General features: G+C 40.0%; 4 protein-coding genes and 1 non-coding gene across 8 annotated transcripts in view; 2 read left to right on the forward strand and 3 right to left on the reverse strand.

The window, feature by feature from the left end:
- Window positions 1-9,108: 9,108 nt before the first annotated feature.
- LOC123770349 (adenylate cyclase CyaB) lies at window positions 9,109-26,082 on the forward strand. Of its 4 annotated transcripts, XM_069339812.1 has the most exons (6): window positions 9,109-9,273; window positions 11,196-11,247; window positions 12,733-12,905; window positions 20,878-20,949; window positions 25,666-25,830; window positions 25,939-26,082. In XM_069339812.1, exons 3-6 carry the CDS (start codon window positions 12,750-12,752, stop codon window positions 26,065-26,067), a joined length of 522 nt encoding a protein of 173 aa, XP_069195913.1. In that variant the 5' UTR covers window positions 9,109-9,273; window positions 11,196-11,247; window positions 12,733-12,749; the 3' UTR covers window positions 26,068-26,082. The 4 variants fall into 4 exon arrangements, with proteins under 4 accessions (XP_069195913.1, XP_069195912.1, XP_045618129.1 ...); XM_069339811.1 differs by lacking the exon at window positions 11,196-11,247 and having other exon boundaries at window positions 9,110-9,295; XM_045762173.2 differs by lacking the exon at window positions 11,196-11,247 and having other exon boundaries at window positions 9,111-9,273.
- Window positions 26,083-28,392: 2,310 nt separating this feature from the next.
- On the reverse strand, window positions 28,393-38,873 carry RpL7 (ribosomal protein L7). Its single transcript, XM_045762174.2, has 7 exons — window positions 38,783-38,873; window positions 34,766-35,087; window positions 32,373-32,548; window positions 30,919-31,009; window positions 30,636-30,792; window positions 29,633-29,730; window positions 28,393-28,523 (listed from the first exon to the last, which is right to left on the reverse strand). The coding sequence occupies exons 1-7, from the start codon at window positions 38,791-38,793 to the stop codon at window positions 28,413-28,415; spliced, it is 966 nt and encodes a 321-aa protein (XP_045618130.1). The 5' UTR covers window positions 38,794-38,873; the 3' UTR covers window positions 28,393-28,412.
- A 1,221-nt stretch (window positions 38,874-40,094) lies between these two features.
- TRNAD-GUC (transfer RNA aspartic acid (anticodon GUC)) lies at window positions 40,095-40,166 on the forward strand. The gene has a single exon. It is a non-coding gene; the product is annotated as a tRNA-Asp (tRNA).
- A 4,086-nt stretch (window positions 40,167-44,252) lies between these two features.
- Window positions 44,253-54,590, reverse strand: blw (ATP synthase subunit alpha blw, mitochondrial). The gene is made up of 8 exons (XM_045762175.1): window positions 54,435-54,590; window positions 52,996-53,101; window positions 52,709-52,837; window positions 47,962-48,157; window positions 47,324-47,616; window positions 46,157-46,641; window positions 45,847-45,991; window positions 44,253-44,867 (listed from the first exon to the last, which is right to left on the reverse strand). The coding sequence occupies exons 1-8, from the start codon at window positions 54,498-54,500 to the stop codon at window positions 44,635-44,637; spliced, it is 1,653 nt and encodes a 550-aa protein (XP_045618131.1). The 5' UTR covers window positions 54,501-54,590; the 3' UTR covers window positions 44,253-44,634.
- A 9,253-nt stretch (window positions 54,591-63,843) lies between these two features.
- LOC123770352 (twisted gastrulation protein homolog 1-A) overlaps window positions 63,844-72,089 on the reverse strand; it is a 12,032-nt gene continuing 3,786 nt past the window's right edge. Inside the window, exons 2-5 of the mRNA XM_045762176.2 lie at window positions 70,954-71,182; window positions 68,977-69,177; window positions 68,093-68,291; window positions 63,844-66,680 (exon numbers count right to left, since the gene is read on the reverse strand). Coding sequence (XP_045618132.1) covers window positions 66,536-66,680; window positions 68,093-68,291; window positions 68,977-69,177; window positions 70,954-71,182 — 774 coding nt within the window. The 3' untranslated portion in view covers window positions 63,844-66,535. The remainder of the gene's footprint in view (window positions 66,681-68,092; window positions 68,292-68,976; window positions 69,178-70,953; window positions 71,183-72,089) is intronic.

Genomic DNA, 72,089 nt, shown 5'->3' on the forward strand with positions numbered 1-72,089 from the left:
TAGTTTGAAAATATGCTCCTTTATTTTGCGATCAATTCGATACCAAAATGAAACATGCAACACGAAAATTTGTTATCAAACCGAACAAGGAAATGCATTAGGCTGCAGGTGTGCCAAATGGTGCTCGTTCACGGGTAACTTGGCAGACTCTAGGCTTTGCTGTGGGGAGTCACGCTGGGCATTTAGATCTTTTATGCATATGCCCCTGTAGGGAATTCTATTGCAAAAACGATGATACCAAAACGAATGATATAACACGAGAATCAAGGTGAGAAAACTGAAACCAGAGTATGTACTTTTCGGTGTCGCCGCAAAATCACATGCACTGAATGGTGCACGACGTCATTTCTGCGGTGACGCTTGCCATGAAGTGCGATAAGTGTTAAAAGTTAAAAAAAAAAAAAAAAGTAATTATTCAATAGGCCTACCCGATAAGTCAAACCAAACATACCATTATCGTTAACCAGTTTACCGCTGTTTGAAAGATACAAGCTGATAAGAACACTAGCAATTAGTGTGCTTACCAACTTGCAGAATTAAAGTACCTCAATACCTATTTCTTACTAATATATAACAAAGTAGCACCCTTAACATACCTGGATAATTTTGTTAACTCTTTTACAAAGTTGAGAAAATCCATTCATTTTTTACCTGGAGAAAAAATAAGTAGGCTTAGTAACAGGTATTTAACAAGTGGTATTTAACAAGTATTTTCCATAACCTACATGAAAAAAGGCATTCAAACTGTTAAGACCCCCCCCTAAATAAACTAATCTTGTAGTCCACATTGTAATATAGAATCCAATTAGTAGTTACCACAGTTGACCACTTCTATTAATCCAATTACTGTATTTAACAGTTCAAAATGGTAATTATCAGGAGTGCAGGAACCCATTATAACTTGGGAGGGATACAGGTATTAAGGATTTGGAATACTTTCACTACTTTACCCCTTTAGACAAGTTATGCTTTTCCAACTATTTCTTTGGAACTGGAGAGCAAAATAAAGCAATTGTAAAACTAAATATTATGAGCCATGGTTATTTTAATTTTCTTTATAAGAACTTTCCAAGAAGATTCTAAAAATGAACTAGCATTAGCTTTATGTACACAACTTTGGTAGCAGAACTAAAGCAACGTGCAAGTTGATATATATTTTCCTTAAAGCAAAACTTAAACCTAATATCAGACAGGCAGGAGAGTTGTCAGCATAAGGCTTCAGCAAAAAGAATTGCGAACCCATCTCCAATATCATCATTTATTAAGTTTGTTTCCCCCCCCCACCCAACTTAACTTTTATCCAACTTACCAGGCATCCAAGTTGCAGCAGTGTTACGTCCAGAATAATCCTGAAATGTAAAAAAAAATTACTCTAGAGATGGCTAGTCACAAATTAACAACAATCGCCATAAAGATTATAATCAATCTTATAATTCCAGGCAAGAATAGTTACGACAGCCTCTCTGCCCTAAGGTCCTAATCACAGCCGTTCCCATTTCTTTGACTTGGATCTTTTGAACTATTTAAGGAAATACAACTATGAAAGTTGTCAAAGTTCCAACATTAATGATTTAAAATGCATATTACTAACAAAAATTTGTTTAACTCCATTATAATTGTGCAAGATTATCTAGGAAAATTCTGGCATTTAATACCAGAATTAGCTGGTTATCTCAGTTTAATCTCCCATTGTGCAAATGCTGGAACAACAGAATGCAACAGCAGATCGTCAATGGTTATCCTTAATGTCACGACTTTGCATAATGCCTAAAAATAGCATGTACATTAACTCTTTTGAACATTTAAAAAAGTGTACATTAAAGTTATTCAACATCACGTAATTAAGAAAATGAATACAGAGGTGGCAAGAGAAACTAAAAGGCAACCCTCTCATCTACATTTGTAGAATCTTTGAATCTATTCTGTCAACTTTTTGCAAGGCAAGGCATTATTAAATTGGCATGCTAACCTTAATACATTAGATTTAATTACCAATTCTACTATACAGTATTTATATATTACTCTACTGGACTAATTAAAATTTCTTCCCAATTTCAATTGCCAAGATACTCCAACCTCCCAATAAACATCTCTGCTAGATTAGGTAGCAGTATAACTATACTAACCTGGTGGGAATTAAAGTCAACAGCAGTACAAGATGATCTTAGCCAATGCATTCCTGAAATAAGTAAAAAGGTTATTAACGAACTACCAACGGAAAAAACATTATTTCTGTAGAAATTCATTCAGGTAAATCCTTTAAAATATCATTATGATCAGTATCGCAAGATTGTCATCATTTAGTACAGTAGTATTGTGCCAGTTAGCGACAATAATAAATATTAACACTTGCCATATGTTGCATGCTTGTGGACAACTAAAGTTTCACCCAAAAACTTCATTTTCCAATATGGAACCTGTAAAAAAAAAAAAAGTGCTTATTAAAATTTATAAGCAACTTTCAGTCAAGTCTTAAAAATTATGAAATTAATCAGATCTCCAAGGTAAGTAAATTGAGCTGTCATCCAAAAGTCCAGCTTCAATCAAAGGCATCATCATTGTCTATTTTTAAAATGTCAAGTTAATTAACAAGCCCATATACAGTATACTTATTGTAGTATTCCTCAACTACAAGCCAGTTTAGAAGTTGGGTATAAAACAGTTTTCACAAGTCACATTCACCTTATTTCTTCACATAATCCAATAAAGGTATAATTTTAAATAAGAACATAAGAATGAAGGTAACTACAGAAGCATACTGGCCCACGAGGCAGCTCCTATGTATATGAATGAGATTATTGGATATAAATGTCTAACCTATGCTTGAAACAATCAAGGGATCCTACTTTTATTATGTTGCGCGGTTATTGGTTGCACAAATCAACGCCGTTTCCGAATCCCAGGCCTTTCCTAAATCTAAACCTTATCCAATTTATACACATTGTTTTGTGACAATTCTTTTAATACCCTATTAATATCCCCCCCCCCCTTGTTAGTCCATTCATCCACTTGTACACTTCTATCATGTCACCCCTAATTCTTCAACTTTCTAGAGAATGTAATTTAAGCTTTTGTCAATCTTTCTTCAAGATAGATTTCGAATTTGCGGCATTAATTTCGTCATCCTACATTGGACGAGCTTTAGTGAATTTATATTAGTTCTATAGTATGATGACGAGAACTGAAATAGGGCCTAACCAGAGCAAGATTTTGCTGAACAACACCAGGGGTCTTATTACCAACAATATGATTAATAAGCCATCTTATTTGCCTTATTAGGAAACTAATATGAATCTATTTCTTGATTTCAAATTCTTCCCAATCATAAATCCCAGATCCCTTTCTATCACCATCGAGCTTGTATCTTAACTATCATTATCTGCATTAAACTAGATTTGCCATTCTTATGACCATTTCAAAACCATATTTGTGGTTTTTATTTGTGGTAGATACTTTCCTTCAGCGGCAAATTTGCAAACATTGTTGCTCAAACCCTGAAGTCAAATCATATATATATTTATTTATCATGAATAACAGATGTCCCAGGACAGAGCCTTGAGGCACTCTACTTACAAACACTTTCCCACTCTTGACTTACATTTATACTAACTCTTGTTTCCTTTGGTATAGCCATGCCCTAATCAAACTTAATATTGCATCTTCAATACCGTGAGCCTCTTATCTTTTAATCAATCTTTCATGTGGCACTGTATCAAAAGATTTGCTACAGTCAAGGTACACATCACAAACCTTACCACTATTAACTGCCTTAACTATGCTGGGTAAAATGATAGCAAATTTGTTAAACACGAATGGCCATTATAAAACTTAAATTATTTATTTAGGGTTTTTCAAGACTAATGGTATTTGCAATTATCGTGTCAAAGTAACTTTCCCTCGATAGACAATGAAGCTAATTGGCCAATAGTTTGATGCAAGTGATCACTCTTATTTGAAGACTTGAGAACCTCCCTGGTAACTGAACTAGTCAACCTGTCCTCTTACCCACACAGACTTTTTCAGTTGAAAACTGAAAAACGGTGTTAGGTTCCTCTTTAGTAAATGTATTATTAAAATTACTACTCATCTCTTCATCATTATCAGTTATCCAACCCATCTCAGTTTAATGGTCCTATCCTTTCCCTAATATTTGTTCAATGATTAAAAATAAAAAAAAAAATAGGATGTCTTTGTAATGGTTGAATTATTAAAGTAAAATGGCAACATTTACCTTTAGACATAAACCACTATTCAAACAATTTGACTGCATACAAGTTTCCAATGCTAATTAAGATTGGTAAATAAAATTGATAAAAACTAAACAGGGTAAGATGCAAAAAAAAAAGTCATGTATGCATGAAATTAAGATTCCATAAATTGTTACCAACTCTTTAATAATACAGTCCAACTTGCAAACTGAACAAGCTGGGATGTATTTAAAACTAAGCCTTGCAAGAGGATTTATATGTAAACGAGTCCCAGGCCTCTTACAATACAAAAAAAAATATTTAGCACCAAAATTCAAGGAAAAATATTTTATGCTTTTTAAAGTAAAGCATACTGAAGTGGTATGATCTTCAACTAAGAATCAAGGAAGGCCTATAGGCCCAAACATGACAAGACACTACTCACCCACTCCTTCACATACAAGTCTAACATGTGCTCAAAGCATTCTAGGGTTCTCATATCTATCATGTTACTGGTACTATAATTTGTTCCCCAGATTAACCTTTTACAATCTAGTACATTATTTAGATTTAGGAAAGACTAAAAGTGGATTTTTCCAATAATTTTTGTAGTTTTATTCTTGCGGATCACGACCACCAAATTTTTAATGAACCCTTTAAGATTTTTAAAAGATTTAATCTTTTAAATCAACCCCTGTAACTACTGTACCATTACCCAGAGTCAGTCATACCTCACCAAATCGGTGTAAACATGAAGAATTTATTGATCAAACTCTTCATTCTCACCAGCTTCCTAGTACCCCATACCAGTATGAAGTGACAAAATACAGTACACACCTAAATATAATTTACAGGCATACACTTTAGCAGAATTTACACATCACAGTTGCAAAGTTGCTACTACTAGACGCCCAGCAAGCCTCCACTACTAACCCACCAACAGTGGGCTGTTTACAGTACTGCTGCCGTTGTAATTCGCTACCTGGAACAAAAAGTTCCAAGTAGCACGGGCTATGGTGAGCCCGTAGTGGACAAACCCGTTACATTACAAACCAATACTGAACACGCTGGCCAAAATGTTTGAACACCAAGCGCCTTTCCCCCTGGCTGGAGCGCCCAGCCCTGGTGACGGGGTCGAGGGAGATAACTTACCGGTGGAGGCGATGAAGGAGGAGGGTGATGGAGGCAGGATGGCAGAGATACGCGGAGATCAGCCATGACTCTGCCGCTGCCGCCGTGGAGTGAGACCAAGACAGCCGCCAGCCTCACCACGTCGACCTCCTCACATACTCAACACTCACCAACAATCATTAACATCTATATACATCACAGTTTTACACAAAATATTATTTATTTATAAATAAAACATATAAAGACAGTATAAATGCTCGGTAATAAAATATTTCATAAAAGGTGTCTGCAAGTGTAATTTGTTTCATATTTTTTTGTTATATTTACAAATTAACAATATATTGTATGATTATATTCACTTTTGTATTAAATAAAATTTATTATTCTGGGGGGGTTAAAGTGCCAATATAATTTATGTCTTAATAGTTACAATTTGATTTCTTCAATCGGGAAGACTGTGGCGCGAAATTTGAACGTGATCCTTGTTAAGGTGTAGCTTGTAACGGTCTATTTGTTTATTTTTAATTTATTTTTTATTTATTTATATATACAAGAGTTCTTACATTCTTGTACAAGAGTTGTTTAAGTTATTAGGCGACCACCACTCTAGCAAAGTCTTCAGTGTTTGTTTACAGTTAAATTAACCTTCACAAAGTATTTATTTATTTATTTATTTATTTATATATATACAAGGAGGTACATTGGGATTTATATATATATACATAGCATAGTAATAACATTCTTGTAAAGCCACTAGTACGCGCAGCGTTTCGGGCAAAGTATCCATTTATAAGATTAGATGTTTATTCAGGTAAAGGTACATACTGTACATTGAAAATGAGTTACAAACATAATGTTGAATTTATAGATTTTATTTCAAAACAGCAACAATACTAACAACGTCAAAAGCATAAGTATATGTTTTGTATAATAATAATAATAATAATAATAATAATAATAATAATAATAATAATAATAATAATAATAATAATAATAATAATAATTTATTTACAAGAAGGTACAATGGGTTTGTGAGATTACATAACACTGGTATTTTTACATTCCTTACAAAGCCACTAAGAGTGCACCGCGTTTTTTGTCACTTATTTGTTGATAAAAATTAACGAGCAGTTACAGCTCCGCTCCTGTGCCAGGTAAGTTCACCTCCTGTGCCAGGTAAGTTCACCTCCTGTGCCAGGTAAGTTCACCTCCTGTGCCAGGTAAGTTCACCTCCTGTGTCAGGTAAGTTCACCTGTGCCAGGTAAGTTCACCTCCTGTGCCAGGTAAGTTCACCTCCTGTGTCAGGTAAGTTCACCTCCTGTGCCAGGTAAGTTCACCTCCTGTGCCAGGTAAGTTCACCTCCTGTGCCAGGTAAGTTCACCTCCTGTGCCAGGTAAGTTCACCTCCTGTGTCAGGTAAGCTCACCTCCTGTGCCAGGTAAGTTCACCTCCTGTGTCAGGTAAGTTCACCTCCTGTGCCAGGTAAGTTCACCTCCTGTGTCAGGTAAGCTCACCTCCTGTGCCAGGTAAGTTCACCTCCTGTGCCAGGTAAGTTCACCTCCTGTGCCAGGTAAGTTCACCTCCTGTGCCAGGTAAGTTCACCTCCTGTGCCAGGTAAGTTCACCTCCTGTGCCAGGTAAGTTCACCTCCTGTGCCAGGTAAGTTCACCTGTGCCAGGTAAGTTCACCTCCTGTGCCAGGTAAGTTCACCTCCTGTGTCAGGTAAGTTCACCTCCTGTGCCAGGTAAGTTCACCTCCTGTGCCAGGTAAGTTCACCTCCTGTGCCAGGTAAGTTCACCTGTGCCAGGTAAGTTCCCCTCCTGTGCCAGGTAAGTTCACCTCCTGTGCCAGGTAAGTTCACCTCCTGTGCCAGGTAAGTTCACCTCCTGTGCCAGGTAAGTTCACCTCCTGTGCCAGGTAAGTTCCCCTCCTGTGCCAGGTAAGTTCCCCTCCTGTGCCAGGTAAGTTCACCTCCTGTGCCAGGTAAGTTCACCTCCTGTGCCAGGTAAGTTCACCTCCTGTGCCAGGTAAGTTCACCTCCTGTGCCAGGTAAGTTCACCTCCTGTGCCAGGTAAGTTCACCTCCTGTGCCAGGTAAGTTCACCTCCTGTGCCAGGTAAGTTCACCTCCTGTGCCAGGTAAGTTCACCTCCTGTGCCAGGTAGGTTCACCTCCTGTGCCAGGTAAGTTCCCCTCCTGTGCCAGGTAAGTTCACCTCCTGTGCCAGGTAAGTTCACCTCCTGTGCCAGGTAAGTTCACCTCCTGTGCCAGGTAAGTTCACCTCCTGTGCCAGGTAAGTTCACCTGTGCCAGGTAAGTTCACCTCCTGTGCCAGGTAAGTTCACCTCCTGTGCCAGGTAAGTTCACCATACCCCGTGCTACTTGGAACTTTTGGTTCCACTTGCTGAATCTAAAACAACAACAACGGTTAACGTGTCCCAGTTAATGGTAGCTGGTGTTGTTGTCCCAGTTAATGGTAACTGGTGTTGTTGTCCCAGTTAATGGAAACTGGTGTTGTTGTCCCAGTTAGTGGTAACTGGTGTTGTTGTCCCAGTTAGTGGTGCTGTAACTGATGTTGTTGTCCCAGTTAGTGGTGCTGTAACTGATGTTGTTGTCCCAGTTAGTGGTGCTGTAACTGATGTTGTTGTCCCAGTTAGTGGTGCTGTAACTGATGTTGTTGTCCCAGTTAATGGTAACTGGTGTTGTTGTCCCAGTTAGTGGTAACTGGTGTTGTTGTCCCAGTTAGTGGTGCTGTAGCTGGTGTTGTTGTCCCAGTTAGTGGTACTGTAGCTGGTGTTGTTGTCCCAGTTAGTGGTACTGTAGCTGGTGTTGTTGTCCCAGTTAGTGGTAGCTGGTGCTGTTGTCCCAGTTAGTGGTAACTGGTGTTGTTATCCCAGTTAGTGGTACTGTAGCTGGTGTTGTCCCAGTTAGTGGTAACTGGTGCTGTTGTCCCAGTTAGTGGTAACTAGTACTGTTGTCATTTAGTCTTTACTCTAATTATTTGGTTCTCCGTTTAGATTACCAATGTAGGTAACGTTTTATTATTACATTACATTACTGTACACGCTTCAATTTAGCACGCCATTTTAGTTCTTCCAATAATGTTATATAATTGTTTAAAACTTCAGAACATGGACGACTTTCATACAAAAAAGGAACGTTTTTGGGCCACAGGGTCAGACATGACTGGGGCGATCTCATCGAAACATAAAATACTGAACAACTTGGAGGATACTGATCCAGACAGCTTTTTCACAAGGTCAAATGTAACACAAACAAGGAGCAATGGTTTCATGTTCAACAAGCTACAATGTAGGACTGAAAACAGGTGCTTTTTCTCCCAGTGTTATAAACCCATGGAACCGCCTACCCGACGGAGATGTAAATGCCAAAACTCTCCTTAATTTTAAAATCTATCCTTAAAAATGTTTTAAAATCTATCCTTAAATAATCATCAGGACAAATGAAGGGACCTTTGAGTGCCATTACTCTTCAAGGGCACTAGAGTAATGGCACTCGGGTAAGTTCAGGTAAATATTTTATTACTGGGTGCCATCTCCCAACTGTTGTCTCTAGATGGTCCATCTTCAGGTGTGGTCTCTAATATGGTCCACTCTCAGGAGGCGCAAGCTACTCCAAGGCACCACGTTTATAAATGTTTACTTTCCTCTACCGAAGTTTTTGTAATAAACATATAATTGAAAGCATAATTATATCTAGAAATAACATAAAAGTATAAAATTTGTTTAAACTGCCTTCAAGTCAACATCTGAATATGTAAAACAGGATATCTTGACAACTTTATTAGTGATCACTAATGTAATCGGCACGACGACTACGGAAAGGCAGCATTTGAATGGCTCCCCTTTGTCAGTGACAGGACTCATTGACTGTTACAGGACCCTCAGACTGTGCTACAGGACCTCACTGGCACAGGAGCCTCAGCCCTGCCTGCAGTAGGTGGGTCTCCACCGTCCCCCAGGTGTGCTCTGGTAGTAAAAACACATATACCCGAACTTGTGTATCGCACTGGATTTGTCATTAGTGTTGTTATTTGACCCAGTGTTAAGTTTAACTTTGGTATTTGGATTCCAGTTCATCCTTGACGCTTTGTGGTGATGTGGCTTATGCTCCGCCTGGTGGTCGCTGGAAAATTTGTTGCATTTACCTGAATTACCTAAGATCCTGCCCGAAACGCTACGCGTACTAGTGGCTGTACAAGAATGTAACAACTCTTGTATATATCTCAAAAAAAAAAAAAAAACATTATATCTAGTGGCCTCGACACGGACGATTCCCCCTCCCCATTGTTGTTGATTACTTTTTTCTATCTGGATATTAAACTAAAGTAATGACTTAAAGTTTAAGTACCGTACGTTTATTGAGACAATAAAATACATCTCAAAGGGATAGAGTAGCTTAGGCTATTTCTACCCTCCTAGTAATGACTTGGCATTTATGGTTTTGACTGGTAGGCAGTTCCAATGGTTTATAACCTATGGGTGAAAAAGCATCTCTTGTTTTGTCCTACATTGTGGCGTGAGCTTGAGGCTGTTGCTCCTTGCTTACATTTGACCTTTTAAAGATGTGGTCTGACTTAATATCCTTCAACTTGTTAAATATTTTGAAGAGGACAATAAGATCAGTCCTGTCATGTCTGGTTTCCAATATTAGTCCTGTGGCCTTTAACTGTAGGGTTACAGTTTTGTTGTAAGGAAAATGTATTCAACGGCTCAGATTTTTCAGCACCTGGCACAAGTATTTCCTAGTAACAGGGAAATTGGCATATTTTTGTTTTACTATTTCTGGCCCGATTTTGAGGCATTGATTAGGGGGTCCAGGGCCAGCTTGGGGGGTCATGAATCCATAGAATCTATCTCTTGCTCTGTCAGAAATTGAAATTGAAATAAGTTTATTGATGTAAAATACACACAAAGGGATGAGGTAGCTCAAGCTATTCTCACCCTGTTCAGTACACCGTGTTAATACATACATATACACACATCACAAACAATAAACATATTACCAAACATTCTGAGAGATAAACATATACATTTCCTCCTTCACAAGTAGTATGGTATCAGATGTACACACAAATACTTTTATGACCTAGGTATACTGTATAGACAATTTGCAAGAGACATGCAGATAATTCAACAAAAATTACAGTTTTGGTGCAAAATTCTTATATCTCTCAAGAATATCATCAACCTTTCCATTGTGACACATCCAGGCTATTTGTTCAGGAACAGTCCTTATCTCAGTGTTTCTATATACATTAATCAAGGGACAATCAAGAACATAATGGGCAAGGGTGTGAAACCTTAACATACCACATAGTTTACACTTCGTGTCATTATCATGAACACCTATCCCATAGTTTGACCTGCTCTGTCAGGGTTGCTACCTTGATAGATCAAGATCCAGACAACCTGTTTGGTAGTTTGGATGGTCTGCCCGGGGTGTGGTCAAATAGTATACAGGTATTTTGACAACCCTATTTTTTTATTGTCGAATCCATATATACAGTAGTTACAGTGTATTAGCTTAAGCTGTGTTAGGCTTTGTTTGGTTAGGATGGGTAAGGTTTTGTAGGTTTTAAAATATTGTCAAATTGTTTATATTATAATGTGTATATGTAAACACACATAATGTAATGTGTTTACATTAGTATAATGTAAATGCTTCGGGCAGTGTTTATGCCTGAAATGCTGTGCATATTAGTGACTTTAGGCATGGTATGTACTAGCTCTCTCTAGAAATCCACCATTGTTTTTAACTCATCTTGTATGTGTGTGTACTTTTACCTGAATAAACATTTACTGATCAATAAATATACACCTTATTACTATATAGTCGTAATGGTTTGCCACGTTCCCCAGATAATCCCCTCCTTGCCCTACCAGGAGTAGCCAGCTGGGATCACCCAGCAAGGTAATATAATTTTGCAAATTTTCTTTGTTCTGTGTAGGGATATTGACTCCATTATGGTTTCCATTCCAGGGATTAATTCAGCAGGGTGCATATGGTAATTTCATTGTTGGCCTCAACTCGTCAACAACTACTTGTACACAGACATTTGTATTTTAGAACATAAAAAAGAAAATTAATCTTTTCTGTTTGATTCATGAAAAGTTGCTTGAAACCTCTTTTATGGGAACTTGTAAACTGCGCATAAAAAAAAAAGTTCTCATGCCTATTAGGAACTGGATGTTAGTTCAATTTTAGCAATTCTAGTTCACCTGGGTTGCTAGTACCATCACTTTCCTGGTCTTGTTAGAGAAAGCCATGCCACTTGCTACTTTACTATGGACTTCACTTTCCTGTTTGCCTTCTGGTTTTAAAAGTCTGTACACTTTGGATAGGATCTCAATATGTGAATCCCCCTTCTTTCACCTTTAATTCCAGGTAAGCGCTTATCAACACTAGTTCTGATTTCCTTAAATTCTTCAATTTGGAGAGGCAGTTCTCCTCATTTAGAAAATCCTGATCATCGTCCAGAGTATGAATTGAAGATTTCTCTGCTATTGCTCACACCCTAAACTCAGCACTTCAACACAAAAATAATCTGACAAGACATTCTGATCAAGAAACGGGACCTGAGAAATAGTCAGATCCCGTTGGGTATGCCAATTTTTTCTATATTTAACAATACAGTACTGTACAGTACTTTAAATTTTTTCATATTTTTTTACAAAATTAATCTAAGATGTGTAGCTTCTTTACAATCCTCTTGGAACCAGATGAGCTTTGTCTAATTTTACATCACCAGACAGATGACCACTGAAACGTGGTAAGAATTGAAAATGAATTGTTGGGGGACAGGCAGCATGTTTATACATACAGCGTATGTTAGGCTTATATCGAGGTCCCAGCAGGATCAAATTACCGACTCTCCAGGATGCAACCCCTTCAACAAACTGACTAACTCCTGGATACCTAGTTACTGCTAGGTGAACAGAGGCATTAGGTGATAAGAAATGCACTCAACCATTTCTGTCCCACTTGAGATTCAAACCCGGAATTCTCAATTGAGAGTCGAGAATGAACCCGACTGTACTATTTATTTCCAAAAAATGGGGATTAACAAGTAGCCTAATTTTTAAAACTAGTCAAGACACTGGATCAGAAAGCGTCCTTTGTGGTGGTAGAGTTCAGAGTTGATGCGAGGACCCAGTTTTTTAAGGAACTGTTCTCTCTATGTTACATGTGATAGAGCTTGGCAATGTTCTGTGTATGGTGCATGTGGAAGAGCTTAGCAGTACTGGACTAAGAAGGGAAAATAATTTTTCTTAAAATGACTATATTTCATAATCTTTGTCTTGATGTAATGTACAGTACTGGGATTGTAAATGGGATATAATTTTCCCTTTGATTACTCTATGATAAAAAATACCTAGATATTATTGTATCTTGCAGAAACTTCAAGATTGAGAATGCCACGTAATGTTGAGATCAAAGCCAAGGTACATGATGTGGCAAAACTCCATCAATGTGCAGCCCAGCTTTCTAATAGTGAGGGTGAAATTCTACACCAAGAAGATACATTCTTTTGTTCTCCAAAAGGAAGATTAAAGCTACGAGTCTTGAAGGTTGATTACGTTACCAGCACTTGTTTGTCCATGCAATGCCAACTAATTGCAGTAGAACAGCTTCTTTTTGGAACAGTGAATTTAAGAATACAGAATGCCTGCTTTTGGGGGTCTATTTAAGGAACTTTATTTTTTATTTGAGGTGTGTGTGTTTGTGTAATTACCTAAGTGTAGTTACAGGATGAGAGCTACGCTCATGGTGTCCCGTCTCCCCAGCACTCTTTGTCATATAATGCTTTGAAATTACTGACGGTTTTGGCCTCCACTACCCTCTCACTTAACTTGTTCCAACCGTCTACCACTGTTTACAAAAGTGAATTTTCGTATATTTCTCCGGCAGTTTTGTTTCGTTGGTTTAAATCTATGACCTCTTGTTCTTGAAGTTCCCAGTCTCGGGAATTCTTCCCTATCAATTTTATCGATTCCTGTTACTATTTTGAACTTGGTGATCATATCGCCTCTTTTTCTTCTATCTTCTAGTTTTGGCATATTTAATGCCTCTAACCTCTCCTCGTAGCTCTTGTCCTTCGGTTCTGGGAGCCACTTAGTGGCATGTCGTTGCACCTTTTCCAGTTTGTTGATGTGCTTCTTAAGATATGGGCACCATACAACCGCTGCATATTCCAGCTTTGGTCTAATAAAAGCCGTGAACAATTTCTTTAGTATTTCTCCATCCATGTATTTAAAAGCAATTCTGAGGTTAGAAAGTGTAGCATAGGCTCCTTGCACAATGTTCTTAATGTGGTCCTCAGGTGACAGTTTTCTATCTAGAACCACCCCTAGATCCCTTTCTTTGTCAGAATTCTTTAAAGATTTCTCACATAATTTATAGGTTGTGTGGGGTCTATGTTCTCCAATTCCACATTCCATAACATGGCATTTATTCACATTAAATTCCATTTGCCAAGTGTTGCTCCATATACTTATTTTGTCCAGGTCTTCTTGAAGGGCATGACAATCATCTAGGTTTCTTATCTTCCCTATTATCTTAGCATCATCAGCAAACATGTTCATGTAATTCTGTATTCCCACTGGTAGATCATTTATGTAGACAATGAACATTACCGGTGCAAGAACTGAACCCTGTGGTACTCCACTCGTGACATTCCTCCAATCCGATACCTTGCCTCTGATTACGGCCCTCATTTTTCTGTCAGTTAGGAAATTTTTCATACATGTTAGTAGCTTACCTGTCACTCCTCCAATATGTTCCAGTTTCCAGAACAACCTCTTATGGGGAACTCTGTCGAAAGCCTTTTTTAGGTCCAGATAGATGCAGTCAACCCAACCATCTCTTTCCTGTAATATCTCTGTGGCTCGATCATAAAAACTGAGTAAGTTCGTTACACAGGATCTTCCAGATCGAAAACTGTCTGTCTGATATTATATCGTTTTCCTCCAGGTGTTCTACCCATTTAGTTTTAATTATTTTTTTCAATATTTTGACTTACACTTGTCAATGATACAGGTCTATAATTAAGGGGGTCTTCCCTGCTTCCACTTTTGTAGATTGGAACTACGTTAGCCTTTTTCCACACATCAGCTACAATTCCTGTACACAGGGATGCCTGAAAAATCAGTTAAGTGGAATGCTGAGCTCAGGTGCACATTCTCTCAGAACCCATGGTGAAACTCCATCTGGACCAACTGCTTTGTTCTTACTTAGCTCCTTGAGCATTTTTTCCACTTCGTCTCTAGACACCTCTATGTTGTTCTCTGGAATTCTTATTGTGTCTGGTTCCCTAAAGATTTCATTTTGTACAAACACACTTTGAAACTTTTCGTTTAGTGTTTCACACATTTCCTTTTCATTTTCCGTGAATCTATGTATATTATCCTTTACCTGCAATTTGTTGTTTATGAATTTATAGAATAGACCTGGTTCTGTTTTACATTTGTCTGCCACCTCTTTTTCAAAATTTCTTTCTGCCTCTCTCCTCACTGCTGTGTAGTTGTTTCTCGCATCTTTGTATCGCTGGTAATTACCTAAGTGTAGTTACAGGATGAGAGCTATGCTCGTGGTGTCCCGTCTTCCCAGCACTCTTTGTCATATAACGCTTTGAAACTACTGACTGTCTTGGCCTCCACCACCTTCTCCCCTAACTTGTTCCAACCGTCTACCACTCTGTTTGCGAAAGTGAATTTTCTTATATTTCTTCGGCATCTGTATTTAGCTAGTTTATATCTATGACCTCTTGTTCTGAAAGTTCCAGGTCTCGGGAAATCTTCCCTATCGATTTTATCAATTCCTGTTACTATTTTGCATGTAGTGATCATATCACCTCTTTTTCTTCTGTCTTCTAGTTTTGGCATATTTAATGCCTCTAACCTCTCCTCGTAGCTCTTGCCCTTTAGTTGTGGGAGCCACTTAGTAGCATGTCTTTGCACCTTTTCCAGTTTGTTGATGTGCTTCTTAAGATATGGGCACCACACAACCGCTGCATATTCTAGCTTTGGCCTAACAAAAGTTGTGAACAATTTCTTTAGTATATCGCCATCCATGTATTTAAAAGCAGTTCTGAAGTTAGAAAGCGTAGCATAGGCTCCTCGCACAATATTCTTTATGTGGTCCTCAGGTGATAGTTTTCTATCTAGAACCACCCCTAGATCTTTCTTTATCAGAATTCTTTAAAGATTTCTCACATAATATATAGGTTGTGTGGGGTCTGTGTTCTCCTATTCTACATTCCATAACATGGCATTTATTAACATCAAATTCCATTTGCCAAGTGGTGCTCCATATACTTATTTTGTCCAGGTCATCTTGAAGGGCATGACAATCATCTAAGTTTCTTATCCTTCCTATTATCTTAGCATCATCAGCAAACATGTTCATATAATTCTGTATACCAACTGGTGGATCATTTATGTAGACAATAAACATCACTGGTGCAAGAACTGAACCCTGTGGACCTGCCTCCCTGGCTCTCCAGTCCCTGGCTTCCCCAGTCCCTGGTTTCCCAGTTACCAATCACTGAACGCTTCAATCCCTAGCTCCCCTAGTGTACTCACCTAGTTGTACTCACCTAGTTGTGTTTGCGGGGGTTGAGCTCTGGCTCTTTGGTCCCGCCTCTCAACCGTCAATCAACAGGTGTACAGATTCCTGAGCCTATCGGGCTCTGTCATATCTACATTTGAAACTGTGTATGGAGTCAGCCTCCACCACATCACCCCCTAATGCATTCCATTTGTCAACCACTCTGACACTAAAAAAGTTCTTTCTAATATCTCTGTGGCTCATTTGGGCACTCAGTTTCCACCTGTGTTCCCTTGTGCGTGTTCCCCTTGTGTTAAATAGACTGTCTTTATCTACCCTATCAATTCCCTTCAGAATCTTGAATGTGGTGATCATGTCCCCCCTAACTCTTCTGTCTTCCAGCGAAGTGAGGTTTAATTCCCGTAGTCTCTCCTCGTAGCTCATACCTCTCAGCTCGGGTACTAGTCTGGTAGCAAACCTTTGAACCTTTTCCAGTTTAGTCTTATCCTTGACTAGATATGGACTCCATGCTGGGGCTGCATACTCCAGGATTGGCCTGACATATGTGGTATACAAAGTTCTGAATGATTCTTTACACAAGTTTCTGAATGCCGTTCGTATGCTGGCCAGCCTGGCATATGCCGCTGATGTTATCCGCTTGATATGTGCTGCAGGAGACAGGTCTGGCGTGATATCAACCCCCAAGTCTTTTTCCTTCTCTGACTCCTGAAGAATTTCCTCTCCCAGATGATACCTTGTATCTGGCCTCCTGCTTCCTACACCTATCTTCATTACATTACATTTGGTTGGGTTAAACTCTAACAACCATTTGTTCCACCATTCCTTCAGCATGTCTAGGTCTTCTTGAAGCCTCAAACAGTCCTCTTCTGTTTTAATCCTTCTCATAATTTTAGCATCGTCTGCAAACATCGAGAGAAATGAATCGATACCCTCCGGGAGATCATTTACATATATCAGAAACAAGATAGGACCGAGTACAGAGCCCTGTGGGACTCCACTGGTGACTTCACGCCAATCGGAGGTCTCACCCCTCACCGTAACTCTCTGCTTCCTATTGCTTAGATACTCCCTTATCCACTGGAGCACCTTACCAGCTACACCTGCCTGTCTCTCCAGCTTATGTACCAGCCTCTTATGCGGTACTGTGTCAAAGGCTTTCCGACAATCCAAGAAAATGCAGTCCGCCCAGCCCTCTCTTTCTTGCTTAATCTGTGTCACCTGATCGTAGAATTCTATCAAGCCTGTAAGGCAAGATTTACCCTCCCTGAACCCATGTTGGCGATTTGTCATGAAGTCCCTTCTCTCCAGATGTGTTACCAGGTTTTTTCTCACGATCTTCTCCATCACCTTGCATGGTATACAAGTCAAGGACACTGGCCTGTAGTTCAGTGCCTCTTGTCTGTCGCCCTTTTTGTATATTGGGACCACATTCGCCGTCTTCCATATTTCTGGTAGGTCTCCCGTCTCTAGTGACTTACTATACACTATGGAGAGTGGCAAGCAAAGTGCCTCTGCACACTCTTTTAGTACCCATGGTGAGATCCCATCTGGACCAACAGCCTTTCTAACATCCAGATCCAGCAGGTGTCTCTTGACCTCCTCTCTCGTAATTTCGAACTCCTCCAAGGCCGCCTGGTTTACCTCCCTTTCTCCTAGCACAGTGACCTCACCCTGTTCTATTGTGAAGACCTCCTGGAACCTCTTGTTGAGTTCCTCACACACCTCTCTGTCATTCTCTATACCTGTCCTCGCCTGTTCGAAGTTTCAATACCTGTTCTTTCACTGTTGTTTTCCTTCTGATGTGACTGTGGAATAGCTTTGGTTCGGTCTTGGCTTTGTTTGCTATATCATTTTCAAAATTTTTCTCTGCTTCTCTTCTCACCCTGACGTACTCATTCCTGGTTCTCTGGTATCTCTCACACAGATAAGAGATACCACACACACACACACACACACAGTGTGTGTGTGTGTTTACTAGTTGTTTACTAGTTGTGTTTTGCGAGGGTTGAGCTTTGCTCTTTCGGCCCGCCTCTCAACTGTCAATCAACTGTTTACTAACTACTTTTTTTTTTTTTTTTTTTTTTCCCCACACCACACCACACACACACACACCCCAGGAAGCAGCCCGTGACAGCTGACCAACTCCCAGGTACCTATTTACTGCTAGGTAACAGGGGCACTTAGGGTGAAAGAAACATTGCCCATTTGTTTCTGCCTCGTGCGGGAATCGAACCCGCGCCACAGAATTACGAGTCCTGCGCGCTATCCACCAGGCTCCGAGGCCTGTGTGTGTGTGTGTGTGTGTGTGTGTGTGTGTGTGTGTGTGTGTGTGTGTGTGTGTGTGTATGTGTGTGTGTGTGTGTGTGGTGGGTGTATGTACTCACCTAGTTGTGTTTGCGGGGGTTGAGCTCTGGCTCTTTGGTCTGTGGGTGGGTGTGTGTGTGTGTGTGTTTACTAGTTGTGTTTTGCAGGGGTTGAGCTTTGCTCTTTCGGCCCGCCTCTCAACTGTCAATCAACTGTTTACTAACTACTTTTATTTTTTTTTTTTTTTTTTTTTTTTCTACACCACACACACACACCCCAGGAAGCAGCCCATGACAGCTGACTAACTCCCAGGTACCTATTTACTGCTAGGTAACAGGGGCACTTAGGGTGAAAGAAACTTTGCCCATTTGTTTCTGCCTCGTGCGGGAATCGAACCCGCGCCACAGAATTACGAGTCCTGCGCGCTATCCACCAGGCTACGAGCGCCCATAGGGGCCTCGTAGGGGCCATGTGTGTGTGTGTGTGTGTGTGTGTGTGTGTATATATATATATATATATATATATATATATATATATATATATATATATATATATATATATATATATATATACACACACACAGTATATATATATATATATATATATAAATAAATAAATAAATAAATACACAAACACGTATACAGTACACAGTTGATTGACGGTTGAGAGGCGGGACCAAAGAGCCAGAGCTCAACCCCCGCAAGCTCAACTAGGTGAGTACAGTATTATTCTTTATGCGTTGGACAGTTGCTTGCATCTCATTATCACTGCATTATCCATGAGTAGTTCCACTATCTAGGAAATGTTACTGTTATCATCAGTATCGTTTATGCACTTTTTTAATTCATGTCAAATTCATTTCTCAACGTAGTGGGATGAAATTTTCATGACGCCGATGCCTAATAACATTAGATTTGTTTTACATTTTATACTATACTTCATAATTGGATGAATATTTTTATGCTCCCGGCTCCTTAACTATTGTTTACTAGTGTTTTAACTACAGTACAGTACCATGCTACTCAGTGATACCGGTTTATAATTTAGAGGTTCCTCTCGGCTAACATTTTTATAGATTGGTACTATGTATGCCTTTTTCCATATAGCTGCTAAGATTCCTGTGGACAAGGATGTCTGGAATATTAATTGGCGTGGCATGCTCAGGTCTGTTGCACGTTCTCTCAGCACCCAAGGTGAAACTCCAGGTCCACCTGCTTTATTTCTTCCTAGCCCCTTGAATAAATTTTCCACTTCATCTTGAGAAACCTCAATATATTCTATGGCATGCTCTGAAAGTGGTATTGTGTCTGGCTCTCTGAAACCCTCATTTTATACAAACACTTTGGAACTCTTCATTTAACATTTCACATTCTCGATAGTTCTGTTCCCCGTTCTCAATCTCTGAATTTTATCCTTTACATGCAGCTTGGTTTTAATGAACTTAAAGAAAAGGCCTGGATTGGTTTTACATTTGTTTGCTATATCTCTCTCGAAGTAAGTTCTTTTCCGCCTCTCTCTCCCCTCACTGTTGTACAATTGTTTCCTGTTTGCTTGTAGTGCTGGTATATTTTCAGGTTAGGCCTCTTCCTATATTGACTCTATTTTCTTGTCTTTTCGTCTCTGGCCCTGTGCAAACCAACTGTAATGACCACTGTACTAAAGGACCCTCTTGGTGAGAGATGTGTAGTAAAGTGAACTCTGGAGATAGGAATGCCTATAGGAATCTTTGCACATGCGACATTGCTGGTTGGTAGAAAATGGTTTGCTTGAATGTACTACAGTATACTGTATTTACTTTTTGTTAGTGCAGAGTTTCGAGATACAATACTAACTTATTGACTACCTTCATCCATGCTTTTGACATCTGTGGCCATTACTTTTTCTTATCTCTTTCTTACTCTTTCTGTGGTCGTTTCATCCATATATTTATGGATGGCGATATACTAAAGAAATTGTTCATGACTTGTTAGGCCAAAGCTAGAATATGCAGTTGTTGTGTGGTGCCCATATCTTAAGAAGCACATCAACAAACTGGAAAAGGTGCAAAGACATGTTGCTAAGTGGCTCCCAGAACTGAAGGGCAAGAGCTACGAGGAGAGGTTAGAGGCATTAAATATGCCAAAACTAGAAGACACAAGAAAAAGAGGTGATATGATCACTACGTACAAAATAGTAACAGAAATTGATAAAATCGACAGGGAAGATTTCCTGAGACCTGGAACTTCAAGAACAAGAGGTCATAGATTTAAACTAGCTAAACACAGATGCCGAAGAAATATAAGAAAATTCACTTTCGCAAACAGAGTGGTAGACGGTTGGAACAAGTTAGGTGAGAAGGTGGTGGAGGCCAAGACCGTCAGTAGTTTCAAAGCGTTATATGACAGAGTGCTGGGAAGACGGGACGCCACGAGCATAGCTCTCATCCTATAACTACACTTGGGTAATTACAGTGTGCCATGGTCGTAACAAATACTTACCCTTTGCTTCTGTTTGTCATGTGACATTCCAATATTGTACTTTGTTGCTCAACTTCTTTAATAATGTGTTTTGCTGCCCTTTTATAAACAATATTTCAGAGTTTGCCCATATTTCAGTTCTGAAGTCTTGCCTATACAGTACTTGTTTTTGTGCATAATGTTTTTACTGATGCTTTCCAATTACTTTTTACAGGATGATAATGAAGAACTGATATATTATGAAAGACCAGATCAGGAAGGCCCTAAGTGTAGTGATTATGTGAAGGTAATTGATTCTTATATTTCACTTTGGATACTTTTATTTTATTTTATTTTATTTTATTTATATATATACAAGAAGGTACATTGAGTTTGTGAGAATACATTGGATAGTACAGTATATACATTCTTGTAAAGCCACTAATACGCACAGCGTTTCGGGCAGGTCCTTAATCTAGCAGATAATTTTTAGTAGGTAATTTCAATCAGAATTGATAAATGATAAAGATACATTACAAGAGAAAAATAAGATGAGAGAGATAAGTAGGTATATTAAAGCATATTGTTATATTAAAGTTCTGATTGATTACATTGACAGCTTGATTAGTAATTTAAACAAGGTTAATAGACACCATACAGCAGATTGACAGCACATATAAGACAGCAATGATCACAATGGTAAAGATGTTCAGATTGGGTACATAAAGATTGGGAGACTGGGTAGCAAAAGATACAGATAAACAAGATTTATAAACACCATACAACAGATTGGCAGCACATATAAGAAAACAGCAATGATCACAATGGTAAAGATGTACAAATTGGGAACATAAAGGTTGGGAGATTGGGTAGCAATTGATACAGAGCAATTTTAAGGCAAAAAGTGAAAAACTATGAAGATGAAATTAGGTACTTTTTAGTATTGATTTTGAATGATGTAAAAGTTGGACAGCTTTTCAATTCAGTAGGGAGTGAGTTCCATAAACTGGGTCCCTTTATTTGCATAGAGTGTTTACACAGATTAAGTTTAACTCTGGGGATATCAAAGAGATATTTATTTCTGGTGTGGTGATAATGGGTCCTATTACATCTGTCCAAGAAGAGTTTCAGACAAGGATTTGCATTTAAGAACAGGGTTTTGTAAATGTAGTTGACACAAGAGAATTTGTGGAGTGAGATTATGTTTAGCATGTTTAGGGAGTTAAACAAGGGGGCTGTGTGTTGTCTGAAAGCAGAATTTGATATTATTCTGATAGCAGATTTTTGCTGGGTGATGATGGACTTGAGGTGGTTAGCAGTGGTTGAACCCCATGCACAGATACCATAGTTAAGATAGGGATAGATTAGTGCATAATATAGAGAGATGAGAGCAGAGTTAGGAACATAATATCTGATTTTGGAGAGTATACCAACTGTTTTAGAGACTTTCTTAGTTATGTGTTGTATGTGGGTACAGTACTGAAGTTGAGTCTCTTGTCTAGGAATATGCCAAGAAACTTTCCATCATTTTTATTGCTAATGTTTACATTGTCAATCTGAAGTTGAATTGCATTTGTAGATTTGCTTCCGAATAGGATGTAGTAGGTCTTTTCTATGTTAAGTGTTAGTTTGTTGGTTGACATCCATAAGTGGACTTTTTTTAGTTCATTATTAACAACACCATTTAGTGTATGTGGGTTGGGGTGGGAGTAGATGAGGGTAGTATCATCAGCAAACAAAATAGGTTTCAGAATGTTAGAGACATTAGGCAGATCATTAATGTATATAAGAAAAAGAAGAGGTCCCAAGATGCTGCCCTGTGGCACTCCAACAGTTATTGGTAGAATGGGAGAGATTATATTATTGATGGCTACACATTGGTGTCTATCACTAAGATAGGATTGGATATAGTCCAGTGCATGGCCTCGGATTCCATAATGATGGAGTTTACTTAAGAGGTAATCATGATTAACAGTATCAAAGGCCTTTCTCAGGTCAATGAAGAGTCCAATTGGAAACTCATTTTTGTCAAGAGCTGAGTAAATTATATCAAGGAGACTAATAATAATACTAGACTAGAATATTAGGAGAGTATTAGGAGAATATTAAAAGAATATTAGGAGACTAATACTGTACTAGAATACAAAAAAAATTACTTGATAGATTCCATACATGAAAATACTATACAGTACATGAATCTAGTTTTAGATTTTACCTGCCGAAGCTGCAAACGCCAAAACTGTTAGGTTATAAAATCCATCCGGGATCAAGACAAATGGGGGAAAGGACCTTCGACAAGCTGCCGGCTTCTTGTCCTTGCCAAGGCCACTAGTGTTAGTGGCCCTCAGGTAAATGAGACAAGTCATTTATGTGTTTCAAATTCAATTACCACAAATGGCTTCATAAATACAGTACAGTACTTGTAATAGTGGTTAATTAATATATTTTTATTTAATTCTTTGTGTTGGGGGACAGGAAGCCAGAGTGTATTCATATTCATTAGGCTTATATAGAGGTCCCCTTCCCCCCAAGGTCGAAATACTGACCTCGCATAGGATGTAACTCCCACAAGCTGACTAACTCCTGAGTACCTACTTACTGCTAGGTTAACAGCACCCAATAAAATTAGGTGAAAGGAAATGTGCTGAACCATTTCTGTCCCATCGGGATTCGTACCCGGAATTCTTGATTGTGCGTCGAGAACGAACTCGACTGTACTACCAGGACCCTCAAGGTACTGTACTTTAAAAAATAAAGTTTTTAATAGATTTTTAAGTGTACAGTATTTGCCTTTCCGGTTTGGTGCCTTCTTTTGATAATTACTTACTTTAAGTGTATTTAAAATGCCAAGCTCTTATTCACACTGAAATTACAGTACTGTACTGTACTGTACTGTATAGTAGGCATTGGGTTGTGGCGAGCCAACCACCCACTGTTAGGCTGTGTAATTTGCCTTGGTATTCCCTGCATTATAGGAGTGGGGAAAATTGGACAAGTGCCATTTTCTTGTTAAAATTAAAAGTAGCCTAGGATTTGGGGTCTGTTTCCAACTCAGCCCCCATGGAAAAAAGGCAGGTTTGTTTGGTTGTGTAGAATGTGAAAAGAATATATTAGGAACAAGAATGATGAGGTGCTGGAAGTGCTTGATAAGTGTAAGTACCTCTACAATACCTCGTATGTGTGATTGCTTAAAGATAAATTGTCAATTGAAGATGAAAATAAAATCTTCGTTGGGGAAGGAAATGGGTCGATACAAGGAAAGTCATAGTTGGGAAATTTAAGAGAGGAATAGATGCAGCTAGAGGACTGCCAGAAGTAGTAGTATTGCTAATGTATAGTTGTGAGATGGTGTGGTTTGGAGGAAAATAAAGTTATAGCAGTACAAATGAACAGTCTTGAAAGCATGTGTGGTGTTAGAATAAGTTAGTAAGGAATGAAAAATACAGTGGAGAAATGTTGAATGCAGAATTCAATAAATTGCAAGAATAAGGAAAAAGTGCCAAGATGATATGTGCACGTTGCATTGAATATATGATAGTAGACTAGTGATGAGTATATAAAATTAATTTAAGGGTAGTAGAGAAAGACTGGCAAACAAAGTTGGAAAGTGGGGAGGACAGTGTGAAGAATCTAGTAGCATATTTAGACAATGGACAGGATGTAGTAAGTGGAAGTGGCTCGTAAGACAGGGATAAATGTATATGTAACACTTCACAGGTCTTGTGAAGCAGTGAGCTGCTACTGTGGATGACTGCTCCAGTGTGTGTTTTTTCATCAATACTGTACTTTGTATATTGTGAATGATATAATGAATGACCGAGGTATATTTTTAAGGATTTATTTTTGATGTCCATAAACCACTTTTACAATATTGCTCAATCCTTTTCTGCTAGGCTGATGCCTCTTAACACACTCAAACAAAACATGAAGTACAGTACAGTAATGCTAATGTACGTACAATATCTATTGTACACCAGCCAGATAGGCCCAATTTGGAAAAAAAAATATTGCAAGACTGGTTTTCATTTTGAAAATGGAACATCTGAGTTGGTAGATGTCTAACATTGTTAATGCAAGATTATTTGTGACAGTATTTCCTTAAATATTAGTTTACTCGAATTTCAAAAAAGTTCTTAACAAATCATTATCCATAGAAAGTTTTGGTAAAGGGGAGTCAACATGCCTTGTTTACAGTTTACATGGCTGGTTTTACGTTTGAGACTGACAAGTTTCATTCGGTCAGAATTAATTTTATACTATAGTATCTCCTTAGCTGCAACAGTCAGCAAATGTTGCCGAAACTGTAAAGTTTCCTTTATTGCGTTGTTGAACAGTCGCATCCCAGATAATTGGAGCCTGTGTGAGAGTGGAATCTGGTGATTATTAAAAACTACACATTAAGGTTCTATATTTTAGATGTGGTTGGAAGTGGTTCTGTATGTAGGCAGCATTCAGAACATAGGGCCCAAACCAATTACATTCATCCTATTTATGAGATTTACTTGACATAATTCCCAGCTGATGGCAATCAAGCTCTTCTTGAACATACCTACCCTCTACTCGATTGTTAAAAGTGCACTTCTTGAAATAATTTACCCTAGATATCAAACAATGCGGCTCGATGGTTACAGTTCAAGAAAAATCTGTATTACAGTGAACAGTTTGTAGCATGAGAAAGCCAATAGGTTCATTTACTTCAAGATTGTGTAGCTGGTTCTCATATAAAACAATATTTATATTCATGCTGGTCTAAGTTTGACTATGTGGTTGTTGCAAATGTACTATTCCAAGCATATAGGGAACAGTGCCTTGACACAGATTCAGCAAGCATGCATGCTGTTTAATTTGAATTACAATTTTGTAACAAGCACAACCATAAAACCTGAATAGATTCCTTCTGGTGAAGCTTTAGATTGAGAGATTACCACAATATTATTTTTATTGATAATATTTTCTTAATTTTCTAGCAATTTATGTTTTTTTATTTAATTTTATGTAATTAGTTTTTTACTTTTGATTGCAGGTTTCTAGAAAAAATGGAGAATTGAGTGGGGATGTGTGTAAACTATTAACTCGATGTCTTGGAGTGAAGGGGGCTATGAGGAAGACCAGAACATTGTACATGGTTGATCAGACAAGAGTACATGTTGACTCCGTGGATGGTCTGGGAGACTTCATGGAACTTGAGGTAGGTTTACAGCTCAGTAGTGTTATATGGGCCATGACCTACAGTTCAAGGTGTGGGCGAATGTTATATATAGAACATGCCCTTGTATCTGGCTTTTCTCATTGTCAGGTGGTGCTGCGTGATGATCAAACTGTGGAAGATGGTGAGAAGATTGCTAGTGACCTCCGCCTGAAGCTTGGAATTAAGGAAGAAGACTTGCTTTCCGAGGCTTACATGGATATGATTCTTAAGAAATAAAGGGAGATGATATAATCTTTTTTATTACCTGTATAAGCCTAACCGGAAACCTGTTAGGCTTATCAGGGGTCCCAGAGGTCGGCACCACCTTTCCCAGAATGCAACCCACAATAGTTGCCTTAGGATTATATTTACTGCTAGGTGAAGATGCAAGTAAATTTTGTCATCCCGTGGACCATTTGCTTACAAGCCGGGTAAAATAAATACTGTACAAGCAAAAATTCCTTAAATTTTTACGTTTAATGTATTTTTAGGCTTCACGGACCTGTTAAAACCATTTACTAGAATGTGCAATTTTGTATGTTCAACTATTTACCAAACACCAACATTCCTATATAAGACTTTCAATGCTCTCATACCTTAACCCAGTGCATCTCATAGTTGTCAAAATCCAATACTAGCCGTTTATAAAGATTCAGGCCTTTTAGCTGCACATCATTTATGGACTATCAAGCAAATCTGTGCCAGCATAATCTGTCACTGCTCCCTCCCTTGTCATTTGTAATTATATATACAACTTAATTATAATTAAAAAGTATAGTCTAGCCAGGACCATACTATTCAATAAACATTAGCATACTCTTTCAGTATAGGAAATCTAGTCACATTCGTGAAAGCAACTGCCAAAATCGCAAGACAAACAAGCGGGTCAGTAACTTCTAAAAACTATTATAAGTTTGTCACCATCACACAAGCCAAATCTTTCTAGTATGTATCACTCTTTGGATAAGCACCTCCAAAGGATACCTGATCAACCAAGCTGTGACTCATACGTCAGGCTGCGAGCAGCCGCGTCCAACAGCCTGGTTGATCAGTCCAGCAACCAGGAGGCCTGGTCGACGACCGGGCCGCGGGGACGCTAAGCCCCGGAAGCACCTCAAGGTAAGGTATCACTTGCATTGACAATTAATCGGAGATTAGTCAATGATTATATATAAAGGTTGTATCCTTTGGTATTTACATTAATTCTAGATGTAACCATCCACTGTTGTTGGTCATATCTGGAATTAATACTTCACAAGAATTATATACACAAATGGACAAGAAGTTTGATAGTGGACAATCACATGGCAGGCTCATTGATAAAATGCATTTTAATAAAGGGAGCATCGTTTCGGTTTCGGAAAAGTTGTTCAATGTCGACCAATATTTTTTGACTAGTTGTATATGAAAAGGGCTGCAATTGTTCAGTTTCAGTACTGCAGCATAGATATATTTTTTTTTTTATTTTTTCAATTTTACACATTTTCAAGTGAATTAAAAGTAAGTAAGTAATTATCAAAGGGCACCAAATCGGGAAGGCTATGTAGCACCATCAAATACGCAAAAAGTGAATTAAAAAAAACACCTTTCAGATATAATCATTCTATGACACATTAGCATATAATAAAGGTTCGTAACTTATGGAGTTTCTGAAACATCTTTAGTTTTCCTAATACAAATATTCAAAGTTCGCCCCAAAAAATATGCAAATGTCATGTTTATTGCTATTATAAAATCAATAAATAAACATAGTTTTTTGTAAGTCGGGGATTTACATACAAGGTGTATGTTTCATGTAAATTGAATAAAAAATAGTTATTCAAACATTTGTTATTTTAAAATATTTTAAATAAAGAAAATAATAGTCCAAGGTGCTGCCATCTGTGGCCGAGGTTGACATCAACCAGTTTTCTCCAAAACTGGCACCCTTACAGATAGGCTTGTGTGCACTCAGGTGTACAAGTTTTATGAAAATAGTCAGATAAAAAAAATTATAACACTAATTTTTTTTTTTAATATATGCTATTGAGATAGCCTAGCAAGATATAATTCCAGTTGAAATTTGTTTGATAATCATTTTGGAATAATTTTGAAACCTACTTCAATATTTTTTCTCCCTATTTATGCTACGATGCTGAGACTTGTGCCAGATGAAACACTTTTCATGTACAACTCGTCAAAGTTCGAACCAGTTTTCATTTATTGCATATTTTGGGCAAATTAGGAAGTCGATGCTCCCTTAAGTAATGGTTGTCTTATTATAGACAGAACAGGATAAAAATCTACACTTTTTTACATCTTTAAATAAATACCAGTCTTTTGCACTCTAGTGTCTTGTCAATGTCAAGATGTGATTTGCATCTGACTAATAAGAAAGTTGTCGTCGAGATGCAAGTCTCACCCTAACCACATACTGACCTTGACAAAGCATTAGAAATAGTGCAAGAAGAGTGATATTTAAAGACGTATTTGTGTAAGTTATTATCAAAAACCCATATAATGATTGAGTGGAAATCTAACTTGAGTAAAAAAATAATGTATTAAGGTTTTAAAACAATCATGTCATAGATCTCTCTTTAATTTTAGACCATTTTGGCAAGGAGTGCATTTATTTGATCCTCCCTATTACCAAAGTCACCACCTTCAACAAAGTGGTTAGTCTTCTTCCTCCATCCACCAGTTGGATTATTCAGCTGAAAAGCAAAAATATGTTCATTAGAAAGAAGTTTTAGCCAGATAAATTTAGCAAGAACACACAAGCCAAATCTTTCTAGTATGTATCACTCTTTCAGCCAGGGTTATAGGTCCGAAATTAATTTAATCTTCAATGAAATAAGTAAATAACGATAGTGTTACCACACCAAACCTGTCTCCCAAAGCCCATATCAAAGTATATCAGTGACATATTGCTTAGTTGGACAACTTTATCTAAAATTTTTTACCACAGAACATTTCAGAAGCATTTATTTTAATATGTCAAGATTAATCCTGGAGAATGCAGCTTAAGTATGGAACCTGTATGTAACCAAGCACAAGATAAAATTAAAAGTATGCCATCATACTAGTTCCAGAACAGAGGTAAGAGTTAAAAGGAAAGTTGTACAAATTAATCCTGATCACTGGAAAACAGAAGTTAGGGAAATTAAAGAGAACCGATAGGATAAACTATTTAGCACCAGTGGTTCACACAGGGGACACAGTACCCAAATAAGCCAACACAAAACATTTGTTCAGTGAAAGCAGTGAACAAATGGAATGTCAAAGTACTGAATAAGAAGTAATCTCATACAATTTCAACTGTAGATATGATAAAGATCACAATAGCCTCTAGAATATATGTACCAGTTGGCTGACAGTCAAGAGGCAGGACAAAAGAACCAAAGCTCAACTCTCATAAGCAAAAAATTTGGCGAGGAGAGTACAAGTAACCTCTACTGGGCATCAATTTACTGCTAAATGAACAGAAATCTGGTACAAGGAAAAGTGCAAAACATTTCTTCCAAGTTGGACCATTTCCATTTCGAGTGAACCCTTGCACTACCAGCAACTTTTCCTTTAACATCCATTAAACTCTTCCTGGTAATCTAAATCACAAGATAAATGAAGCTACAGGCAATTTTATACTTTAAACTAGGAGTTCAGGGTTTTGCCTATTAATTTAACATTTAATTCACTGTGCTAAGTCTAAGTAGTTAAGGCTAACACAAATTCTTTTAATTTGCCTCCAAATGTTACTTCATCCACAAACCAAATATTAGGGCTCATTGAATATTACTTCTGAACAAAACATTAAAAAAATTACCTTAAAAGGCCACAAGAAGTTTGTGGCCGCCTGAAAATGTTCCCCAACAGTGTAAATCTCGTGCACGAGATCTTCCATGCAGATGATGTCCCTCTTACCTGTAAGAAAATAAGCAGTATTATACTGTACATGGCTAGACATGTTCCAATATTAAATCATTTTAACACAAAATTAGCAGTGTTAAAACAATGTATATGAACTTAAAATATTCAGTATTGGAGGTATAATATGCATCGGGTACAACTGTCAAGATAGAACAAACTAATCAAAGTATTTTATACAAGATTTACAAGACATCTCCCCAAGGGGTATACAATATAATTTGCAACTGTCAATAGACCTAATACTGAACTACATACTAATGATATGGTAGGGAATTGATGATGGTCCAGGACAGACCAAAAAGTCTGTTTCTTAACTTTCTGATGTGTAGCTTGGTCATCCTACCATGCTAAGAATGGACACGTGCAGATAATGTGATCTTTTCCTATGCTAGAAATTATCTTTAGTCAAAGTTTTTTATGCATTTGTATTTTGGAAGTGGACTGCTAACAAGAACAGTCTGACTAGACTGGGTAATACGGACAAAAAAGGCTAAGATTTCTATAGGAATTCAAGAGTAGGGATGAAGGAAACTCAAGAGGCATGTAATGTTGTCACTAGCAGTAAAAATAGCCCAAGCTTCTCTATACTTTAAGGCATCTTATTGTCTCAATAAACATACTTTAACTAGCAATATTGGAAAAAAACCTAGCCAAATATAAAAAGAATATGGCAAGTATTTTATAGTTCAAAATATTTGAAATGAAGGATGTGGTACAGAATAAGACTATTCAGGATTTGAGGTTCTGTACTGTACCATCAAGTATCAAAATAGAACAAAAAAGTACACAACAACCACTTATTAATTTCTTTCCAAGAATACTTGTTGCCATTCAGAACATGAGGCATGCTGGAGACGAAATGTGTTAATATTCTACTCTGAAAAATGATGTTTACTCACCAAGCTGCTTCTCAATTATGTCATTGTTTATTAGTGGTACACGACGGCGATCAATCTTGCCAAACCCTCTCTTGTAAATCAGTGATTTGACACACTTCAGGTTAGGGTACCCCCAAGCAATGAAAGGTTCAGCAATACGCAGCATGTTGATGGTGGCCTGCAAATATTAAAAATGCATATAAATAAATAAATAAAAATATATATATTCTGCCAAATCTTAAGAAAATTATCAATTTTTATTTCTCAATCTATGCAGATAACTACAAAATGAGTGCTGGTCTACCTTGTTCAGTTTGACGAAAACTCCATTGTTGATCTGGAGAAGGCGGAAAAGTTGAAGCACTTTACGAACCTTAGGATGAATCTGGTTCACACTGAAAAGACCAAATATTTGTAGATTAAAACTACCAATTCAATATTCAACATTAAATTCAATTAAGTGGTTCAAAATCACAAGGGCATCTAGAAATATACCGGGGTCAGTCACTTTCCATACAAATAGGGTGGTTAAATGAGAAGAGAACATAATTACTGGTTCTACATTCTTTACACTACGCCATCTACAAACTATTGATACTGTATTTTTTTCCATTTTGTAACCATGACGAGCCAAATTTGACAGTCTGGTGATTTAAAACTTGTAAAATTCTAACTGGTTATTGACATGCAATCTACATAATATTTTACTTAATATCTATATTAGTGTATCTTGAGATGATTTCGGGACTTTAGTGTCCCCGCGGCCAGGTCCTCGACCAGGCCTCCGCCAACATGAAGCAGCCCGTGACAGCTGACTAACACCCAGGTACCTATTTTACTGCTAGGTAACAGGGGCATAGTGAAAAACTCTGCCCCTTGTTTCTCATCGGCGCCCGGGATCAAACCTGGGACCACAGGATCACAAGTCCAGCGTGCTGTCCGCTCGGCTCCCAGAATGTATGTGCATTCACAAATCACCACTCTCACTATCATTAAGTTCTGAAATTTATATTAATTAGAAGAACTATTAAACCCTCTCCAAGTAATTCTTAAAATTTAACTGAAGAGTTAACACGTATTCTTTTCATGCAGAATTTAAAGGAACTTTGATGTGCGTGATTAAAGAAATAAAAGAACACTAATATTTATGGACAATTGTGCCAGAGGCTCCAAGACTGGAATAAAAGGGAGGGAGGGAGGGGGGGGGATGTGGTCCAATTTTAGGCTCCATGCCAAGTGCTGTATTTAATTACATTATTCAGTACCTAATTTTCCAGCACCCAATTCAAAAATGTTACACATCCATGTTACACACACCCAAGCCCCCAACTACTGTACTGTTGGGTGTGGGGAAACGCCAATAATCTCTCACACTTCATACTCTTGGCCATTAACGAAATTCTACATACTACAATGTGGCAACCAGCCTTGCCGTTTGCAATACTCTAAACACCTGACCATTCTGCTCCCCTCCTAAACAGTCTTAAATCTTTCTATTACCTGGAGAGGGTTCAGAGAGTTCTACTCCCCAAACCTGGCCTGAGGCCACATGCCATGGTCTTTCTTATGAGGGGCATTTTGTTGGCCTTTGTGTATAGCATTTACACATCAACACAACCATCTTCCAAACTCTTCACACTTAATGAACTTTATGCACAATCCTTCTTGGTAGAGCTCCTCAACAACTATATTGTCACTACTTACTAACCTTTTTATGCAAATGTATTAAGTAACAACCATATTTTAAACAATACTTACCCTCTAATCCTGATGACAAAGGCCAACTTAGACTCTGCAGGAACAATCACAGACCCTTCCTTCTTAGCCTCACGAATCAAGTCTATCTCTTGCCTCTCAGTAGTGCGATACTCTTTGATATAACGCTCAGCTCGGCGGAATATGTTGAAGCGCTTTGTCTTCAAGGCCTTTTTAGCCTGTCAAAGAAAATTTCTTATAAGGGGACATTCATACAAAATTATATAATATGAAATTCATGAAAAGAGTACAAGGAATACAGTAATTATGATGCTGCAATGAGTACAGGGGTTGCACTAGGTGCGTTACATAAGTCATGGCGACTACCCGTTTAAATAAAATCATAAATCAAGAGATCTAAAGACTAGAAAAAGAAATGAAATGAAAAAATGTTTGGGCAATAGAAACCCTAGGTTACAAGAGGTTTTGGCAGGCATAGAATGTTATTCACATTTTAGTGGAGGTGTGTGCATATGTATAGTGGGAGGCTTTAGCATAGTTCATAACCAAGATACAAAAGCTGTTACAGCTATGATACTTGAAAAGCAAGGTGACACCCCCCCCCCTCCCCCAACTCTCAAATGCCAATAGCTTAAAAGTAAAACTATTGATTGGTATTGACTAAAGACACTTCCAATCCGGATTTGCACGAAGTACTGATCTCCCAACTTTATTTTGCCACGTAAAAATAAAAATGAAGCATGATTTTCCTTTAAATATGCTTAACACTTTAGTCCGGGCATGACGCAGCATTGCGTCATCCGTTTGCTGTCGGTAATCTCGGGGATGACGCAATGCTGCGTCGTCCACTAAAATAATTGCCAAAAATCAAGGTTTTTATCCGATTTCTTGGGGACTGTTTGGTAACTGTCAACAAGCCGAATGCAATCTGTGACTACAATACAAACATGAAAGGTGTTGATCACTTTGACCAAATGATCAAATATTATCACTTAATAAGGAAAACTCACAAATGGACGAAGAAAATTACCTATTTTGTGCAAATGGCTATCTACAATACTTATGGTGTACAACTACTACACAAAAAATACTAAATTATAATACTACATGTACTAAAATACTAAATACTAAACATTTGTGGGCAGGAATTGGGAGTGTAGCTGGAAGGCGTCTGGGCGCTGACTCGCGGTTAACGCGTGGCCCATCTTCAACTCGTTGGCGGGTGGAGCGTGACCAGGTTTTTTTATTTTATATGCTAATATTCCTCTAGAGAATTCTATTGTGAACCCATTGATACCAAAATGAAAGACCTAGGACGAAAATTGAGGTGACCAGAGTGAAAAGAGTGAACACATTTTATCACTTTTGTGCGCTCCTGGGTAACTCGTTCGCACTTTCTGTTTGCTGTGGGTAATTAGCCGGGCTTTTGGAGTTTATATGCATTTAGTGCTGTAGAGAATTCTATTGCGAACACAATGATACCAAATTTAATATCGTAGGACGAGAATTGAGGTGACAAAAATGGAGAGTATACACTTTTCAGAATTAACGCACGCTCCCGTGAAACGCTGGGACCCAAATCGCACAGTTGAGGGGTGGCGCGCTGGGTACGCTAAAGTGTTAATGACTTTGCCAGGGTACCAACCATTTGTTACAAATGTGATAAGTCCAACATTAAAGAAGTTAACATTTATACACTAATATTTCCCCATGCACATGTTCTCCTGGTTTGTGATTACGTCTAAAAAACTTCAATTTGGTGTAAATTGAACTACTGTATATACGGTACCAACCCCGGTACATTGAAACGAGGGATTCAATGCAAGTGAAGCCTTCGGGAGGCATTCAGGAGATTCACTTTATATACCCAATAATATTCCCATGCTTCATGGGCTATGTCACTGATACTGCAATCATGGAGTTTCCCCCCAAAGATCTGAACTTTAGCCCAAATTCATAAGCAAATTTGACCACCACCCCACAATATGGGATCTTCCAACTTTTATTAGGCAAAGCTGGCAAGTAAATCTGGCTTGGAAAGTGATGCAACCGAAGATTTGCCGAATTGAGGTGGCGCTATACATGTTTAAATCATACCAATCTTGTGTAGCTAAGGATACTACTTTTCGTTTCCTTATTCTCACTAACTTTCTCCAGAGAAAAACAAACAAACTGATCCTTTACATGTACAGTACTGTTTAATAGTTACAATATTAATGCTCTGGTTACCCAATTACTCCCAAATATTTTAAGCATAGTTTCATAAAAAATAGTATAGGGTTGGCAATTAGATAGCGCATGACATTTCACCGTTAATCTTGAGAAAGTATGAGACGAACAAAACTAAACACTATATATATATTTTTTGTTTTAATAAATTTTATGCTTATGAAGCAAATTTTAAAAATCTCTTAAAACCATTAGAAATTACTCACCTGGATGATGGCAGCAACCCTGTGTTTTTTAGCAGCAATTTTCTGCCTCCGACGTTTCAAGAGGATCTCGGGCACTGCAGGAAGCTTTTTGGGAGCATCTTTGTCCTTGGGAGCATCTTTGTCCTTAGGAGCAGCCTTATCTTTTGGGGGCTTAAGAGTTATAGGTTTCTTCTTGGGCTGGGGTTTTGGGACCACAGCTTCTTTCTTTGGCTTGACAGGGGCAACCTTCCTAACTTTAGGAGGAGCTTTTTTGCGCAAGGCTGGGTCAGCGGGCCTCTTCCTCCGCTGCCTCACCTTTATGGTGGCTGCAGGTTTACTCTGACTGAAAAAAAAAGAAAAAATTTGAATTTTTTTAACTGCAACCCAAATGATTAAAGCCCCACTGCCACCTATCCACTAGATCTAAAAACAGAACAATGAAAATGGGTGATGGGAGTAGGCAAAGTGAGGTCCTACACTTCTCAATAGCTCAATAATGCAGGGGAGTTCTCAATAACACCTCCATTAAAATTCTGATATAACTGACAAAGTGTCTAAGCTTTACTGACATTTTCATATTTTTTTAACTACTTTAATTGTTTTCCATTCATGAACTCCAGAGAATAAATGTAGACATTCATCTTGAAACTCATTTCTTAGGAGCCACTCACTAATATACCTTACAAGACATACAAGTTACATCATACACAAGTCTGTTCACCAATGGATTTTATAATCTACCTAGCATATCCAAGCAAGCATAATACAGCCCAGCCTAACCTAATAGTTCCTTACAACAATATACATGGTTTTAAGCCGATAAGCCTTGTCAGCCCAAAAAGCCCAAAATCATTTGTATTTTATATACAGTATCCCATTCAAGGTAGCATGTGTTTGATATGTATCTGTGGTATGTTCAACTAATTTGGATATAGTACTATACTGTACTTTGTCTTGGTATCAAAATAGGGCTACTTTCTGTACTCGTCTCATGACTAGTATTAGCCATAATGCAGCTCTAGGATAACCATCCTACAGTTTAAAGCCTGAACAAAATGTTAATAAAAATATAGCAATGTATGGGTCTATATCCAAACATCCAAAAAATGCCAGGATGCAACATTGCCATAGTGTCAGTGCCATCACACACTTCACAATGTATATGAAACTGTTAGGGATGGATCAGCTTTGTTTTATAGTGGAGTGATGATGTAGCACTACTCTCTAAGAATTTATTCTTTTATTTAACCTTTTGACTGCTAACTGTTAATTAATAGCCGACATACCCTCTTGTATTTAAGAAAAAAATGGTTCTGAATTTTTTTTCTTATATTGTTAGCCTTCAGGAAGGACAAAAATTCTGTTACAAGTCTCTAGCTCTTGTGGTTTAGCTGCAGTGGCCTGGAGAACATTTTTTAGGTAAAATGAGTTCAGGTGCCACATGGGAATAACTATTTTCATTGTTTCCCTATTTAGTTTTTTTATGCTAACATTTTGTAATTGTGTCAAAGGTACTGTCTATTATGTATAACTTTGAAAATATAAGTATGTATGGATATACGTGTATAGATGTACAGACACCACATACTTATTCATAATATGAATACATACATAAGCCTAAATCTTAAAATTGCATATAGCGCACACTTTGCCTCAAATATACACATGGTAATCACTCATTTGCTGCTGCTAAAAGTTTAGTGTCTCCTCTATGGCTGCCCTAAATGCTCAAACACTGGATGGTGATGTTGCCAAGCAATGGTTATTATTTTCTAGAAGGCCCTAGAAGGAAAGTGAGGGACTCAGGAATATTTTTTTTTTTTTTTTTTTTTTTTTTTAAAGATGGGGGATGGTTACTAGAGTCGGGCTGCTTCCTGGGGGTGTGTAGCAAAAAGGAGGCCTGGTTGAGGACCGGGCCGCCGGGGACGCCAAGCCCCGAAATCATAAAGATAAACTTAAGATAGGACGGTTAGGTTTTATTTCCAAAACGTACAAAACCTTTTCTAGTTTGTCCAAATTCAGCTATATCAAATTCTACTCTAATTGTCTATAACATCAATATATGTATGATGGTCCCACATTGTTACTGTGAGTACTATCTAAACAGGAGGATGGGCCGTTTCTTTGCATACATGAAAAACCATGGTAATAATAGTTTAAATCATATGATGACTGCATTACCCCCTGCATCATATATGACAATCACTAAGGGCTAAATTATATAAATAAAGAAATTATTATTTACTATAATATTGGTGCTGAATGTGAAAACATTTTTACTCTGAAATACAAAACCAAAATTGGTGGTGGGTGAAACTATAAATTCTGAGAAGTACTTAAAATTTTGACTTCTTTTATCACCCACCACCATGTTTGATATAGTTTCATTACAAAATGAGCTCAATTCAGAGGACAATTTTTTACATAAGAACAAAGGTAACTGCAGAAGGCCTACTGGCCCATACAAGGCAGCTCCTATTTATAACATTATAGTATGCAAATACTTAATATTTATTGTTTACTTATGTAATATAATTTAAGGAAGCTTTGGGTAATTCTATGGACTCCTTTATATCCATGCTAAAAGGGATTGAAAAACCTATGCTAACCAATCTCACCAAATGATCTAAGTCAGCCTACCCTAACTATATATATGGTTTTAATGCTTAGAAACTATTTAATTTACACTTAAATTTATAATTACTTTTAGTGTCAAATTTAACCATACATCCCTATATAACGGCTTCATTTTACTTCCAGGACTAGAATGTGATTAAGTTACGTGTACATCTCTTGGAATCGGCCACCTCTGCGACTACGACACCTTGAAGGAAATTGGGAATTCGGCCAGACTACCAACTTCAGGGAACCGAGATAAGGAAACCAATCCTCGTGTAACACCCAGACATCTCCCCTTAAGACTGGGGAGATTTTACCGATTTTACTCTTGGGGTGTCAGGGAGAGGGGGTATAATATATGGTCCAACATATAGACTAAGCCCTACACATGTCATTGGTGTGACCTCTCGAACTATCTTTAGGAAAAGGTGTACCTACACCAAACCTTAACATCGATCCTTAGGACAAACATGTAAGACAGTATATTTAGGTAATGGAATGTTAGTACATAAATTCGTAGTGTACGAATGTGAACCTAGAAAATCCATACGAACTTTGTTGTACACAGGCCCATTGGATACTGCACTAATTTGATAAAATATATACTCCACAAAACAGTAAAAAAAAAAAAAAAAAAGGTTATTTTGTGAGTCATTGCTGTTAATTATGTTTTTGCCCCTATAACCAATTATGGTATATATTTGGAACACCTTCACTAGCCAAGGGAGTCCCAAGTATGACCAAGGGTACACCTGAAGTAACCTCGCTAATGTGCTTCTACACACGCCTTACACCTTATTCAGTGTACACACACTAACGTATTTGTTGGATTAAACCTCGCTAACACAACCCCAGCAATGTACCTTAGACTTCGGCTAACGACCAACAGGTTCAACAATTACAGCAACCATGTGCTACGGTCTACACGGGACTATCCTAATTTTAACATTTCACATAAATTTAAACAACCTCACATTTAGTGTTACGTCCATACAGACGTGTGTACACACCTGTACCTTACTGACCATACACGCCACCCTCAGCCTCCACTCTACACTGCTCCCAGTTACAGTATTTTAATTTAAGTTATTATCATAGCAAATTGCCCAGGAAGACAAGTCACAGGGCGCCATCCTTCACTTACACCAGCCCGTACACTCAACACCACAATAAGAGCCCTCCCAAGCCAAATTAACAGGAGGGTCGCAACGTGTGCCACCATCTCCCCCACAACACACAAAACGTAAACATAACTCTAAAAGTCTCGATATTGCCACCACACCCGGGCCATCCTGGCTGGCTGGGCCTGGCCGCTAGCGGGGGAGGGTTGAGGGATGCCGTGGCTGCTACAGGAGGCGGCCAGGAGCCAGGATGGCGGCAATAAAGGAAGATAAATACAGGAGAGCGGCGGGTACTCACGTCTCCACCATGTCGGCGACACTGGGAAAGGCGGAGGAGGCGGCGGCCGGCGGACAAGTGAGCGCCGCCACCCGCCGCCTCCCTCCCTCACCACTCTATACTCTCTCATTTAATAATACTAGTAATAATAATCATAATAATAATATTTATTCAGCTCAAAGTACTGCACATACAACCAAAATAAGTTACAAACAGAATCTTGTGTTTCTAGATAGAGCTAGTATATACTATTCTTAAAGCCATTAATACGCACCGCGTTCGGGCAAACGCTGATTTCTAAATAAAAAAGATTTGATTGAATCATTGTTATATATTAATATATATGTATACATACAAGAAGGTACATTGAGTTTGTGAGAATACATAACATTGATGTTTTTACAGTCTTACAAAGCCACTAACACGCATAGCGTCTCGGGACAATATTTCTCACACACAATATATACACCACCCGCCAATTACATCGTTTATTTCTGTATTACCAACATTGTATTATTTATTATTAATGTCTATATTATTACAGTGACACTAAGTGTGTGCAGCGCCTCCGCCAATCCACAAACTTAGTGTAAAAAGTATATATTACCCATACACACACACACACACACACACAACACAAAATCAAATTGGAGATAATTTTTACTGGATATTACTTATTATGTTGTATATTTGAAGATAACTTTAGACTTTATACAGTCATTTATAATGTATAGCTTATAATTAGCACGTATGCAATTATAATTAGACAAATTTGGCATATTGACATTCAATAAACTTAAAGAACTATGACATGTTTAGAACGGAGAACTATATGTGTGGGCAGCATAAAACATCCACTAGACAGTGTGACATGGTAATTACCAGAATTAGGCTGGGATATCAATATCTATGGCAGGTGGCTGCAGGTAATGAATGCCCCAAATGATGAACATTCCAATTGTAAACTATGTGAACAAGAGCTGGGACATTCCAACACCATATCTGTGACTGCCTTGTTATCAGTGACTTAAGGCCAAATGGTATGAGGTATTTTGAGCTCTGTAATTACTTCATACACTCCGGAATATTGGAAGATATTCTTGTGTTGCTCCCAAATTTTGCTAGTGGAGGCTAATAAATCAGCCTTACATGTTCTCTCCTGATTCCATTATGACTAGCAATATATATATATATATATATATGGCTATATATATATATTATATAATAGGGGTACCACCTCTAGTGCAATTAATATATATAATTGTTCTACTCAAGCAGAGTAGTGTTAACAGTTTGCGTATGAAATACTAAGCTGTTCTCTGCACCATCAGATTCCTCGGTAGTATAGTGGTGAGTATCCCCGCCTGTCACGCGGGAGACCGGGGTTCGATTCCCCGCCGGGGAGGTAACTTTTATTTATATATTTTTTTTCATATATTGGGCTCTATTCTTGCCTTCACACTATTGGCTCTAGAGTTGTGTGACCCTGTGGGTTATACAATTGGCTTCACAATATAGGGAGAAAGTGTTACATATATTAATAGGGGAATGCACAATATAGCTCTTATTTTCACCCATGTGTAGTGTAATAATAATAATAATAATAATAATAATAATTTATTTAGGAACAGTACATACATAGTTGCAGAGTTACAGTACAAACATTCTGTTAGATTTAAAGATAGAGGTAGTACATACAATACCTAAAGCCACTAGTACGCATAGCGTTTCGGGCAAGGCGAGGTGGGGAAAAAATACTTAAACTAAAACTTAATAGTAATTGAGCTTAAAGTATAAATTGTGTTGAATGAAAAAAATAATAAGAGATAAAAAAAAAGCGGGGAACATGGTAGAAAATGGAAGATCATGGTAGAAAATGTAGTGTAGTGTAGCTCTTATTTACACTCAACCAAATTCATACATACACGTAATGAACAAACCACATCAGAAAATTGCAAAAATAAAATAAGCAACGTCTTGGACCATTATCAAGTCGAGTAAATGAAACAGTGGAAGAGGCAGATAAATAAGGCAAGAATATGCAAGGTGAGACGCATGTCAGAGAAAAAAAAAAGAGATAAGACTAAGATTTCTCCTACATGTTTCTCACTTTCTTGCCTTATTTATGTGTATCTTCTCTCTCTTTCTATTACACGACTTGATAATGGTCCAGGATGGACCGAAACCTGGTGTTTTCTTCATTTACTGGTGTGTGGTATGGTCATCAGCCACGTTATTGTGACTCATCGTCCTGTAAAATGTCTGGCTTTCGTGTCAAACTATATAACAATGCCACATTTGTTATGTTATCCGGTAATCTGTTCCAGTAATCAACACTATATGCAGTATTAACTAAAATCATTTCTGGGCACTATTCAAGGCTGCCAACAGCAACTGGCACCAGGGCCGTCTTAACAGCACTATAGGCCCCTGGGCAAACCAGTGTGTGGGGTCCTTACCACAACCAATCACAGGAATAAAAAGTAAATGGTCGATAATATTAAACATATATTTATCTTATTGGCACTTCAACAAAACTGGTGTTAAAATATTAAAAACATGATGAAGCGCAGCAACTAATCAACATGATAAACATTTGAACAATACATAAGGTTTGAAAAGCATAATCATACTCATTAAACTACAGATATTAGATGGCACAACATGAAATTAGTAGTAGTAGGCATCCTTCAGTCTCGGGAGACTATGGAGTTGCGCCCTTGTTGTCAATCCTGGTGCAGCGTCTGGTGTGACTGATGAGGTCAATCCGAGAGTGGCAGTCCATCCCACACCGAGCACAAATGAAGTCCGATTCTGGTCTGTGACCTCTTTGAATAGACTGCCCCCAGGCTGAACGGTCTGCAGCCAGTGTCTCCCATATAGCAATTTCGACGTCCATGGCTTTCAGGTCCCTCTTGCATACGTCTTGGGGCTTGCCTGTTGGACGCTTTCCCTGCACCAGCTCTCCGTACAGGAGATCCTTGGGGATCCTGCCGTCGCCCATTCGCACAACGTGCCCGAGCCAGCGCATTCGTCTCTGTTTCAGCATTGTGTACATGCTGGTGATTCTTGCTCTCCCCAAGACGACGTTGTTTGTCACCTTGTCCTGCCAGGTGATGTCCAAGATGTGTCGAAGGCAGCGCATGTGGTAGGCATTCAGCTGTCTTTCCTGACGGGCGCGGAGAGTCCAAGACTCACTGCCATAAAGGAGAGTGCTCAGGACACAGGCTCTGTAAACCTGAATCTTAGTATACTCAGTTAGCTTATTATTGGCGTGAAGTTAATGGTCTTCAGGATGTAATTTTCCATGCACACGAGTGAAAGCCAGTTCCAATGATGCTGCCCCATTGTGCTACGAAGCAGATTTTTTACAAGTTTTAGCATTGAAAAATAACGTTCTTTAAAGTTGGCCACCACCAGATGTACTAGAGTAGCAGTGCAGACAGGATTAGAGGAAGAAAGGTGGCACAGAATCTTTACAGCATGTGCAGAAGTCTCTGACACTAATACCCCTTTCACACTGGATGAGCTCAATCGAGCTAAGAAAAACTCCCAAAACACATTCCCTGAAGACAAAATAACCTATAACATTATTAGAAACCTCGGCCCAGAGGGACAAGCTGCATACCTTAGGTTAATTAATTTAGCCTGGACTTCTCAAACTAGACCTACAGCTTGGAGTAGGGCACACATTAAGGGATAAAGGGGCCAAGATTTATCAAAAAAGAGAAGGCTGGACGGACATTTTCTTGAACTGTCGGAAAGCTAATGTAATGAAGATAGGTTCATTGACACAGTACCCCATAAGAGGCTGGTACATAAGCTGGAGAGACAGGCAGGAGTGACTGGTAAGGTGCTCAAGTGGATAAGGGAGTACCTAAGCAATAGGAAGCAGAGTTAGTGAGGGATAAGACCTCAGATTGGCGTGAAGTCACCAGTAGAGTCCCACAGGGCTCTGTACTCGGTCCTATCCTGTTTCTGATATACGTAAATGATCTCCCGGAGAGCATAGACTTATTCCTCTAAATGTTAGCGGACGATGCCAAGATTATGAGAAGGATGAAAACAGAGGACTGCATGAGGCTCCAAGAAGACCTAGACAAATTGAAGGAATGGTAGAACAAATGGTTAAGAGTTTAACCCAAGCAAATGTAATGTAATGAAGATAGGTGTAGGGAGTAGGAGACCAGATACAAGGTATCATTTGGGAGATGAAATTCTTCAAGTCAAAGAGAGAAAGACCTGGGGATTGACAGCACGCCAGACCTATCCCCTGAAACCCTTATCAAGAGGATAACATCAGGGCATACATCAGGCTGGCCAACATAAGAACGGCATTTAGAAACTTGTGTAAGGAATCATTCAGAACCTTGTATACAACACATGTCAGCCCAATCCTGGAATATGCAGCCCCAACATGGATTCCATATCTAGTCAAGCATAAGACTAAACTGGAGAAGGTTCAAAGATTTGCCACCAAACTAATACCCGAGCCGAGAGGTATGAGCTACGAGGAGACACTACGGGAGTTAAACCTCACGTCGCTGAAGACAGAAGAGTTAGGGGGGACATGATCACCACATAAGATTCTCAAAGGAATTGATAGGTTAGATAAGTTCATGCTATTTAACAAGGGGCACACGCACGTGGGGGACACGGTGGAAATTGAGTGCCCAAATGAACCAGAGATATTAGAGAGAACTTTTTTAGTGTCAGTGTTTGACAAATGAAATGCATTAGGAAGTGAGGTGGTGGAGGCAGACTCCATACGCAGTTTCAAGTGTAGATATGATAAAGCCCAGTAGGCTCAGGAATCTATACACCAGTTCATTGACAGTTGAGAGGCGGGACCAAAGAGCCAGAGCTCAACCTCCACAAGCACATAGTGCCGATCCCAAAACTCAAAGATCCAGCTAATCCAACGCTCATCTCTCTCCAGTCAAGACGGCTGATAGAATGGCACTCAACAGACTTAAGTAGAAAATGCCTAAACTTCACCAGGACATGTATGCTTATAGAAGAGGGGTTGGTACAATGGAATGTATTACAACTGTTACCCCAATTGAATGACAGACCAGGAATGCTGATATTCCTGAACCTCGAGAAAGCTTTTGAACTGGCTAGCGCCCCAGCTATTCTGCTGCCGCCTCATCGACAGAGGTCAAATGTAACCTTGGGATATTTAGACAGGCGTTCACAAACAAAAAATATATTTCCAAAATTGACACGATGCCCTGTTCTGAGTCCTCATTGTTGTTATATTATATATATTACTGTGTATATATATATATATATATAAATTCAGTCATGCAAGTCAACTTTCTTATCCATACACATATTGGCACTTTCGACCCAATAGTTGCCATACATCACTTTTTATTTGTAGGAAGACGGGATGATAAATTTCCCTTTTTTTCTCTCCAGACTATTCCCTTGCCACACCAAGTTTCCTGGGTACAGATAATGAACCAAGGTTAATAATAATTAAATAAAAAATGGCTTTAATTTATTACTCGAGAACCTGTACATAATTGATCCATCAACAGACTGGAGGTATTGATAAAGCTTCATTGAGGATTTTTTTTTTATTCTGAACAGACATTATAATTATATACATTCTGGTTACCTCCTCAATTATAAAATATGGAAATGTAAAGTAAGAAAGGTGTATACAATACTCCCTTCTCAAGTTGACATTGGCTTATATACAATGACCACAATGGGACACAAAACTTATGTACCTTCATGGAGAGTGCAGATTTGGGGCATGCTTTTATATAAAACATAAGAACTTTAAGCCAACTCTCACCTGACTCGACCCACTAAAGGAAAATGCTAATATCCCATGACTTTACCTATTTAGCCTTAATAAATTAACCCTGGAAAGTGGCTGTGAAGTCTACAACAATTTGTTTTAGCTTTGCATCCACATCTGGGGTGATGAGTCCCTCCTTGGCAATACTGCTGAGAATATCCTGGTGGCTAGTTTTCATCATGGCCATAAACTCCTGCTCGTACTTGGTGATCTTAGAGGGGTCCAGCTTGTCGAGATGGCCACGCACACCACAGTAAATGACTGCAACCTGTTCTTCAATGGCCATGGGAACTGAAAAGATAAATATAAAATCCATGAATTGCTAGGGAAGCTTACATTAATATGCAGCTATTTTTAGACCAGAGTAATATGCTCTTAGAGTTCATATTTTACATAACTGATAATTTTTTTTATGAAGTGTAAATTGGTTACTTATCAAACCATAAAATAATTATAGTCACCTACAGAACAAGAATACATTTGCTTTACAATATATAGTGTGTGTAATACCAAATATGTAGTGTATATAAATCCACTTTTGGAGTGCACAAAAGCCAGCCAAATCCACTATGAGTATAACTTTAATTAAATCCACCAAGAAAATGCTATGCATTTTACCAGGCTTTACAGCAGTTCAAATCAGATTGTCTCCAGAGTCAACTTGGTTGTTGGCAAGCCAATATTTGCTTCTCTTCTACAGGTGAGATGTGTACAGTCTTCAGGCAGTTTGAGCATCTTTTTAGTTGATAGCCTTTCAACTATTATTCCTTCCGTCACCCAGATGTGGCATCGGTGCCTTCCATCTGCCACTCTGGGAAAGTCTTTCAACTATTATCTACAAGTGATGGGCAATGAGGTTTTTTCCTTCTAGGCAGGTACCCATGACAGTTTTAAGATTCCATCTGGGTTCATTTATCATGGCATGATTTTAGTCTTTGGTGGTGCTCTCTTCCTGTCCCTCATGTGACCACGGCTCCGTTTCTGAGCTAATTGAATAACTATATATTGATATAGTATTGTACTGCCTAATTGGCCAATACAAATACATGTACTTTATAATGTTTGATATATTAGAACAAAATGAACCATTCTCACTTCAGAAAAATTTTAGATTAAATGTTTCACAGCACAAGTGAGCCTAGCATCTAAATTAAAGTTATAGCGGAAAGAAATTGGACAACAAAAAATGGTATATATAAATATTTTTTATCACAGACAATATTGAAAATACAGTAAATGATCTGAACAGCACCAGTACTGTATCACCTACCATACTGTCCTTGCTTCAACAGCTCAGTAAGGCGAACACCTCTGTTCAACAGTTGCTGAGTGGAAGCATCGAGATCTGATCCAAACTGGGCAAAGGCAGCAACTTCACGGTACTGGGCCAACTCAAGCTTCATGGAGCCAGCAACCTGCAAACCCAAATATTAGAACAATGGGACTTTTAGGAACCTTAATATTAAATTGTTAATATACAAGGAAGGCACATTAAATTTTGCATTTAAGATTTATAATGTATAAACACCCATAAAAACATCGAATGATTTTCATTGCCTAGATAAATCAAGTGTCCTTACCTGCTTCATTGCCTTTGTCTGGGCAGCAGATCCTACACGGGATACAGAAAGACCAACATTGATGGCAGGGCGGATACCCTTGTAAAAGAGCTCCGTTTCCAAGAAGATCTGTCCGTCAGTGATGGAAATGACATTGGTGGGAATATAAGCAGACACATCACCAGCCTGAGTCTCGATGACTGGCAGGGCAGTAAGAGATCCGCCACCGTGTGTATCGTTCATCTTGGCAGCACGTTCAAGAAGACGAGAGTGAAGATAGAACACATCTCCTGGGTAAGCTTCACGACCAGGAGGACGACGAAGCAACAGGGACATTTGACGGTAGGCTACAGCCTGCTTCGACAAGTCATCATAAATGATAAGTGCATGCTTGCCATTATCACGGAAGAATTCCCCCATGGCACAACCAGCATAAGGTGCCAAGTACTGCAGAGGAGCAGCATCAGAGGCAGTAGCAGAAACCACAATGGTGTACTTCATGGCATCTGTCGAGATATTTAGAGAGAGTTGTCAATATAATGCTTGTATGAATTTTATCAATTATATATTTATGTGACAACATTCAAGAAATTTTAACAGGAACTGAACATGTTCAACTTAAAATTTTGCATCTAATTATTGAACGAGTGCGCACTACAAAAGGAACCACCTACATACAGTACTTAATTTTTACAATTGTTTTACATCTCTTATGGAAATTAAATATAAAAAGGTGATTTCCATTTGTTTTAAAGGTGAAATACAGTACAGAACATACAATTTGCACGGAGAAAAATTCTGACAAACTTGTGTAAATTTAAGTTTTATAAATGTTTTATATTAGATAATTTATAATTATCAGGTAAATCATTAACTACAAAAACATGGACCGAAACTGCTATTACAGTACTGTAAACTACCTACTTCAAATCATGTCTGAGTACTTCCTCAGGTTAAACCCTACAAAGTTCACCAATAAATTCTTCAAGTTGCTCTAGCACTATTGCTAACATCGTAATTTATAAAAAAGTACGATGGCTCATTAGTGCAATGAAATCAGCTGCAAAGCTACATATACAACCCATGTGACCAGTACAAAGTCTTCATAAATCGGGGCCAGCAGTGTTCGCAACATAACAGGCATTAGGTGTCTACCAAAATGTTTCAAGATAGGGCATTAAACTTTACCAGCATCTGTGAGCCTCTTCACAATCTGGGCAACAGTTGACCTCTTCTGACCAATGGCAACATAGATACAATACAATTTTTTCTTCTCGTCAACACCATCATTGAAACGTTTCTGGTTGATAATTGTGTCAATAGCAATCGCAGTCTTGCCAGTCTGACGATCACCAATGATCAACTCTCGCTGTCCACGGCCAATTGGCACCAAAGAGTCTACAGCCTTAATACCAGTCTGCATAGGTTCCCTTACAGATATGCGTGGAATAATGCCAGGGGCTTTTACACCAACACGAGCCCTGTTAAAAATAAAAGTATCTCCTAAATACACAAGTACAGTACAGCATTTATACCTACAGGCGTTTTTTTTTTTTTAAGAACTAAAGGTCTTTCATTAACAAATAATTTAAATTTTCATTAAGCACAGAAAATCACAAGAATAAAGCTCAAGCCAATAAGTTATTTTTCTGCCATGGGCTATATTGATTTGCCCTATTTCAATATGGCTACACACTTGCTAAAATTAAGGCATTATACTTTAAATTAGGGGTTAGGGTTGATATTTTGCACATACCATTTACCAATCTTTAGTAATGTTTAACTTGTATTGTCATTAATATTTCAAAAATTATTTATTGACATACCTGTTTGCTCCAGAAAGGGGTCCCTTGCCATCAATAGCATTACCCAAGGCATCAACAACACGTCCAAGGATAGCTTCACCAACAGGAACATCCACAATGGCACCAGTACGCTTCACAATATCACCCTCACGAATAAGTTTGTCATTACCAAACACCACAACACCAACATTATCAGGTTCCAAGTTCAGAGCCATACCTGCAACAGTTAAATTAAGCAATTGTATGTTTACAGTAAACACTATCATGTACACTGATAAGTTCACTAGCCTGCTGGTACACCATGATTATCTAGACATTCCTAGTAGCACGAGATTTAAACCCATACTAGGCACTCGCCTGCAGGATACACAGCCTAGGGAAAGGCATAAATAGCCAAGTACAGTTTTCAGCACAACAAACAGCATCCATCAAATTTTACACTACAAAAGATAACTGCACCAAATGACACACCAGACAGTGTATGCCAAAGGACTGCAGCAAGAATAAGTGCTGCTCCTCTCAGTGTTACTGCACATGCTGACTAATGTGTGGAAATGTTAGCAATTTGCAACCGGAGTTTGTTGCAACCAATTTCGCGTTCGGAGCCAACGAGAAATTAAAATATTCTAGATCTGGTCTTTACGAATAATGAAAACATTATCAGATACCACATAATCAGATCACAAGCTCATTGAAGTGCAAACGACCATCAATACTCAGAATAGACCTAAAACGTTGATAAAGCGAGAGGGCTATTCAGTAAATTTAATTTTAATAATAAAAGGATAGACTGGGAGATAATAAACAGGGAACTTACAAACATTCCATGGGAAACTGTTCTAAGTAATACAACTCCTACAGAAGGAATAGAAAAACTGACTTCGGAAGCGTATCAAGTCTGTCTGAAACATATTCCTTTGAGGAAAGCCAGAAAGAGATCCAACGTAGAAAAAAAACGCAGATGACACTTTAAAGGAGGTAAAAAAAAAATAACGCAAATGCTTATGCAGACACGAATTTCCTGTCAAAGAAGGAAGAATTTAAATAAGGAGATTGAAGAAATCGAGCGAAAATTGAAACACTCATATCAAACTGAAGGCAGAACAGAAAGCAATTCTGGAAATAAAGAAAAATCCAAAATACTTCTTCACATATGCCAAATCAAAAGCAAAAACCACTGCTAGTATTGGACCTATTCGTACAAGTGAAGGTTCATACACGGAGGATGACAAAGAAATTAGTGAAATCCTAAAAAAGCAGTATGAGGACATGTTTAACACTCCAATAAACAACATGAAAGTGGAAGATCCAGACAATTTCTTTACGCGGGATATTCAAACCCCTGTAAATATAACCGATAACACGAGCGCATTAGACTTTGAAAGAGAAATTGAAAACATGCCTATGCACTCGGCCCCAGGTCCAGATTCATGGAATTCAATATTTATAAAGAAATGCAAAGTGCCGGTAGCACAGGCACTCGGTATAGTGTGGAGGAAGAGCTTGGACATGGGGGAGATACCAGATGCACTTAAAGTAGCAGACATAGCCCCTCTACACAAGGGAGGGAGCAAAGCATTGGCAAAGAATTATTGACCAGTTGCACTAACATTGCACATAATAAAAGTATTTGAGAGACTGATTAGGAGTCAGGTCACCAATTTCATGGAGACCAATGACCTTCACAACCCAGGCCAACATGGATTTCGAGCGGGAAGATCGTGCCTCTCGCAGCTACTTGATCACTATGACAGTCACAGAGGCATTAGAAGAAAAACAGAATGCTGATGTGATATACAAGGACTTCGCAAAGGCTTTCGATAAATGTGACCATGGCGTGATAGCACACAAAATGAAGTCAATGGGAATGACCGGTAAAGTAGGACACTGGATACTCGGTTTTCTGTCAAACAGGACTCAGCGAGTAACGGTCAACCATATAAAATCTAGTCTGAGCGCAGTTAAAAGCTCTGTACCTCAAGGTACAGTCCTTGCACCGCTGCTTTTCCTTATTCTCTTATCGGATATAGATAAAAATACAAGCCACAGCTTCGTATCATCCTTTGCAGATGACAAAAATCAGTATGAAAATTACCTCGGCTAAAGACATTTAAAAACTTCAAGCTGATATTAATAAAGTTTTCGACTGGGCATCAGAAAATAACATGATGTTTAACCCTCAAACTGCTAGGGGGCCCAAATGGAATTCACACCCACAAGCGCAACAAAAAAAATCCAAAAAATTCTTTCGTCTTACAGAAGTGTTCATTTTTGTTCCCTGATCACGGAAAAAATAACAAAATCGTAGGTGGCATATTTTAGCAGCAATAGGGTAGGGAAGTGTGGCAAAAAAGGGGCGTTGGCAGAGCCTTCGCCAGACGAGGTCTACTCCGCCCGAGCTGTCAGACGGCAGTTGCCACAAATATATTACCTAATTATTTCAATGTCTGATTTTTTCTTAGTTTTTTGCAGTAACATTATTCCATACAGTGAATTGTGGTATATTTATATTATAAAATGTGTGAACCATCGCTGTACTCAGAATTATGGTGTGCATATTAGTGATTCAATTATGTTCATAAAACAACAAACAAATAGTTTTGCTGTTGTTACACTATATACACACGTTATATATAAGTATTTGCATGTTTTGTACACCATAACGAACTACTAAGTTGGTCTTGCGAGTCAAAAAGCAACGAGGAGTGATCGCCAAACACCAGCGAGCCACTCACTCCCTCAACACCACCTCACTCACCCTCATTCACCTCCCACAATACTCTTTGTATTTATTCACTATACACAGACTTTATATATACGTATTTACATGTTTTGTTCACCATAACTGTACATCTAAGCTTGTATGGTGAGTAAAGGCATAAAGACGTAGCTACTCACACAGTCAGCTGATCGGCGGCTGCCCTCAAGGCCAGACGCACTAATATTTATCCTCCAACAATATTGTTTGTGGTGTTATTACGCTATATACACATTATATATAAGTATCTACCTGTTTTATTCACCATACCTGAACAAATAAGCTGGTATGGTGCCCAAAGATCATAGTGGCCATCAGTAAATAACATGCCAAGTCGTGCAGACGACGCTCCTCCCTCACCTAAATGGCGGCTCCCAATCTACTCCTCTCGCTGTTATCTCTCACTATACACACGTTATATATAAGTATCTACATTTGTGTTCACCATGGCGAACCACTAAGCTGGTATGGTGAGTGCAGTCAATAAATGGTGACCACACACAGCCAGAAAACGACGCCACAACCCTCCCTCCCACAGTCTTACTCCTCCCTCCATGGAGCACAGCGCTAAATATCACCACAATCCTGCTATTATCAGAATCTTGGTCAGTTTTATCACAGTCAGGGGGCTTCAGTAATACTATCACTGCTAAATAATAGCAGTATCATTTATATTATGGTATTTGTAGGCGATGCTGTGGTCACAAGCTGAACAGCGGTGCTGTGAGCTCGTGCTGCGTGCGCCAGCCTTGGTGGCTTGCTCAATACTGACGCTGTAACACCCAAGAATGTTGGCCTGGATTTTTTTCTAGGTGGCATCTGGCAACTATTGGTCGTGGCTGTACTATAGCTGCCCCTGTCCCAGGCGGGGCGTTTAAATTATAGCGCTAGACACGAAATCATATATAAATGATGTGCGCGGTTTCGGTTTTGTCACCGATATCATTTATATATGATATGCGCGGTTTGAGGGTTAACAGTGATAAATTCCAGGTACTCAAGTACGGTAAAAATGAGGACCTTAAACATAATACAGAGTACAAAACACAATCAAATGTGCCCATAGTAGGAAAACAGCATGTAAAGGATTTGGGAATAATGATGTCTGATGACCTAACGTTTAGGGAGCATAACCAAGCAAATATTGCGTCAGCCAGAAAAATGATAGGATGGATTACGAGAACTTTCAAATCCAGGGATCCCATCACAATGGTTGTACTCTTGAAGTCAATTGTGTTGTCCCGTCTTGAGTACTGCTCAGTACTCACTTCCCCCTTCAGAGCAGTTGAGATTGCCGAAATAGAGGGAATACAGAGAACATATACGGCACGCATAGACGCGATAAAGCACCTAAATTATTGAGATCGTCTCAAAGCCCTCCAAATGTACTCACTAGAAAGAAGACGAGAGCGATATCAAATAATATACACCTGGAAGATACTGGAGGGCCAAGTACCAAATCTACACAGTAAAATAACAACGTACTGGAGTGAACGACATGGAAGAAAATGCAGAATAGAACCAGTGAAGAGCAGGGGTGCCATAGGCACAATCAGGGAACACTGTATAAACATCAGAGGTCCACGGTTGTTCAACACCCTCCCAGCGAGCACAAGAAATATTGCCAGAACAACCGTGGACATCAAGAGGAAACTAGATTTATTCCTCCAAGGAGTGCCAGACCAACCGGGCTGTGGTGGGTATGTGGGCCTGCGTGCCACTCCAAGCAACAGCCTAGTGGATCAAACTCTCAAGTCAAGCCTGGCCTCGGGCCGGGCTTGGGGAGTAGAAGAACTCCCAGAACCCCATCAACCAGGCATCAACCAGCAAGCAGCTGTCAATGTTTAATAATCCTCTGAAGGAACTTTCTGGAGTAAATTTTAATTTATACTTTGCAAACATTCTTTAACACAGTTGTGTACTGCACTATAGATAAGGTATATCAAATATTTATAAAACATTGAAATTGCCCAAATTTAAAATATTTTGAGTAAACAAATGTCTATATACCCTTCAGTCCAGAAGAAAACTCTACCATCTCTTCAGCCTGGATGTTCTTCAGGCCATATACACGAGCAATACCATCACCAATGCTCAGCACACGACCAGTCTCCTCCAGGTTGACTTTGGGGGCAGCACCTAAACAGAACAAAATTTATCATAATAACAAATATACAATTAACCACAATATGAAGAAGTCAATATGAAAATTATATACAATTCATCAATCCCTATTAAAAATTTTTAATGGAAAGGGGAGGAATGAACACCACTAAAACTGAAGAGAAAAATTGTACCAAGAATGCGTTCCTCCAGAATGGTGGAAACCTCTGCAGTGGCAGCAACATTGGTGGTAGAGAGCTTGCGCGAGACAATATTTGCTGCTGGCAAAAGCTTCACAACCTAAAAAATAAAAAATTACACTCTAAATCTAGACAATGTAGCTTTTGATGAATATAGGGAGTATGTTTAGTTGCTTTTGGCAATCCCAGGTCTGTTAAGTCATGAAACATGGATTAACACAGTACATAGCACAGAACAGTAACATTGTGTACAATTGCACTTTAATACAAATTTTCAGGAGCACAAATTTTTTTAAATGGAATAAAATTTATTCATAAGTGTAGTGGTACAGGATTCTATCATAGGTCCTAGTTATTCTAATACAAATAGTTTAGATTCAGGAATGAACCTTGACAATATTATTGTACTTGTCAAGACTACCAATGAAGTACTGTATATCAAAACTGTATAGAAAATACATAAATGTTCAAAATCTAGCAATGGTTAAGGATTTTACCCCATGAAAATATATATACAAAACCATATATTAGAAATTTTTAACAGATACTGAACTACAGTATATGGCACAGTATGGGTTAAATTGCAGCCGTTGCAGACATTCCACATACCCATCTTCCCACCAGAGAACAGTGCACAAGACACCACCAGATAACATTTCACACTGAACAGTACAAAGATTTATCACTGCCACTACTGACAAACTTACGTTAGTGATTATAATCTCAAGAGGTATACCTCTAGTCCACCAATGTCAGACAAGACAACTTACACAATTAACCTTTAACGTCTGAATACAAGTCACTTTATACACAAAAAAGTCAATTTAAATCTGATGGAACCCCCTCTAACCAAACTAGAGTTTTCAAGACAAGAGCAACATGCTCCATGTGTGTACAGCTTGTCTGTGGCTCTGGGGTGTATGCTGCTCTCTTAGGCCGAATTACACACTATTAGGATACGTGAAGTATACTAATTGTTACAAGTAGATACAAATTACATTGTAACCAACAGTTCGCAAACCGATTTTCAAAGCTAATTTTACCCAACCCATCCTAACACTGGCTAGCCAAACGATATACAAGGTTTTCATAATTAGAAAAGAGCTTTGTTGTTTTTACCCGTAAGGGAGCAGGGAGGGTGGGAGCCCTGGGTGACGGCCCCCGGCTCCTGCACCGTCCGGCTCCTCCCACCTCCCACTAGTATAACATTCCCGTCTCCTCAACTGTCGTGTGACGGCTGACAGCCCTCAGGGCATCACTATACTCCTTAGAGGTGACATTGCAGGAAGGTAGATCAGCTGATCCCAGAGGGACCGGCGGCCGGCCGGCTGGGACACTCACACCCACTAACAAAACCTTATTTTCCCTCCCTGTAGCAACATAACTGGTCGCTACGCACCCTCTTACAAGAGCTATGGTGACCAGAAAGTTACCTGTGGGCTTGCCCTGGGCAGGTTCCTGACGAGGGAGGAGGCGAGGCGTGCTGAGAGAAGCGCCATGGTGGTGTCTGCTGCTTACTGGCCGACCCAAGATGGAGGAACCCCGAGCCTGGTGTCCGCACCCAAAACCACTCTCGCCTCTGCTACACCTTCCCTGTCACTTACTACCCCCATACACACACACATATACCCCCTATATCATATTGGCTATTCAGATTGGTTGTAAAATATGACCGTCAACCGAGACATTCTTAGGAAACTCTAATATCAATTTGGGTGCGAGATAAAAACAAAAGTTATACATAACGTCGTCTGCTGGCAGCAAATATTGCCGGAGAGAATAATATTCGCTCTATAATATACCGGAGAGAATATTGCCCCACATATGCAGTAATAGATGCAGTGCAATGATAGATCAGGTACATGTAACCAGTTCGTAACAAAAGTCAATTGATCAGTTTAAAGATCATTTGGGTCCAGTACTTGCACACATTATATGACACAAACCTTCCTGTCACCCACCAACACTGTGGTTAGTTAATAATAATAATAATAACAGTAATAGTAAATTTTATTCAGGTAAAAGTAATACATACAAAATGAGTTGGAAACAGAATGTTGGATTTCTAGATAGAACTAGTATATACTATGCCTAAAGCACTAATACGCACAGCGTTTCGGCCGATATAGTTGGATCAACTATGAATATACTAATGAATATATTAACTTACATAACTAGCTCATCAGTGCTATAACTTGCTTAGCTAAATTACATAGGGACTTTAGTTCCTGAGCCCAATTATGTGCGGTTGTAACCTTTCCCCTACAACTAACAGGATGGGTATGGGGTCAACGCCCACCTCAGATCAAATGGCATGAGATTCTTTGAGTTCTGTAGCTACTTGACACACTCACAAATATTGGAAGATACCCTAGTGTTGTGCCCAAAGTATAATTCCATGTATAACTAACCATCCTATGAGATTGGGACATTAGATGAATTTGTATAGCTCTTGATCCAAACTTTGTATTCCTTCATCTTCAATAAAGCAGCAGCACATTGCTCGGTATGCCTAAACTTGTTAATAAAAGCTATCACTCATAGGGGGGTGGGTGTGGGGTCCATTAGTGCTCACAGGAGTGAGGGGTGATTATAGTACGTCAAAACTCTTATGCGTGTTTGTTGGCTTTGCAAGAATGTAAAAAAACACCTATAAATAAATAAATAATAAATAAATAAATTTAGCGTCGTAAAAAGTGTTGCAAATATAAATGTCTAAATTAATATATTTCAACAATTATTATATTATGTTCCTAATTATTATATTCCAAAATTCGCATAGAGTGCACGTTAATGAAAGTATTCAAGAGGCTCTCAGACCAGCCCGTCCTCCGAACAAAGACCCAAAAATGATTCCATCCACCCGCCAAACCCCCTGTTTATGAATGAAAAACGGTTTACACACAGCTTAGGGAACCCGTCCTCGACTCAAGTCCATTACATCCAGCGGTCGACCCCACAGACGCATTCATAAATTTTAACATGCTGTTCATTCAAAACGGGAATTTTGTAAAGTATAAATTAATATTATAATATATTAGCATATTGTGCATATATAGATTCAGATTCAGATTCAGATGTTTATTCAGGTAAGGTATATACATACAAGTGATGTTACATTAATGGATTGATATATAGATAGAGCTAGTACATACAATGCCTAAAGCCACTATTACGCAATGCGTTTCGGGCAAGAAAAAACATTAATATCTAGAACTTAATACTAATTGAGCATAAAGAATAAAAGATGTTGAGAACAAATACAAATAAAGATAAAAAAAAAGGGGGAACATGACTGAAAAAGCAGCACAAATACAATAGGTTGACAAACAGTGTTGATTAAAAAAAAGAAAAAAAAAAGAAAATAACAGACATGGGTTGACAATAGAGGAGTGAGGTAGATTACAGGGAATTTATTAGGTAGTGTTTAGTTTTTATCTTAAACTGGTTGAGAGAGGTACAGTCTTTAACATGGTTGGGAAGGTCATTCCACATTCTGGGCCCCTTGATTTGCAGAGCATTTCTAGTTTGATTAAGACGTACTCTAGGAATATCAAAACTGTATTTATTTCTGGTGTGGTGCTCATGGGTTCTGTTACAACCTTCTATGAAGCTTTTAAGATCAGGATTGGCATTATAGTTTAGCGTTTTATATATGTATAATACACATGAGAGAATGTGCAGTGACTTAATATCTAACATATTAAGAGATTTGAGTAGGGGTACCGAGTGATGTCTGGGGCCAGAGTTGGATATTGTTCTAATAGCGGCTTTGTGTTGGGTAATTAGAGGACGTAAGTGATTTTGGGTAGTAGAACCCCAAGCACAAATACCATAGTTGAGATAAGGATAGATAAGGGAGTAATAGAGAGTCACCAGAGCAGGGCGTGGTACATAATATCTGATCTTAGAAAGAATGCCCACAGTTTTTGAAACTTTTTTTGATATATTTAGAATGTGTCCCTGGAAATTCAGCTTGTGGTCAATGAGAATGCCAAGGAATTTGCCATCTAATTTGTTACAAATTTGGGTATTGTTTATTTTGAGATTTATAAGACTAGAGGATTTATTGCCAAACAGAATATAGAAGGTTTTGTCAATGTTAAGGGTGAGTTTGTTGGCAGTTAGCCAAAGATGGACTTTATTTAGCTCAGTATTTACTGTGGCATTTAGAGCAAGAGGGTCAGGACTGGAGTAAATGAAGGTTGTGTCGTCAGCAAATAGAATTGGTTTGAGGTGTTGGGAGGCATTTGGAAGGTCATTAATGTAGATGAGAAAGAGGAGAGGGCCAAGTATGCTGCCCTGAGGAACACCAATGTTGATGGGTAGGGTGGGAGAAATTGTATTATTCACAGAAACATATTGGAGCCTGTCAGTAAGGTAGGACTCGAGGTATTGTAGGGAGTGTCCTCTGACTCCATAATGATGTAGTTTAAGAAGAAGGTTTTGGTGGTTGACAGTATCAAAAGCTTTACGCAGGTCCACAAATAACCCAACAGGGAGCTCCTTTTTATCAAGAGCTGTATGAATCGAGTTAAGCATACTAATAAGTGCATCGTTAGTGCTTTTTTTGGGTCTGAAGCCATATTGGCAAGGGCTAAGTATATTGAGTTTGGCTAGATATGAGTAAAGCTGCTTGTATATAAGTTTTTCAAAAATTTTTGACAAGTTTGGCAGGATTGATATAGGTCTGTAGTTGTTAACATCTGTGGGGTCACCACATTTGTGGACAGGCGTTACTCTCGCTTTTTTTAGAATATCTGGAAAGGTTTGGAGTTCAAGTGACTTGTTGAAGAGCAAAGCAATAGCAGGGGCTAAAGATCTGGAGGCTTTTTTGTAAATTAAAGTTGGTATCTCCTCAAGGGCACCAGACTTGGTTTTAAGGGAAAGGATTATCTCATTGACGTCAGTGGAGTTAATAGGCTTTAGGTACAGAGACTGTGGATAGTTACCTGTAAGATAGTCCTTAATGTCAGTACTGGAAGATGGAATATCATTTGCAAGGGATGAACCAATGGAAGAGAAGAACCTATTGAACTCAATAGCAGAATCAGAGGCTGAAAGCTGACCATCGTTATTAGACAGGAGAGTCGGTTTGTTATTTAAAGATTTCTTTGATCCCAATATTTGTGAAATTGTGCTCCAAGTTTGTTTAATGTTGCTCTTTATTTGAGTAAATTTATCTTCGTAGTAATTAGTTTTGGCTCGTCTAATTATCTTAGTTAGCAATAATGAGTAATTCTTTGAGAATTCTTTGGAGACAATTCCTAACCTATACTTCTTCTCAAGGTCGTGTTTTTTGTTAATGGATTTCAGTATTCCCTTTGTAAGCCAAGGATTGTTAAGCCTTTTGCTTGTGACTTGTTTTGTAAGCCTAGGACAGTGGGTGTTATAAAGGCTAAGAGTTGTTTGTAGAAAAGATTGCACTGCTAGGTTGATGTCCCCTATGTTACCTAATTCGGACTCCCAGTTGACATTATCAGCAGCAGTTATAAAATTGTTTATAGCAGTTTCATTGTGCAGCCTAAAGCTTAACTCCCTTGTTTCTAGAGGTGGTTTGCTAATGTTAGTTAAGAGAAATGTGGGGTAGTGGTCTGTAGTGCTATCGGTGATTATACCTGAAGTAAGCGGAGAGGTTATGTTGGTCCAGATGTGATCTAGAGTCGTGGCAGTGCTATCAGTGATTCTAGTAGGTCTAGTGATTAAGGGTATGAGGAGGCAGGAATTCATACAGTTGAGGAAGCTAACAGCAGTAGGGTGTTCTGGCTCGCAGAGGTCAATATTAAAGTCCCCTGCGATAATTAGGTGGTTTTTGTTCAGTCTGTTATCAAGTATTAGATTTCTAAGGTTTGAGTTGAATACAGACACATCAGTGTTGGGAATTCTATAGACTGCACCCACAGACAGGACAGACTCGGCACCCTTGACTCTGAAGCTGGCGAAGATATACTCCCCATAGCAGTCTCTAGTTCTAATTTCTTTTAGGCATGTTAGTTCTTGGTGGTAGTAAAGAGCAGTGCCACCACCTCTCTGAAGTTGACGACAGTTGTGAATTGCTGAGTAGTTAGGCATGTTAAAGAGTTGAGTAGTATCCTCTTTCAACCATGTTTCAGTAAGTATAATAAAAGAGAATTTGTTGCCAATAGTTTCAATCAAGGCACTAACATCATCGAAGTGTTTACCTAGGGATCTAACGTTCAAATTGATTACAGAGATATTGTGATTATGAGTTAATACATTGTTTACATCATGTGCTGCAAAATATCTGCAATTTAGATCATTAAAGTGATTATTGTCATAGATAGTGGATAAGAGGTTATCCACTATATATGGATATAGGCATAGATTAGGTTAGATTAGGTGTTTAGGTTCTGTTGGCGATTATTTGTATTTGTAGTACGTGGGTGAAGCATTTATAGCGTTGTGATTCGAACAAAATTCGTCAGTGAAACACTTGTTCCGGATATGTTCGAACGTCAGCAGTTGTGAGTCGTGTGTAAACCGCTTTTCATTCATAAACAGGGGGTTTGGCGGGTGCATGGAATCACTTTTGGATCTTTGTTTGGAGGACGGGCTGCATTTATAGCGTTGTGGTTCGAACAAAATTTGTCAGTGAACCACTTGTTCCGGAAATGTTCGAACGAAATCGGTTCTAAGCCAGCCCGTCCTCCAAACAAAGATACAAAAGTGATTCCATGCACCCGCCAAACCCCCTGTTTATGAATGAAAAACGGTTTACACACGACTCACAACTCATTTCGTTCGAACACTTCCGGAACAAATGCTTCATTGACGAATTTTGTTCGAACCACAACGCTATAAATGCTTCACCCACATACTACAAATACAAATAATCGCTAACAGAACCCAACCACCAAACCTAACCTAACCTATGCCTATATATGCACAATATGCTAATATATCATAATATTAATTTATATTTGAGAAAATTCCTGTTTTAAATGAACAGCATGTTAAAATTTATGAATGCGTCTGTGGGGTCGACCGCTGGATGTAATGGACTTGAGTCGAGGACGGGTTGCTATAAATGCTTCACTCACGTACTACAAATACAAATAATCGCCAACAGAACCTAAACACCTAACCTATATATATGCACAATATGCTAATATATTGTAATATTAATTTATATTTGCGAAAATTCCCGTTTTGAATGAACAGCATGACAAAATTTATGAATACATCTGTGGGGTCGACCGCTGGATGTAATGGACATGAGTCGAGGACGGGTTGTTAAATATAAAGGTGGGAATTATCATGGAAGTTTTTGTCAAGTTGGTTGGGAGGAAGGTGAGAGTTGGTGCTAATGGCTGACAAGTGGGAACTGTGTTCACACCAGTTACTCTATTTATCATCATTCTATTATGCAGGAAGAACATCACGTCTATGGCTCATCCAATAATGTTAGCATACTTTTAGATTTTACCACTGCTATGCTTAGGCTCAGCTACAAGTACCTCTGGGAGCTTGTAATATCTGCTGATATATATCTGACTAAATGTAAACTCTGTTAGCAAAACTATTCGCATACTTTGCGTCATTATATAATGTGAAAAAATCGCGGAATTCAGAGATAACACCATCAATAGTGTCCAAGAAATGTGTAAGTACTTCATTCATCATGGTGTACTGCCAGGAATCTTAGCGAAGTATCCAAAATTTGCTTACTGTAGGTGTCGCCTGCACATGACCGTAAAGCTGCCGCCCAGTTGGGTGGGTGTGGAGCACATGACCGTAAAGCTGCCGCCCAGTTGGGTGGGTGTGGAGCACATGACTGTAAAGCTGCCGCCCAGTTGGGTGGGTGTGGAGCAAGACTAGTAACTGTGTGACTCGCCATAGATGTAAAGTGCCTTGTATAGTGACTGTAGTGAGCCTCTTGTTGAATCACTTGTGATAAGAAGATTATTGATATGTATTTGTGTAAGTGATTATATACATATGTACTTGTGTATGAACATTAACAGTTGTGTAACTAGCTTCAAAGATTGTCACGTGTTTAACTAAACGATCTATGGGGTTCAGTTCCTGAACCCATTATGTGCCTAGGTACCTTTTCCACCACTGCCCACGGGATGGGTATGGGGTGCATAATAAAGAAATGAAATGGAAATATTAATTTGCCACACTCAGAGGCTTACTTATTTCGGTCCCTTGAAGGACGGGCACTACACTAAGAACCATGAAGGACGGGCACTATACTAAGAACCATGAAGGACGGGCACTACACTAAGAACCATGAAGGACGGGCACTACACTAAGAACCATGAAGGACGGGCACTACACTAAGAACCATGAAGGACGGGTACTATACTAAGAACCATGAAGGATGGGCACTATACTAAGAACCATGAAGGACGGACACTACACTAAGAACCATGAAGGACGGGCACTACACTAAGAACCATGAAGGACGGGTACTATACTAAGAACCATGAAGGATGGGCACTACACTAAGAACCATGAAGGACGGGTACTATACTAAGAACCATGAAGGATGGGCACTACACTAAGAACCATGAAGGACGGGTACTATACTAAGAACCATGAAGGATGGGCACTACACTAAGAACCATGAAGGACGGGCACTACACTAAGAACCATGAAGGATGGGCACTACACTAAGAACCATGAAGGATGGGCACTATACTAAGAACCATGAAGGACGGACACTACACTAAGAACCATGAAGGACGGGCACTACACTAAGAACCATGAAGGACGGGCACTACACTAAGAACCATGAAGGATGGGCACTACACTAAGAACCATGAAGGATGGGCACTACACTAAGAACCATGAAGGACGGACACTACACTAAGAACCATGAAGGACGGGCACTACACTAAGAACCATGAAGGATGGGCACTACACTAAGAACCATGAAGGACGGGCACTATACTAAGAACCATGAAGGACGGGCACTACACTAAGAACCATGAAGGATGGGCACTACACTAAGAACCATGAAGGATGGGCACTATACTAAGAACCATGAAGGACGGGTACTACACTAAGAACCATGAAGGATGGGCACTATACTAAGAACCATGAAGGACGGACACTACACTAAGAACCATGAAGGACGGGCACTACACTAAGAACCATGAAGGATGGGCACTACACTAAGAACCATGAAGGATGGGCACTACACTAAGAACCATGAAGGACGGACACTACACTAAGAACCATGAAGGACGGGCACTACACTAAGAACCATGAAGGATGGGCACTACACTAAGAACCATGAAGGATGGGCACTACACTAAGAACCATGAAGGACGGACACTACACTAAGAACCATGAAGGACGGGCACTACACTAAGAACCATGAAGGATGGGCACTACACTAAGAACCATGAAGGACGGACACTACACTAAGAACCATGAAGGACGGGCACTATACTAAGAACCATGAAGGACGGGCACTATACTAAGAACCATGAAGGACGGGTACTATAAAATAATAACAATAATATTTTATTTACAATAAGGTACAATGGGTTGGTGAGATTACATTTGAGTGATATTTTTACATTCTTGTAAAGCCACTAACACGCATAACGTTTCGGGTAGAAGTTATCTTGAGGTTATCTTGAGATGATTTCGGGGCTTTTTAGTGTCCCCGCGGCCCGGTCCTCGACCAGGCCTCCACCCCCAGGAAGCAGCCCGTGACAGCTGACTAACACCCAGGTACCTATTTTACTGCTAGGTAACAGGGGCATAGGGTGAAAGAAACTCTGCCCGTTGTTTCTCGCCGGCGCCTGGGATTGACCCCAGGACCACAGGATCACAAGTCCAGCGTGCTGTCCGCTCGGCCGACCGGCTCCTCATGGGTAACTCATTAATCTAACATATAAGATGGAAAAAAGTACATAGTAGCAAGGTTTTAGATAAACAATATAAATTGATAGAGGTGATTACACTAGTAAGGTACCGAATAAGTTTTAAGTACTAACATTGGGTACTAACATTGGTACTATAAAGATACCGCGTGAGTTTGAGGCACAAGGTAGGAAAAAATGAGGATGAAACTAAGTACTTTTTGGTTTTACTCTTGAACAAGCCATTGGTTGGACAATTTTTTTAATTCATGAGGGAGCGAGTTCCAAAAACTGGGCCCTGTCATTTGCATGGGGTGTTTGCACAGATTTTGCCCGATTCTAGGGATATCAAAATGTTATTTATTTCTGGTGTGGTGCTCATGGGTTCTATTACCTCTGTTAAGGAAAAGTTTCAGATCAATATTACCATTTAGGAATAATGTTTCGTACATGTAGATAACATATGACAATGTGTGGAGTGAATGTTTAGCAGCTTGAGGGACTTGAACAGAGCGGCTGTGTGTTCTCTAAAAACAGAGTTTGTTAGAGTTCTAATACATTTTTGCTGGGTGATGATATGCTTAAGGTAATTTACAGTGGTTGAACCCCAGGCACAGATACCGTATGTAAGATAGGGATAGACTAGTGCGTAGTATAATGAGAGGAGAGCAGAGTGGGGAACATAATATTATATTTTATAAAGTATATCGACCGTTTTTGAGACTTTTTCGTTGTTGTATGTGGATGCTGAAGTTCAGTCTCTGGTCTCTGTATAGGCCAAAGAACTTTCCCTCATATTTATTGGTAATGTTAACATTGTCTCTCTGATGCTGAACACACTACACTAGGAGTGTGTTCCTAATGTGTCGAGGAGTGTGCACTAGGAGTTGAAGTACTATACTAAGAACCATGAAGGACGGGTACTACAGTAGGTTAGAACTCGCCTCAATTATTGTAAATCTTCTCCCGGATATGGGAAGGGTTAACATTGATAGTATAGTTAGTCTAGTTCATTTATTATGCACCCCATACCCATCCTGTGGGCGGTAGTGATAGGGTTACAGAAGCACATAAGGGGCTCAGGGACTGAACCCCACAATTAATTTGGCTAAGCAAGTTACAATCTTAAGCTAGTTAAAAAAAATTCAATGCACATCGTTACATAAGAAATCTCTATCTCTCCCGTTTATTAAAACCAATAACTCTGCGAGCCACAACACTTTACTTTCTTCAACAAAATGAAGGACTCTGCTGTTTGCCAGAGTCGACTTCTTCCAGGCAAAGTACTAAGATCAACTTCTTCCAGGCAAAGTACTAAGATCAACTTCTTCCAGGCAAAGTACTAAGATCAACTTCTTCCAGGCAAAGTACTAAGATCAACTTCTTCCAGGCAAAGTACTAAGATCAACTTCTTCCAGGCAAAGTACTAAGATCAACTTCTTCCAGGCAAAGTACTAAGATCAACTTCTTCCAGGCAAAGTACTAAGATCAACTTCTTCCAGGCAAAGTACTAAGATCAACTTCTTCCAGGCAAAGTACTAAGATCAACTTCTTCCAGGCAAAGTACTAAGAGCAGACAGCGTAGCCGCTCTCCAAACTAAGCAAAGAGCACACTTCCTATAGTCGCTGGAGGCAGCGTGTAGTTGGAGCAGAGGACAACATGTTGACCAGACCACACACTACAGTGTGAAGGGACGACGACATTTCGGTCCGTCCTGGACCATTCTCAAGTCGATTGTGACACAATCAACTTGAGAATGGTCCAGGACGGACCGAAACGTCGTCGTCCTTTCACCTTCTAGTGTGTGGTCTTGTCAACATACTTCAGCCACGTTATTGTGACTCATCGTCTGCAAAGAACAACAAGTCAGGTTAGCTGTAATACATCAGGGACTTGTGAACAAGGCGACGTAATGTGCAGTGAACAGAGAAGGGGGGGGGGGGGGAGGTTGAACCATCTTGTGTGGCTGGCCTGCCTCGTCTCTCATTGCCCCGTTAACATACAGTATTCCTGGCCAAGGTATATCAAAGGTTAATGTTACAATAATTGTTATTTGTAATTCCAAGTGTGAGATAAAGGTTATTACGTAACACACAATATCAATAATACAAATCTAATTTTATCAGGATTGTATTAGTGGTAACGGCTGAAGACAGCCGTTACCACTGGTCGACAGCCGTTACCACTGGACGACAGCCGTTACCACTGGACGACAGCCATTACCACTGGACGACAGCTGTTACCACTGGTCGACAGCTGTTGCCACTGGTCGACAGCTGTTGCCACTGGTCGACAGCTGTTACCACTGGATGACAGCTGTTACCACTGGTCGACAGCTGTTACCACTGATCGACAGCTGTTACCACTGATCGACAGCTGTTACCACTGGACGACAGCTGTTACCACTGGTCGACAGCTGTTACCACTGGATGACAGCTGTTACCACTGGTCGACAGCTGTTACCACTGGTCGACAGCTGTTACCACTGATCGACAGCTGTTACCACTGGACGACAGCTGTTACCACTGGACGACAGCTGTTACCACTGGACGACAGCTGTTACCACTGGTCAACAGCTGTTACCACTGGTCGACAGCCGTTACCACTGGACGACAGCTGTTACCACTGGACGACAGCCGTTACCACTGGACGACAGCCGTTACCACTGGACGACAGCTGTTACCACTGGACGACAGCCGTTACCACTGGACGACAGCCGTTACCACTGGACGACAGCCGTTACCACTGGACGACAGCCGTTACCACTGGACGACAGCCGTTACCACTGGTCGACAGCCGTTACCACTGGTCGACAGCCGTTACCACTGGTCGACAGCCGTTACCACTGGTCGACAGCCATTACCACTGGTCGACAGCCATTACCACTGGTCGACAGCCGTTACCACTGGTCGACAGCCATTACCACTAGTCTACCAAGGTATAAAGAAGAGTGCTCCAGCCGAGGAGAAAGCTTCAAGTACAGAACGGTTCTGGGATAATACAACATACTGTATTTACTAACCATTATTTATCAATAGTTTGCTAAATTTAACAGATTTCTCCGAAAAGAAGTCTGAGAGTTCAAGAGTATAAAAGCAAGGTCCTGGCCCTGACTCAATCTCCTTAAGCTGGAATCTTGGCCTTAAAAACAAAGCAAAATAAGAATATATAGTTTTCTTCACATGTGAGGTATCCACGCAGACAGCCTTCGTAGTACAAGTCACCTCAACAGCACATTTATACACATGTTTCTCGCAAGCCTCACTCAGAGCTTGACCATTTCTGCCACCTTTTATTACAAGATATCTCTTGATAATTTACGTAGTAAAGACACATATATTTGCCAGTAGTCGCGCGTCCGTGAAACGTGAAGCATGGACGTGAAGCACGGACGTGGAGCTTGAACGTGGAGCTTGGACGTGAAGCACGGAAGTGGAGCTTGGACGTGAAGCACGGACGTGAAGCACGGACGTGAAGCGTCAACACACTACCAGGAAGCGCTACTCGGTAGTATGCTATATCCGGTGTCACGCTTCTCCATACTATCGCTATATATCCGATTTTCTGTTGCATTAAATGTATAGATGACGACGCAAGTGGGTGGTCGTGGCGAGCCGGCGACGCGCTGTGGTGGAGGCGGCGAGGGCCAAGGACACGGCCCAGCAGCGGCTGCCCTACGGTAGCGCCCTCACTACACGGTGGGGTCGTTCCCGGAGAGGATGTCCTCCTGGGCCGCCACCTCGTCGAAGGTGTCGGCAGAGTTGTTCGCCAGGTACTGATCAGTGAGGATGTCGTCGTTCTCATCGTTCTGGTCTATCGGGGGGCACTGGATACACCTGTGGGGGCATGAGGGCATCACTGGAAGATTAAAGCGCCTTGGGGTGGCCTATTGGACGGGGAGAGGGGTTGCATGGCAGGATAATATAGTTATGGATGACCCTACATGGACTTGAGGGAATCAGTGGTATACTGGTATACTTTTTCGGGGACGAAAAGCATGGTAGAGAAAAACACTTGCAGGTTGATATCATATAAAAGTTGTCTTATAAGGCCCACACCAACCAGATAGCATCAGCTGCATAAGAAAGGTTGGCCGGTATAAGAACTGCAGTTAGAAATCTGACTAAGGAACCATTCAAGACCTTGTGTACCACACATGCCAGACAATTTTTAAATATGCGGCGCTAGTGTAGTCCATTTCTCGTTAGACATAAAACAAAGCTGTGGAAAGTTGAGAGGTGTGCCACCAGACTCGCTGAAGAACTGAGAGGTGTGCCACCAGACTCGCTGAAGAACTGAGAGGCAAGTTATGAGGAAGGGAACTAGCAGGGGAAAGCGCCTGTTGTTTTAGATTTAGCTATTTAGAACGAAATGTCCATGTAGCACGGGCTATGGTGAGCCCGTAAACAGGGAAAGCGCCAAGCCAATACGACTATATAGCACTTGGAATGGGTCAGGATAAAGATTTGGGATGGGACGGGGGGATGGAATGGTGCCCAGCCACTTGGATAGTCGGGGGACTGAACGCCGACCTGTATGAAGCGAGACCGTTGTTCTACCGTCCAGCCCAAGTGGTAGGAGGAATTAAACCTCACGTCTCAGGAATATAGAAGAGTCAGGGAAGATATGATTGCCATGTGGCAACAGACAGAACAAACACAAACCATTTGTGATGGGGGGGGGGGAGGGAACATAAACACTGGGACACACGTGGCAAGTTGCCATATAAACCAGTGACATTTGTAAATAAATAACTTTGAGAGCCAGAACAAAGATGCACTAAGAAGCTTCACGTGTTGACGTGACAGCTCACAAGGCTCAAGAACAAGTGGACTGAAGGCCGAGACACAGGACCAAACACACTCAAGGTCACTCTCCATAAGCATAATTAGCTTAGCACTTTGTGTGTGTTGAAGATTTGATGTTTTACAAGTTGTTAGTATCTGGCCTTCCTTGGCCCAGGTATCATTTTCACTGTTAAACTTTCTCTGTATTTTGCACACACCACCTCGTGTAAATGTGGACGTGTACTCACCTATTTGTGCTTGCGGGGGTTGAGCTCTGGCTCTTTGGTCCCGTCTCTCAACTGCCAATCAACTGGTGTACAGGTTCCTGAGGCTATTGGGCTCTATCGTATCTACACTTGAATACACGTGTGTGTATGCGTGCATGCTAACGCGCGTCACTGAATATATGTATATGTATGTAGTGAGAGATGCAGGAGGAGAGAGGTGGGGGCGTGACTGACCTGCTCTCGTTGACGCCATAGTTGATGCAGGGGCTGCCCACACACTCGCAGCACCCGTCGAAGAACCAGCGGTAGGCGGAGGCTCCCGTGGTCTTGCACAACTCCTTACACTTGCTGCCGGACACACACTGGGCCCAGTAGAGCACTGTGCAGTTCACCGTCACCTGCTCCACCTGGGCGGTGTCCTGCGGGTGGGTCACTGCCCGCACCCCCAACACACACCACCAAGAAATACATCGTTAAAAGAACGCATAACGATAGGTAAACACAAAGGTTAAAAGAGTGTCAACCAGCGGGAGTGTCTGGAGGAGTTCCAAGCTCACTCTCCAGCAAGGTCCGGAGAGTCCCCTAGTTTGTACGGAATAGTTTACGGCAAAATCAAAATTGGACACTTAATTGGACATAACTAGTGAAGGAGTATGAGTAACCTACGTTCAAAATATAATGTAACAGACGGGTCTTGAATAATTCGAGATCAAAAGGTGGCATATAGACATGTAGTGGCCACTAGAGATAGTGGCCCGAGGGTAAATTCTGGTAAACTCGCAGACATGTAGAAACAGGATGGCAGTTAGAGAACATCTGTCATATTTTCAATATCTTTGGAAATGTGCAGAGCTAAGGTAAAATATTTAGCGCAATGGTGAAGCGAAATAAATGACCCTTATGTATCGAGGTTCCTGTCTACCGCTTCTCCCTGTCTACTGGTCCCCCCTGTCTACTGGTCCCCCCTGTCTACTGGTCCCCCTGTCTACTGGTCCTCCCTGTCTACTGGTCCCCCCCTGTCTACTGGACCCCCCCTGTCTACCAGTCCTCCCGTCCCCCCTGTCTACTGATCCCCTCCTGTCTACCAGCCCCCCCCTGTCTACCGCCTCCCAACTCACCCAGCTTGTATTTGCTCTTGTCGAGAGTGGTGGTGTCGATGGCGGAGAGGGCCACGTCGATAGGGAAGGTCATGGTGGTCCAGCGGAGGAGAGGGTCCTTCTCCACCGCCAGGGCCTGGAAGAGCTGCTGGAAGGGTTCCGACAGGTCCCCGACCTGGGAGTCAGTCTTGTCCAACACCTGACTCCTGGGTTCACACATGCCTGCAACACCTTCACACATCAGCTGGGCGCTGGCAGACTGACAAAAACTGACAGATACAGTCACGTGTTTGGGTACGCGTGTATAACTGGAATGATAAATTGTTATATAATAAATATATGGGGTCATTTCGTCGACTTTCCGTACTCGTCGAGGCCACTAGAGAGATAGTGGTCTTGAGGTAAATTCAGACAATTAGGAAACATTGCTTACAAAACATTTTATAAATATAAATGACTTTAAATAAATGTTTTGATCTGTTAATCAGGAAGAATGAATGACATTGCCAGACCATATTGTGTGTGTGTGTGTGTGTGTGTGTGTGTGTGTGTGTGTGTGTGTGTGGGGTGGGGGGAGGGGGGCCAGTGCTTTATACTCTAACATGCCCCACATCCCAACATGCCCCACACCGCAACATGCCCCACACCCCAACATGCCCCACACCACAACATGCCCCACATCCCAACATGCCCCACATCCCAATATGCCCTCATAACTCAAATCTGCCTCAGATTCTATAGCATACCACCCATACTCTAGTATACTTCTGGGACTTCTTGCATGTTTGCAGTCAAATATTCCTCAAGTATTTATTTATTTATATACAAGAAGGTACATTGGGTTTGAGAGAATACATAGCATAGTATTTACAATCTTGTAAAGCCACTAGTACGCGCAGCGTTTCGGGCAGGTCCTTAATCTAACAGATAATTTTAAGTAGGTAAATTCTAGCAGAATTAATAAAATGATAAAGATACATTGCAAGAAAAAATGAGATGAGAGAGATTAGTAAGTATATTAAAGCACATTGGTATATTAGAGCTCTGATTGATTACATTGACAGCTTGATTGGTAATTTAAACAAGATTAATAGACACCATACAACAGATCACTCGAGCAGAGTACTCGAGAATACCTACCGTACTCCAGTATACCTACCGTACTCCAGTATACCTACCGTACTCCAGCATAACTCCAGTATTTCAACATATCCTCAAGACTCCGGAATACCCTTAGTTGCTGAGCATATCAGTACTCCAGCATACACAAGTACCAGTTCATAATATACAAGCACATCCCCCAGTTCTCAAACATACCCCCCCCCCTCCTTCCCAGTACTCCAGCTCATCCCAGGTTATGAAGGAGACGGTGAAGTGTGTGGACATAGGCAGGGACACACACTCGAACACTATATCTTGGATTGTTGTAAAATTGAGCCTTTTAGAGATAAATCTAAGCTCACTCTGTATGATATGGCAACCTATCTTATGACCATGGATAAATTACCTGAAATCCTTGCACTGTATCCACATTTTGCTTCCAGTAGATGAACGACATATGAGATTCAGAAACAAGTAGTGTATTGTGAGGAGTAATAATAAACAGAAGCTCCCCTATGACTCTGTAATATCCCCATTGGCCAAACTATTATGTATTAACGACAAGACCTACCATTAATGTATGATGACTTACTGTAAATATATAGCTCTTGTAATAGCACTTTCTCTGTAACTAGCTGACATTGTATCTATAAGGAGTGAAGGATTGAAGAAATTGTTTATGTAATAATCTAAGATGAGGTCTGATAAAGACCTTTTGTGCCCTCTGTAAAGCTTTTGCGCTACCGCTCACAGGATGAGTATGGGGTGCACAATAAACTAGCCACCTTCGGCGGCAACAATGAAGGAGACGGTGGGAGGCCGTCTCCCGTCACCTACGGGAGTCGGTCTCCCGTCACCTACGGGAGTCGGTCTCCCGTCTGACCTAGACCCACTGACCTTGACAGGAGCAGCACTCGGTGAAGAGGTAGCCCAGGCACTTGGCACAGTCGCGGCAACAGGTGCAGTTGTTGCCGGGGGAGTTGGTGAGGTCACACTTGCAGGCCTGGGTCAACATGCACTTGCTCACCATGCTGGCACACACCACCTCGTTGCACGCCACGGCCGCCTCCACGCCCACCAGCGTCGCCACCACCACGCACGCCCACACGCCCGTCGCCCACCGCATCTGTGGGCAGTGTCAAGTGTCAAGGGTGGGCAGGGAGGGAGGGGGGTGAGGGAGTGGGCAGGGGGTGTAACTCCGGTAATTGAAAGCAAGGTAATGGACATTTTAGGTTATGTCACCAAGATTTGTTCATTCAGACGTAATTTGTAAGCGGACAGGTTGACGTGTGGAGGATGACTTGAGGTTCACCTCCACCACCATCAAGGTTTAGGACCATAATGGTACAAGAGTCACCATGCAGGCGCCTCACCACGCCAGCCTCACCAGTACCTCACCTCCTCACCATGCAGGCGCCTCACCACGCCAGCCTCACCAGTACCTCACCTCCTCACCATGCAGGCGCCTCACCACGCCAGCCTCACCAGTACCTCACCTCCTCACCATTGACCAACTGACGTACTCTCACTACTATAGTGAGCACAGTTGCTATAGCTCTAACTCAACATTTGTCATGCTTTAGTGATATTTAAAATTTTCAATATATCGCCAAAATCGAAAATGGAATGTAAAAAGTGTAATAATTATCTTGAAGAGTTAGACATTTATTTACAAGTCACGTGTTTGAGGTGTGGCGGACATCCTTAAGTGTTGGGGCAGGGAGGGTGTGTTGGGGCAGGGAGGGTGTGTTGGGGCAGGGAGGGTGTTGGGGCAGGGAGGGTGTGTTGGGGCAGGGAGGGTGTTGGGGCAGGGAGGGTGTGTTGGGGCAGGGAGGGTGTTGGGGCAGGGAGGGTGTTGGGGCAGGGAGGGTGTGTTGGGGCAGGGAGGGTGTGTTGGGGCAGGGAGGGTGTGTTGGGGCAGGGAGGGTGTGTTGGGGCAGGGAGGGTGTGTTGGGGCAGGGAGGGTGTTGGGGCAGGGAGGGTGTGTTGGGGCAGGGAGGGTGTTGGGGCAGGGAGGGTGTGTTGGGGCAGGG

This window comes from Procambarus clarkii, chromosome 42, assembly GCF_040958095.1.
Source record: "Procambarus clarkii isolate CNS0578487 chromosome 42, FALCON_Pclarkii_2.0, whole genome shotgun sequence".
Lineage (NCBI taxonomy): Eukaryota > Metazoa > Arthropoda > Malacostraca > Decapoda > Cambaridae > Procambarus > Procambarus clarkii.

Bases quoted from the DNA above. Each gene is read 5' to 3' on its own strand.
- RpL7 (XM_045762174.2), bottom strand. The intron at 31,010-32,372 runs GTAAGTATTGTT...TGGTCTTTTCAG, and splicing joins TTTGTCATCAGGATTAGAGG to TGTGAACCAGATTCATCCTA. The intron at 29,731-30,635 runs GTGAGTAAACAT...ATTTTCTTACAG, and splicing joins CATAATTGAGAAGCAGCTTG to GTAAGAGGGACATCATCTGC.
- blw (XM_045762175.1), bottom strand. From the start codon at position 54,500: ATGGCGCTTCTCTCAGCACGCCTCGCCTCCTCCCTCGTCAGGAACCTG. The intron at 46,642-47,323 runs GTAAAGTTTAAT...ATATCTCGACAG, and splicing joins GAAGAGGCTCACAGATGCTG to ATGCCATGAAGTACACCATT. The intron at 45,992-46,156 runs GTAAGGACACTT...TTGGGTTTGCAG, and splicing joins AGACAAAGGCAATGAAGCAG to GTTGCTGGCTCCATGAAGCT.
- LOC123770349 (XM_069339812.1), top strand. From the start codon at position 12,750: ATGCCACGTAATGTTGAGATCAAAGCCAAGGTACATGATGTGGCAAAA. The intron at 20,950-25,665 runs GTAATTGATTCT...TTTTGATTGCAG, and splicing joins AGTGTAGTGATTATGTGAAG to GTTTCTAGAAAAAATGGAGA. The intron at 25,831-25,938 runs GTAGGTTTACAG...TCTCATTGTCAG, and splicing joins GAGACTTCATGGAACTTGAG to GTGGTGCTGCGTGATGATCA.